At 36.7% G+C, this 72,089-nt stretch overlaps 1 pseudogene; it reads left to right on the top strand.

Annotated features, from left to right (window-relative positions):
• The first annotated feature begins 14,036 nt into the window (after positions 1 to 14,036).
• On the top strand, positions 14,037 to 29,630 carry LOC149254339 (7-deoxyloganetin glucosyltransferase pseudogene; annotated as a pseudogene).
• Positions 29,631 to 72,089: the final 42,459 nt, after the last annotated feature.

Genomic DNA, 72,089 nt, shown 5'->3' with positions numbered 1-72,089 from the left:
TCTGGTAAGGTATCTAGTACTACTAAAATGCCCAAACAAGAGAATTAGTAATGGCTTTGAGATTCATACAAGTAATTGAAAATAATTGTAGACCTTGCCACTGCTCCCACACCCCAAAGTTGAAATTTTCTAGAGATCTTCCAGTGTAACTTCTTCAAGAGGAACACAAGGCAACTTGCAAGTACAATTCATTTTATGGGCTTAGGGAGTGGCTTAGAAAATGTGTCTTCCAGAGCTGGGATTGGCAGCTTCAAACCCACCATGGCTTTTCTTTCCCTTGAACCCATCTTTAGACTGAAACAGAAAGTTTTCCTTTGCCTCTATATACCCTCTTTCTCTCCACAACACTAGTTCACACAAGGAGAACTATCTACCTTCATTCTGCAACGTAAGCCCGTTGCAACCATGGCCGTCTACCTCCATTCTGCAATGCAAGCCTGTCTACCTTCATTCTGCAATCCAAGCCATGGCATTGCAGTCTACCTTCAGGGTTCACTGGTTTTTGAAAAAGATATGGAAAGCCATGGCCATCCACATTCATTTTCAATGCAAGCCATGGCTCTCTACCTTCACGGTTCCTTGGTTCTTAAAAATGATGATGAAGTTTAGATTATTATTGTTATTTTTTTCAGTTATAACTAAATCTTTGATTAACGGTAGTAAACATTTTAATCGTCTAACATCAAATCAAACGGATCATAGTTTGATAGGTAAGATAAGAGGAGAGTGGATTTCAGAGGGAAATTCCTTACGGCGTAATTAAAACACCAAAAATAGATGACAAAGCAATGCCAACACTCTAATTAACTTCAATCTCATGCACCCAACAAAATAAAAATGAAAGATGTGTATCTAAGAAAGAAACTACTATTTGAAAAGAGAAAGTACAAGAACCTCCAATCAACTGTATTCTGCCTCATCTTAGGAAGCTAATAAGACCCATGTTCCAAGAAAATAAGGAAGTTTGAAGTGAATTACACATAATGAAAAAGGAAACATAAATGAATATATAGCAACATAAGCAAAGAAAGTATGTTACCAAGGAGCATGGAGATTGTTCTACGAGATAAATCAAGGTAGAACAAGTCAACCCAATAACATTAAAATCAAAACACCAAAAATAGATGACAAAGCAATGCTAAAACTCTAATTAGCAACCCAATAACATTAAAATTAAAACACCAAAATAGTTGACAAAGCAATTCCAACACCCTAACTAGCTTCAATCTCATGCACCCAACAAAATAGAAATGAAAAATATATATCTCAAAAAGGAACTTCTACTTGAAAAGAGAAAACACAACAACCTTCAATTAAGTGTCTTATGTCTCATCTTAGGAAGCTAATAAGACCCATGTTCCAAGAAAATAGGGAAGATTGAAGTGAATTACACATAATAAAAAAGGAAACATAAATGATCATATAACAAGAGAAGCAGGGAAAGTATGTTACCGAGAAGCATCGTGGTTGTTTTACGAGGTAAATCAAGGTAGAACAAGTGAAACCCATAACATTAAAATTAAAACACCAAAAATAGATGACAAAGCAATGCAAACAATCTAATTATCAACCTAATAACATTAAAATTAAAATACCAAAAATAGATGAAAGAGAAATGCCAACACTCTAATTAATTTCAATCTCATGCACCCAACAAAATAGAAATGAAAAATATGTGTCTCAAAAAGAAACTACTGCTTGAAAAGAGTAGTACAAGAACCTTCAATTAAGTGTATTATGCTTCATCTTAGAAAGATGATAAGACTCATGTTCCAATTAAATAGGGAAACAAAGTGAATTACACATAATGAAAAAGGAAACATAAATGAACATATAACAATAGAAGCAAGGAAAGTACATATAACAATAGAAGCAAGGAAAGTATGTTACCAAGAAGCATGAAGGTTGTTCTATGAGATAAATCAAGGTTAAACAAGTCAACCCAATAACATTAAAATTACAACACCAAAAATAGATGGCAAAGCAATACCAACACTCTAATTAGAAACCCAATAAAATTAAAATTAAAACACCAAAAATAGATGAAAAAAATGCCAACACTCTAATTAGCTTCAATCTTGTGCACCCAACAAAATAGAAATGAAAATGATGTATCTCAAATGATATTAAATTTGAAGTTGGAGAAGATAATTTGAGAATTCTAGAGACAAAAGAGATCATATGTACAGATTTGTCGAAACAAAAAATTTACACTTCATCTTACAAGTAGAATTATAAAAGGGTTGACCGATATTGTTCGGAGGTTAAAGGACAATAAAGGGTGAAAACAATTGAATTTGTTTATTCCCAAAAAAAAAATGAAATTGTTTCAACCTTTACAAAATTATGGACAGGAAGCAGGTTTAAAACTTTGCATGGAATTTTTCCCAACCAAACTTCACTGTGATCTATTTAACCCAATGATTTTCTTCTTCACACTCATTTCACTCACATATATCATCGGTTTAACTCAATAATGTCACTATTCATAGGTTAGGTGGGTTGAGTTCACTATTCACCGTGTTTTTCAGCAAGTTTGGTTGAGTTCAATGTTCACTATTTTTCTTTCCCAAGTTGGGTTGAGTTCACTATTTTTTAGCCATATTAGTTAGCTTGGGTTTGAAGAATCGGTTTTAATGCAGGAATAATTTACTCACAACAAATCTAATGCGTAAATCTTAGTTTGAACTATTTCAAACTTTACATAGAGTTTGAAATAGTTCAATTCTCTAAAATTAACTTCTGTTTTCAACCTCTCCAATAAAATGTAAGGCAAAAATGATGCACTTAAGAAGATTTATAAATAATGTTATATACATTTAGATGCAAAGATATATGGCTGATTTTGATATCATATTTCATATTATATATTTCAACATATATAACATCCATAAATATGTAGGCAATGCCAGTTTTCCTTCAATTTTTATTGAATATTATCAGATTATCAATTAATAGTAAATTCATCAATCATATATATATATATATATATATATATAGAAAATATATGGCTTGATTTTAAATCCTAGATTTCATGCCACAAGATATAGGTCCACAAAGATCTTCATTGTTTCGTCAATCAAATTGTACAGATAAACTTTTTTTCTCATAATTGATGCCTTAAAACAATCACTCTCAAATGTGCTAAAACTGAAAAAATGAATCCCAAATAAGCCAAAACGAATCTTGCTTTAATGACTGTAGAGCTAGAATTGTTCTGAATTTTTGATCAAGTTTATCACTAATAGATCTTAGTCTCTTCGATAGGGATGGAAGTCTTGTAGCTTCGCTAACCTATAACAAAGATAAATGTATATCCCAGTGAAATTCTCAATACACCACAACCCAAACATAAAACTAGTTTCAAGCAAGGAGTTTCAAGTAGAAAACATAATCAATGTCAATGGTGAACAATGTATCACTATGAACAATGAAACAATATTTGTAGAGTCAGTATAGATAGAGGGAGGAAAGTCATGTTTGTAATGCCACCAGGAATTACCATAAAGGGAAGCAAAAGTGACCTAGAACAAATTGATAATGTGGAGGATTGAAATAAAAGTTTGCAGGTATTTTCTAGTACAAAGTTAATCTAGCACTTTAGCAAATACTACACAATATGGTACAATCAATAGGAAAAACAGAGAACTAGAAAATAAGGTACATCGTTACAATTATAGTCTTTGACATGTGGATGAAATTACATTGTTGGATCCACCAATAAATATATGTATGAGATTAGTAGCTAATCTTTTGTCATTATAAAAAGCCTCAAATGCAATTTAAAAATGAAAAAAAAAATACTTAAAATAGATCAATTCTTGTTTTGAGCAAAACTGCAAATAATTTATTACAAGTGTGTTTTTTTAAACTGCAACTCATAGTTTTATATTATAAAATCCAAATCAAAGAAAAGTGGGAAATGTGACAACAATGATTCCCTGTGTCGAGAAGAATGAGTGTACCCCATGTGACAACAATGATTTGGGGGAATCTAAGCTAGAGGTGAGCACATTTTATAATGAATTAATTGCATAGTCTCTTGTAACATATCCCATTCGAGATTGAGTATATCCAGTTCCAAGAGAGGAGGCAACATCAGAATTAGAGGAAGAATAGTTCTATTGTACTAACGGGGGAAGCGATTGAGGACATGGCATCACCATGTTGGAAACTGGATATACTCTATATAAAATTCGTCAAAGGTTGCTCTAAGTCTATCTAAAAGTGCCTTGTAGGGTTTAATCTTATCTTCTTTAGTATGATAAGTTCCTTTGACTCAGTTAACTACAAGTTGAGTGAACACTCCCCAGTAAGACTTGCGATGGACGAGCTAAGGGAAGAGAATCTTAACGATAATGCTAATAGTGGTGAATTTGATGCTAGTAACCTATCAGGTGACAAAAAACAATTACCAATACGATTGCGAGAAGATCACTTGTACCCATATGTTGTGGCATATCCCATGGGGTGAGGAAATATAGCATACAAGGAGGTAGACTTACCTGGTCCAGATGAGGAGGCTAGACAAGGAGGGATACTTACCTAGTCTAGACAAGGAGGGAGACTTACATAATCTGGACAAGGAGGTTGGACAAGGAGGATCAGAAAGCTTCCAATGACGAGTGCAACCAACCAAAATTCCTTTGGTTCCAAGCTACAAAAAAACAAAAAACATCATAAAAAATTCCAATTTAAAACTTAAACAAAAAATTTAATTACGAATGAACCTCGCAACGCTTGACTTTGGTTTAAACCAACCACGATCAACAGAGCAGTAAATTAAAATTGTTACATTTTGTTTTTACAAGAAAAAATCAAAATGTTGCAAAGGAAATCCATAATCACTAGTAAGTCATTAAATCACAAGCCCAACCACACTTCTAGAGGCCTATTGTGCATGAACCAATGATAAGAAGAACTACCTCTATTAGCTTTATGAACATAATGTTTTGATATTTCATTATCCCATTTGGAACCCCAATGATTTTGTGTGTGTTGTACAATTGAGAGAATTCTTGTCCTACCTCATTAACCATGTTAACTTGAAATCAACCAATAAAATTGCACAACATAATTTTTCCATTAATTTTTCAATTAGGGGTGAGTATCACATGCCCTTATAGTAACTTAACATTCATAAACAATGGAATTTCTCTTCCTAACATGTAGAATTCATGACTAAGAATAAATAGAAAGCCATCACATATTTTAGGACACAAATTGAGATAATAGAGAAATTAGCTATGGAAGGATGTGTGGAATGGTGGAATCAACTACAAAAGAAACCCAAAGAAAATACCCGTTCAATTTTAGCAATATGAAGATATAATTGGAAAGAGTGCATGAATACATTAAATGCATGGAGAGTTGTGGAAGAAAATAGATTGGGTTGAAATTCCACTATTATATGATTTGATTTCCAACTATAGAGTATAGGAAGGATTATTGGTTGACTAGAAAGGAAGAAATGGGGTTGTTGGAGGGAAATTTAGGAAAAAGGGAGGTATTTTCATGAAGATGAGGTAGCATATATTGACTACATTCTCAGTAACCCCCATGGGATCCTCGCATTCTTAGATTCATACCAACTATTAGTTTCATGAGGACATGTAATGTGTTTGATTTGGGGAAGATGACAAATGCCTAATTTGACATATTTTTAGCATCTGTTTAATAACTTTCTCCACCATTTTCAAAATTTCCATCATTTCTTATTACCTTTTCCATCCATTTTGATACATTTTTGGTCAAGGTAGGGATATCCTTATATGTTCCATTTCAACAATTATTCTTTCACATTTTTTGGGAAATGATTTCTTTTATGTACTAATAGTGGCATATAAGATACAAATGCTACACAAGTACTACTCAACATAGGTATATCAGCCATGGATGCATCTATTTGTAGGCTTTTCAACTCCCTATATGTGCTACAACATTCTCATGCAGGGCAAGTTTTAATTTCTGCAACTGTGAAATGTGACCATAGTTGCTACAACTATTTATCATTGCTACAACTCTTCACTGCATTTGCAAATCTAGGATGAAACTACAAAGATACACAACTTTAGATTATTGACATCATTGTTATGAATCTAGTGTTACAATTCTTATCATTGTGACTTGTACTTCCCCTGACATTTTTGTTGCAACTTGTGGTTCCCCTTCTAGTGATGCATTGCTCCAACTTTGTATTCTTCTACTTGTTGCAACTTTCATGACAATGCTACAACTTTGCGGCTATTGCATCAGTGCAACAGTAAACTATCTAACTACCAATTTTGGATCGGTCGAGTAGTTGACAATAATTTCTCATGAGAAATTGGATGACCAAGAAAAGTGGATGACTCTACTACCACCTATCACATAATTGCATCATGTCACACAATGCTTGTTTTCTATTATTTTTAAAGAATATGATGCAACAAGATGAATAGCCTAGTTACCATGGTTATCCATCTAGTTTTTTCAATTATTTAAATAGAAAACATCTTTTATAAAAGCCTTCTATTGTCCTTTAGGTGGGTAGCTAGGAAGTAGTAACCAGAAACTAAGAATATTATTGTACTTTCCATACTTATGCAATTTGATTTTCTTTCATCTCTAATTTGAGTAATATTGTGTGGAGCATTCACATTCTATTGGCTTTCTACTCAGTGCCTTGCCAAAGGAGGTAGGCCCCCCTCTTTATTCAGGTACTATATTCATACATAACATAGACTTAGTTGTAATTATTTTTTCTATTTATTTCTACATTAACTTTGGTTTTTATATTTTTGTAACCCTAAATCACTAATTTCCACAAATATGATAATTTACATTGCTACAACTCAAAACTATAGGCTTATTGTTGTAAGTCAAGTGTTGATGTTATCTTCATTTACTCACTAAATTAGTTTCGTGAAAGATTTAAAACATTTCTTAAGTTAGGGTTTTTGTTGCAACTCATGTTGCTACAACTCTCCTATGTTATAGAGTTAAATTACTCTATTTCCCTAAACATTTTCAATTGGTTATATTATTTATATCTTCTTTAAAAGGAAGTGTGAATTAAAGGAGACCATTTTAATACTTGAGCGAGTCACCTCTAGATCCTACTATGATTCACTTTCCTCTCAGATTGATTTTTTTCTTACAATTCACATTCTTGCAACATAGATTAGACAATGTTCCTCTATATTTCTACAAAAGCGATGTGACTTAGATCACATGGTGACTTGTAAGAGAATCAATATATCTATAACTATGACAATCATTTCGTTACAACAATTTTAGGCACACACATGATTGTACTAGCATATACAATGGATGGCAATTTGCAACTTCCCCTACAAACCTCAGGTTGAAAATTAAATCAACAGTCTTTTGGTTGTCACTCTAAACAACTATAAAAATAATTAATAGCCTTGTTGCACCGATAGGTGCATTCTACAACCTAACATGACCCCCATGTGTAAGTATGTCATGTCCTCAAAAAATAATAAAAATAATTTTCGCTAATGTCGGCCAAAACATTAGCTTGAACCTTAAATTATATTATATATAACTTTTAATATTATTAATGGACTAAGATTAGTTACTAAAATATAACTATGTATTAGTATATATTGTTTGAATGGATAATAAATTATCTCATTATCGTATACGTGAATTTGAATGGGTCATAAATTTACCTTCGACAAAAAAATTTACCACATCAAAATCAAAATTAGGAAAATTTTAAACATCTTTACTCTTTATTAAAGGCAATATCATTGTGCCTAGAGGCACATTCTGCAACCTGGTATGACCCCTATGTGTAAGTATGTCATGTCCTCAAAAAATAATAAAATTAATTTTCGTTAGTGTCACCCAAAACATTAGCTTCAATCATAAATTATATTATATATAACTTCTAAATCTTATTGATGGACTAAGATTAGTTACTAAAATATAACTATGTATTATTAGATATAGTTTGAATGGATAATAAATTATCTCATTATCATGTAAGTGAATTTGAATGGGTCATAAATTTACCTTTAACAAAAAAATTACCACATTAAAATTCCAAATTAGGTAAAATTTTAAACATCTTTACTCTTTACTAAAGCTAATATAATTTCTTAAATCAAAGGAAAAAGGTTAATTCAATATTTTTTTCTATTAAATATTTGTAAAATAATTTTAAAAGGAAAAATCATATCCTATGGATATGTTATAGTCATGGAAGACACAAATATTTCCACATTATTATAAAATTGCTTATCATGCCATATAAAAAACATCATTAAATATAATATTAATATAAAAATAATAATAATAATAATAATAATATATTGTAATATTAATATTATTCAATTTAATAACTTTGGACCAATAAATTATTAAATTTAATATATTATTAAATTTGTTATATTATAATATATATTAATATATCATTGTATATATATTAACTCTAGATATATATGGAGGGGAGAACAGAAACATAGAATAATATAGGTGGATAGATAGGGGAGTGACAAGAGAGAGATGGAGATAAAATGGAGAGGGGAGAGGAGGAATGAAGAGAGAGATAAAGAGAGGAGTGAGAGAGGGAGATAATGGTAAGAGAGAAAGAGGGAAACATAAATATGGAGGGGGGAGAGAGTGGGAGAGAGAGAAGCAGAGAGGGAGGGAGGTAGTGACAAGGTTGGAGGGAAGAGAGAGATAGATAAAGAGAGAGAGAGAGAGAGAGAGAGAGAGATGGGGGAAATAGGGATGTAGGAGAGAAAGGAAGAGAGGGGAATGATCAAAGAGAGGACTTGAGAGAGAGGAGGAGAGAGGGAGGGATAGAGACATGGAGTTGGAGGGGGAGAGAGGGATTGAAGAAGAAAAACATAGAGAGAGAAAAATGGAGAGAGAGAGAGATGAAGGGAGAGTTTGTAAGTTTTGGGGTGAGATAGAGAGACAAAGAATGAGAGATGGAAGGAAGGGGGAGAAGGAGAGAGAATGAGAGAGGTAGGGAGATAGTGACAGAGTTGGAGGGAAAAGAGAGATATGGAGGGAAGAGATAGAGGGAGGTGGGAGAGAGAATAAGGAAGAGAGGGAGGGCGTCAGAAAGAGAAGGAGTGATAAGAGAGATAGAGAGAGAGAGAGGGAAAAGAGGAGAGTAGTATGGAAGAGAGATAGAAGTTGGAGAGAGGGATATAAGGGGAAGAGAGAGGGAGAGGGAGAGGAAGAGGGAGAGAGATATATATATAGATATGGGGAAAGAGTCTATATGGTTTGGGGGTGATATAGAGAGACAAAGGAAAGGCAAAAGGAGATAGAGATATAGATGGAATGTGAAAAGAGGGAAGAAGAGAGAGATAGAGAGAGGCAGGGAGAGAGGAAGGGATAGATGGATATGGAGAGGGAGAGCATGTGTGTTTCGGTGGGTGATATAGAGAGACAAAGAGGGAGAAATGGAGGGAGATATAGATATGGATGGAGGGAGGAGAGAGGGAAGAATATTTCTTGCACTAGATGCATTGATTTCAGTTTAGATGATGATTTCTAATCATTTTTTATTGCTTGGACTAGATGCATTGATTTCAATATAGATGTTGAATTCTAGCTATATTTGATTGCTTGCACTCGATGCATTGATTTCAATGTAGATGATGATTTCAAATTATATTTGATTGTTTGCACTAGATGCGTTGATTTTAGAGTAGATGTTTATTTATAATCCTATCTGATTAATCTAGATGCATTGAATTTAGTGTAGATGGTGATTTCGAATCCTGTTTGATTGTTTGCACTAGATGCATTGATTTCCATGTAGATGTTGATTTCTAATTATATTTTATTGCTTGCACTAGATGCATTGATTTTAGTGTAGATGTGGATTTATAATCCTATTTGACTGCTTGCACTAGATGCATTGATTTCGCTGTAAATGTTGGTTTCTAATATCATTTGATTTCATGAAATAGATGCATTGATTTCAGTGTAGATGTTGTTTTTTAATCTTATTTGATTGTTTGGACTAGATGCATTGATTTCAGTGTAGATGTTGTTTTCTAATCCTATTTGATTGTTTTCATTAGATGCATTAGATGTTGTTAATATTGAGGTTGTAGATTATAATAAAAAAAAATCAAGATATATTTATTAATACCTAGAGGGGCATTATTAAGAGTTAATTAGTAATAGTTAATTAGTTCTTAAAAGTTACGATACCTACACTTAAAATGAAATAGATATGAAAAATCGATCCTCCTGCAATGTGAAAATTAATCCTGACAAGATTATCTCCCTGCTTCATCACCAACTAATTACTAATATACAATTACATTATTCAAAATTACATATATTCAAAATTACTAATTGATAATTGCATACAACAATGTATTCAAAATATTTATAAGAAGAAAATTTATATTTATAAACATTCAAAACAAATCAAAATATTCTTGAAGGAGATGTGATAATTGTTTGGAGAACAAATAATGTAAATATTTTATAAATATAGCCACTCATTTAAAAAAAATTCAAAAATACATTATTTCTAGACTTTGCAAATAGACTATAGATAAAAGGATCATGAAAATATTCTTGAAGGAAATAAATTATTTCAAACATTAGGAAAGAAACAAAATATTTCAACAGTAATTTTGACTTTGTAAGTTATTAAAACTACCCTTCATGATATATTTATAATACCTGGAGGAACACTGTTAAGAGTTAACTAGTTGCAAGAAGTTGTGATACCTAAAATTAATTGAAATAGATGTGCAATATCAATCCTCTTGCAAACTATTGACAATATTGTCTCACTTCCTCATCACCAACTAATCACTAATAGACAATTACATACACATGTAAAAGATAACACAAGGTTGTCTCACTGAATCTTCATCACCAACTAATCACTAATAAACAATTACATACGCATGTAAAATATAACACAACAACTGTAACATTTACAAATATTACCATGCAAATCCAAACACATATAAACACACAAACTAATCAAAGCATCCAAAAAACAGACTTACAAACCATTCAAGGAAAGCAACACAGACTAAACTAAACGAGAATGATATCACCATGCAAAGCAAAGAAAACATAATGTGAATTTTGAATTTTATCTCAAACATATACATAATACTGATAATATAAAAGTGTGACATTTTTCCCTCAACTAGAACCACCTTAGATCCATCTAACACTGGATGTATCATGCGCCAAGAGCCGAGAGGGATCAAATCCCTAAGCAGAAAAGAAGGTTTGCACATCGAGGGATTTGATCCCTCTCGGTGCATGATAGATCCAAATCCCTTGAGCAGAAAAGAAGGTTTGCACCTCGAGGGATTTGATCCTTTTGCTGCATTAACAAGGTAAAATGGTGCGGGATCTTTATCTATGTTTGGATCTGAATAGGGACTTGGAACAGGAAGAGGCTTTGGATATAGAGGCTCTCGAGCATACTTTGAAACCAGTGCTCCAGCTTGTGTTCTGGAATGGCGAGGGATTTGATCCCTCTCGGTGCATGATAGATCCAAATCCCTCGAGTAGAAAAGAAGGTTTGCACCTAGAGGGATTTGATCCCTCTCGGTGCATGATAGATCTAGTGTTAGATGTGTCTAAGTTAGTTAACTATTGACCATGAATAGAAAAAAATCATTATCAAACAAAATGTCTCAAACTCAAGGTGTCAACCAAAATAAATACATAGATCACCAATGAACCAAAAACCATGTTGGTTCCTTACCACATACCACACTGGATCTAAGTTGGTTAACTATTCACCATGAATAGGAAAAAATCATTATCAAACAAAAAGTCTCAAACTGAAGGTGTCAACCAAAATAAATACATAGATCACCAATGAACCAAAAACCATGTTGGTTCCTTACCACATACCACTAGAGAATTCCAAATCACCAAATTTACACCCATTTCTTGCCACTAAATTGTTCTGAACAATAATACCACCTTGGTAATGATGATTCAATGATAAAGACATCATGAACTTAATCCACCCTACACTGCTAGGTGTCAGTGGTTTTTTCTATATTTGTTTTCTCCCTGTAGCTAAGACCGCCCCAGTGCCAGCCTAACACGTAATTCCAGTACGGTGTCAGTGTGTGTTTTCTATATTTTCTTTTGCTGCAGTTAACACTGCCACAAGCACTCTCAGGTCAGCAGAAGATGCTATCTTGAAAAGGTAAACTACATGGAATGGTCACAGAGGATGTCAGTGTGCCAGTGTGCCTTTTTCTTTTATTAGCATCAGCTTGCTTTGGAAGAAATTATTTCAAAAATATTAGGTCTAAAAATATAATTAACCAAAATCCAAATATAAAAAATTATATATATATTTTTACTATTCAACCATCCGAAAGCTCTTGGGGTTAGGTCAGTAAATAGGCCGACGGGTGTTGATGCCCTTCGGGTGGCGTCCACTCGTTGTTTAAAACCATGGACGTAGCGGCTACCCACTGACCCAGGTATACGTGAACCAGTAAGTGAAAAAAAAAATATTTTACTATTCAACCTATTAAACATATTTTCACATATTATATTTTTTAAATATTTATTTTATTTCTCATTTACCTTAATTTATATTTAATTTTTTTTTGTCCCCAAGAGAAAACTACTAGTTTTATTGAATATATAATATAACTTATAAGTTATTGTTTTTCTTTCAAATTCAACTTCACGTTATATTTATGAATATGATTTACATTATAATTCATAATTGTTATTTTTATATTTTTCTAATTAATTCTATTTGATATAATATATTTATAAATTTGTAAAAATTATAAATTTTAATAGAAAATATTTATTTAATAATTTAAACTTAAAAGATATTATAATATCATATAAATAAATAATCAAACTCTTTTTTTCTCTCTTTTTTTTTTTTTTTTTCTCAGTACGAAAAAAGCTTGATTGTATTAATATCCTTTATATCAATGTAAACAGAATGTTAGATACATGACTAAACAGATAGAAGAAAATCATTTCTGCTATAGTTTCCGAAAGCTAATATGAAAGCATAAAATACAGAAAGTAGATAGAGAAAAAAAGGTTTCTATGTGTGATATAAATAAGGAAACAAAACTTTACCAGATTGATTACTTATATAGGTAAAATTCCTTTTAAGGAGCATCCTCTTAAGGAGCATCCTCTGCCAGGTAGGAGAAAGTTAAATAATCAAACTCTATCTTATCTGCGATGTTGTTCATGTATGCACAGTATCCATAAAGATAATCAATTTAAATAATTACTATCAATTTTTTTATGTAAGTTATAGCTGAAATTAGCTTACTATTTTACTAGCATTACATTTAAGCTGACCCTTGTGAAAAAAATTGGAAAATCCTTTCTGATTATCTCTCATAGTAAAGTTCCACTATGCCAATGAAACTTTAATTTTTCCGCTGACCTGAAAAATATAGGTCAAGGACAAGGTTCTTTATGGAGTATTATCGTTTCGTTTTGTTTCCACTCTAAATTGGAAATGGTTTTAATTTAAAGTGAAACTGTTTGTGGGATAAAAATTCCTGCGGCAACAGAAAAGATCTGGTCATGCCAAAATAATTTTCTTCCATTTTCGACGAAGAGATACTCCAACTCTGATAGTGTGATCAGAAATATATACTTATCCTTTACGCCTAGTCCCTGGGATTAAAATATTTCGTCTTTCCATTTCCAAACAAAGGACTCACTTATTTTTATCAGCCTCCTTCCAAATTCCAAACATCGACTATAATCGAAGATACTTAGATATTTCATTAGAAGTAAATATTCCGTGTCATTCCATTCACCAAAAAAAAAATGAGAGAACTACATTAGTTTTTACAATGACCACATTAGTCTTTTGTTTCTATTTACAGGCCTGCAACTGTAATGGGGAAGTAATTAATGTTCTGAAAAATCTCTATAAACAGTTCTACGTCACCGTGCTTCTTCCAGAATTCAGATCCCTCTATTTTTCTTCTGGTGACTGACAAATGCTTCTTCCAGAATTCAGATCCCTCTATTTTTCTTCTGGTGACTGACAAATGAATGAACACATGGAAGCCACACAATCAGTCGATCAGCGGTCCCTTCATGCCGTATTATTTCCGTTTCCGCTGCAGGGTCACATAAAACCTTTCATGAATTTGGCCCATGTTTTGTCCACCCGCGAGTTCTATATCACTTTCGTGGTTACAGAATTTGTCCAAAGGCGTCTGGCTGAATGTGGGGTGATTTTGACCCATGATGATGATTCCATTATGGGTAATAGGAATCATATGAATATACGATTCGAAACTCTGCCTGACGGCCTGCCTCCCCGAAATGGGTCTACTCTGAATCAAAATGTTCCTGTCCTCTTCCAATCTATGACCGCTAACGCTCATCTTCACTTCCGCAAGTTGATGGAGAGGCTCCAACTTCTTCCCAACGTTCCTCCAGTCACCTTTATAGTGTCGGATGGACTTTTATCGAAGACGCAGGATGTTGCGAACGAATATTGTATTCCCAGAGTTGCCTTCTGGCTGACCAGTGCCGTCGGTTTCACCGCTTACTTTTCCATTCCTCTGCTCATCGACAAAGGATATCTTCCTCTCAAAGGTACGCAACAAATGTCAACATTATAGTTGTTTGTTCTAGGAATTGTAAATAAGCTGTCCTTTTTCCTTTTATTTACATCCACGCATAAGCAATCAAGCTGCATCCTGCAACCAACAAAGGGGATGGTGATATATGAAACTTTTAAGTCTTGCGTAGGTTAAGAATCTAGCATTGATGGCCGAACTGTTTTTCTTTATCCCCAAAATTTGGACGATTTCTAGATTTGTGCATGTCATTGTTGTGTGCAGGAGATATGTTAATTTTCTGTCTATCAAAATCAATCACAATTTAAAATGTATCACCCGAAGATTTATACTCCGATTTAAAATGTATCTGTGAATTTAATGCAGAGTAAAATAGTTTTATTGATAAAAACTTTTTGGGTATTTTTACCTAAAATCTAAAATTACAGATTCTAAGAATATTTCAAAATCTAATTTACAAAAAATATTCCAAAAATGATAATAGAGACAAGTTTTCATCAAAGAGATATAGAACAGTTGGTGAAGGAGCGTGCTGGTAAGGGGTTCCGTATGCAAAGGTCACCGGTTCTAGTGTCGCAGATACCAAAAAATCCAGCATGGTTATGGTTTCCGCTGGTGCGGCGTGCGATCCCTGGGTGACTTTGACGGCTTAGATGCCCCTGAGTCATGGCCTCTCAGCCACACAGTAAGAGTGATTTCCAGGATTCACCCACTTATCAACAAAAAAATAAAATAAAAGATAATAGAGACAAGTTTTCTCCACCCAGAAAACAGTAATATTACATGGGCTCTATGGATATAAACTATCTTGGTCTGTTTTCTAGTCGTGAAGACAGAGTAAGAGTGATTTTCAGGATTCACCCACTTATCAACTAAAAAAGATAATAGAGACAAGTTTTCTCCACCCACAAAATAGTAATATTACATGGGCTCTATGGATATAAACTATCTTGGTCTGTTTTTTAGTCGCGAAGAGAATCTTTCAACTGGGGCACATTGAGGCGTCACAATTTTTCATTATCGGGTTGGATCCGACCATCTTTATGATCAAAGGGTGATTCAATCTATTGACAACATGATTGGTTTCATCCAACATTCCGTCTCAGACTCGTTAGCGATGCGAAGGAGGCTATACCGAAATTTTCAGAAAAAGTTTTTATGAAGAGGTATCCGAAAAGGTAAGATTCTTAAATAAATTGGAACAAATAGCCCCTTGGGGATGTTGAAGTCAGACAGAAAAATGACTAGGGTTACCCAAAATGTGTAAACCCCTCTGGTACTGTATGGGAGATGGATTTGAAACAGATAAGGACAAAATGGATTTGGGAAGGAGAAGGAGGGGGTACGAAGGATACCAGGTATCAAGCCGTAATGAAGCGATGGGGGTTCCCCAAATTGTTGAAGCCCTGCCGGTATTTTACCGACGAAGGGTTCAGGAAAATATGGATTTTAGAGGAAAGAATAAGATATATTTGACAAGGATTGGGAGGAGCCAGACCAGCTTTGAATTTCTATAAGGATCCCTGGCGGGATGGAATTTGCTTTTCAATAGATTTGGTGTATAAACGATATGTGCAATTACGAAGCCCAAACCTACCCGCCTTCTCTCTTTGATCTTTATGCTCGCCTGCTGATACCTTTTACCTTTGACTCTTTTACTTGAACTGCCCTGCTTTTGGTGCTTCCTCCGGACCTCCAGACAAAGCATGGAAAGGCTCGACATTTATGACAAAAGATATTAACTTTTTGTATTAGGATGAAGAAAAAAAAAAGTTATAATTCAAATTTCCCATACTAGCATTTGTATCACATGTTGTAAAGGAAACGTCGTAAGGCAATGATATAAAAAACAACATAGAAGAAAGAAGTCAAAATTTTATGCAAATGACATAAGAAACAACAACATAGAAGAAAGAAGTCAAATTTTTATGCAATTTTGTTTCTTTACTGGTGTTTATTTTTTATCATCAACAAATGGCTAGATCATCTATTCATATTACCAAGAACCTTCGCGTTTGAGGGCGTTGCCACAATGCCACAAAGCTCATTCTGATGATCATCGGGAAGCGAATTGTTCTGAGAGATGCAAATTGTTTCCATTGTTTCTCGAATGGACTTTGTTCTTGCACTGATTATTGTAATGCTAATTGCAAATCGTCTCATAAAAAATAGTGTGACTGCAAGCATAAGCAATTACTTGCCTTTTGTGACAAGCATATGTTTGATAGAGAAAAATGGAAAAATGCAAAAGCAGAGGGGATTAGTAAAATATTTGATGTCTAATCTAGGGTGCATACATAGCATCGGTGTAATCTAGGGTGCATACATAGCAAAAACATACCTGGATAGTTAGTGACATTTTCATAAGACAGATTGAATTTCTACCTCATTCATTTCTTCATATCGGCCATAATTTTACAAAAAATGTCAAATAGGGGTTACATTGAGTATAGTATTGCTAGAAATTTGCATAATGCAGTGTTGTTAGGTGGTATGCCAATGGTGACACGTCATGTGATCATATTTCATTGATATAGATGGTATTTCGAGCATAATTATTTAAGGTTACGTGTAGAAGATTTCAAGAGAATATATGCATGGCAGGTTCTAACTGCCCTAACATAATTCACCCAAAAGATACAAAATTTATCTAACAAATTGAATTATCTTGGACAATGTGATTGTTACATGAGAAGGCGTGCATTGGGCTTAAGATTGTAAAATATCTCATAACCTTTTCCAATATACTATAAATCAAGGCCAAGGAACACTAATGTAGGGAATTATAAACATACGTAGAAGTTAGGACATTCATAACATAGTAAGAAGAGAATTCCCTATGAGGTCCTCTAGGTCAAACCCATTTCTAATTACATGGCCATGCACCTCGTTTCCTTGCTGCGGAGCTTCTAGGCCAGCACACGCACCAAGTACACTGGAAAAGGTAACATGATCCGCCTCTATAGCTGTCCATTGCATCCAGCCATAAAGCCTTAATGCCTCTTGACAATACCCATTTTTAGTATATCCAACAATCATAGTATTCCATGACACCACATCCCGTTCAGGCATTTTGTCAAACACTTTCCATGCATCCGCTACATATCAATATTGACTTGTTCGACTTACTCAGAACTAGTCACTGAAGCTGATCATATAGTGCAAGAACTCTAGCCCTTACTACTCTTAACATAATATTAGCTGTTACTCCTTTGAAGAGGGCATGGATGCCCTTTTGGCGCACAATCTGTTGAAAAGCATGGACGGTGTTGCTATAACTTGTTTCTAGAAAAAGAGCTTGACATAAAAATTTATGTGAGATCCACCATAGTTGCTAGAAGTAACATCACAAGCTCAGAACATGAGCAATAATGTAGATTTTATGTCATATTTCTTACTTGTATAATGTCTTCAGCATGTCGTGTATAAGACAAAGAAAGAATGTCAATGTTGTTGCGAACTCCCCAAGATGCAATAGCCTTCAAAGTACAAACAACAGAAATAAATCAAATTACAAACCTTGTCATAATCAAATCACATGATGCACAATAAACTTTAGCACAAAAATAGACTAGTGCCCTGCAATTTGTAAGGTTACATTTATTTCATGAGATCAAAGCTTGAACTATCTAATATTTGAAGAGCAAGGGTTACCACAATTAGCAAATGCACAAATTAATTTATTTGACACTTTGATTTCATGTTAGTTACAAACTGCATGCTTTCAATTTATAAGGTTTATCCTAAGGTCCTTGATGGATGCCAATACTGTCTTCTGACATTGCTTGATGAACATTTGACAAAGGATGAGAACAATGATGTAATTGAAATTCAAAGATTATGAATAAATAAGGAAGACCTTTATATAAGGGAAATTAACTCAATATGTTCATTTTAAAGATATGCTATCACCAATATTAATATTCATTAGGTTAGGGACAAATAAAAAATTAGCATTAGGTTTCTAACATCCAAATGGTCTCACCATTGTTTGAATTAAGCACTCCTAGTGATAAAAAGAGTGAAAATATGTTAAAAATTGGATTCTATAAGCTTCTAGAGGGCATTATGTTGACAAAGATTGCCCGAGGTGAGAATTAATCAAGTGTCAGATACCCAAAAAATCAGCCATTGGATTTAGTAAACTACAAGTAAATCCTGTTCAAGGTGTAAGATCGAATTTACCATAATGAGCATAGACAAACTAACTAGTGGACAGGTAGTCAAACAAAGTATGTGCTTCTAAAGGCATTATGTCGTCAAATATTGTAGATGCCCCAAGGTGAGAATTAAACAGGTGGATGATACTAGAATTTGAATGTGTAACATCAAAGTTTCAAATGGCTAGTTTATAAAGAGAAAATTAGTAAGAAAGGAGCAGGGTAATCTTATATAATTTCATTGGCTTCACATTTGAACATTATGTTGTTCTGAACCATGATACCCTAAATTCATATATTAATTCAATGGATTTCATTAAACAATGCCCTATCCTTGAAGCAAAGTAATAAAAGAGTACTGCCATTTCTGTGGAAACTATATATGTTCTGAACCTTCTTTCTTGATAAGTTGATGTCGGATATATGATCTGATGGCTATTTATTTCTGTGAATGTTGTCACAGTTTGCTTCTGATATTTTTCCCAGTTGATAGACAACTTTCAAGACTTTTGCTGACTGCAAAACACAATTTCATGACCAACACACAACTAAACAAAGCAAAGCAAATTGTGTGAAAGGCAAATAATGCCGAAGGGAAAAGAATAATCTCTAAAATCAGTGAGAATCTATGCCTATGCAACCTACACAATTTGTACGTGCTTAATATTGGCATAAATTCTACACCAATTGGGCTTCACACAGACATTTTTCTCAACCCATATTTAGGTAACTCTTACATTTCCGAAATATTCATTGATGACTCTTCCTTGGCCAGTATTCATTAATATCTGACTTGAAAACCTAGAAAAAATAGTGAATTTTGACCCATCAATTGCAACAAAAAACTAAACCATTCAACATTCCGAAATATTCATTGATGACTCTTCCCTGGCTAGTATTCATTAATATCTGACTTGAAAACCTAGAAAAAACAGTAAATTTTGACCCATCAATTGCAACAAAAAACTAAACCATTCAACATTACCCAATCGTAGTTCTATGTGCTAAAAATGAAATTGCAGCATTAAAACAATTCCAGTCTGTCATAACCATGGACCCTCTGTCTAAAAAAATTATAACTATATTGGCAACTAACACAGTAATATCCATGCTTGCAATTACTTACGTGTTTATCTATATCACTCAGTGTCAGAAGATCAACATGAACTTGAGTGGCACGCATTCTAAACAATGGACCAACAAGAGTTGCACTGTTCTTGACACGACACACTATATCTTGATCCTTAATCTCTGCAACCTGCAATCAGATCACTTAGCAGATATTTAACACTAGAACTCTATCTATATCAAGATAAGATGTGCAAATGTGCCTCTGCTAGGATATTCACAAAAACAGTGTCAGAAGAGCATAGTTATTTAAGGTTGCGTGTATAAGATTTCAAGAGAAGCTATGCATGGCAGATTCTACCTGCCCTAACATAATTCACCCAAAAGATACAAAATTCATCTGACAAATTGAATTATCTTAGACAATGTGATTGTTATATGAGAAGGCATGCATTGGGCGTAAGATTGTAAAATATCTTATAACCTTTTACAACTCAGTCTGACCATATCCCTTTACAAGATTAGTCCATGACACCACATCTCTTTCAGGCATTCTATCCAATAATTGTTGTGCTGCAGAATTGTGCACAAAAGTGCACAAATTCTTACGAATTCTAAGAATGATGTTAAAATTGAAACAAGGCAGGGTGCAACCATTTGGTTTCCATCTGTATAGAGGCCCTTTTGGGCCATGATCCATTTTCCTTTGAAAATATTACATTTTCCTGCATCTTTCTTTGGACCGATCTGAATTGTCTCTAAAACCTTGCATTCATTCCTTTTAATATCTTGAATTTAAGACATTTTCTCTATGCTACTTCTTGTGTTTAAACTATCGTTGTCAAAGAAATAGTGACTGGTATGGGACCATTTTTATTGTACAGGCAAGAACAACATGAAATTGGGTTTAGGAGCTTCAAGGCCATCAAATATTGAACTGAATGATCGTCAGGGATCATATGTACCCACAACTCTTTCAATCAAGGAAGATTGTTAAATTGAGAGAGAAGACGTTAGAACAAAAGGGAAGGAAGACAACCAGTGCCATATCAACAATGATTTCTTTATGTGAAAATAAATTTGACTTACAAATCATAAGGCCTAAATTATCCATATCTGCTAAAACAATTTGCAGAGTAATATGGCAGCTTCATTAACTTGGGAAATAAACATGCCACTGAAAAATTTGAAGGAATGGTGGAAAATTAGCAAGAAAGGAGCAGGGAAATCTTATATAATTTCATTAGCTTCACATTTGAACATTATGTTGTTCTGAACCATGATACCCTAAATTCATATATTAATTCAATGGATTTCATTAGGGATATTCTATGAAACAATGCCCTATCCTTGAAGCAAAGTAATAGAAGAGTACTGCCATTTCTGTGGAAACTGTATATGTTCCGAATCTTATTTCTTGATAAGTTAATGTCGGATATATGATCTTTTCGCTATTTATTTCTGTGAATGCTGTCATGGTTTGCTTCTGATATTTTTTCTAGTTGATAGACAACTTTCAAGACTTTTGCTGACTGCAAAACACAATTTCATGAACAACACACAACCAAACAAAGCAAAGAAAACTGTGTGAATGGAAAATAATGCCAAAGGGAAAAGAATAATCTCTGAAATCAGTGAGAATCTATGCCCATGCAACCTACAAGATTTGTACGTTCTTAATATTGGCATAAATTCTACACCAATTGGGCTTCACATAGACCATTTTTCTCAACGCATATTTAGGTAACTCTTACATTTCCGAAATCTTCATTAATGACTCTTCCCTAGCCAGTATTCATTAATATCTAACTTGAAAACCTAGAAAAAACAGTGAATTTTGACCCATCAACTGCAACAAAAAACTAAACCATTCGACATTACCCAATTGTAGTTCTATGTGCTAAAAATGAAATTGTAGCGTTAAAACAATTCCAGTCAGTCATGACCATGGACCCTGTGTCTAAAAATATTATAACTATATTGGCAACTAACACAGTAATATCCATGCTTGCAATTACTTACGTGCTTATCTGTATCACTCAGTGTCGGAAGATCAATATGAACTTGAGTGGCATGCATTCTAAACAATGGACCAACAAGAGTTGCACTGTTTTTGACATGACACACTATATCTTGATCCTTAATCTCTGCAACCTGCAATCAGATCAGTTAGCAGATATTTAACACTGGAACACTATCTATATCAAGATAAGATGTGCAAATGTTCCTCTGTTTTCAAAGCCTTAATTTATATTGGAGGAGGGAATGACCAATGTCTTTTTATTTGAATTTTTTTTATACACTAAAAGAACTACTAGTACCTTTTATCCACAATTTCTCTATACAAGGAGCATAGATTTAAATTTCCCAAAAAAAAAATAACCTGTTACAATTTTACAAAATGTTAAAAGACACAACAGCATGAATACAGGATATGCCAGCTTCCTTTTAAAATCTTTTCGCATGAAATGGAGCTCGAAACCAGATCTGCATAATCTTATATAATGTGACCATGATCTTGCAACTGATGCATGAACTCCCTGAACTCCCTCTCCTGGGTAACAAATCTGGCTAAAGCAAACTTCCCAGCACTTTTATAGGCATCTATAACTGCCTTGAACGTGAATTCGTTTGGCTGAAAACCCTTCTGTTTCATTTTGTAAAACATTCTCCTAACACCGTCTACCAACCCTAGCTTCCCATAGCTAATTGTCATACTTGCATAAGTAATTGTATCTGGTTCAAGACCTTTGGCTTGCATGATCATGAACATGTTGTAAGCTTCATTAATCCTCCCAGCACTACCAAGTGCATATATAACAGCATTGTAAGAAGACACATCAAAATCCAACCCAGAAGCTCTCAGTTCATCACAAGCTTCCAAAGCTTCAGCATGCATCCCCACTACAGAAAAGATTGTCAGCTATTCTATTTCATTTCATCGGTTTACTATTCATCACCAATTTTCCTTCTGTTACTTCACAGATTAGCTCACACGCCCGCGGTAATGCCTCTACTTATGCCAATTGAATTACTTTTTCGAGCGATTTGAATAGGTTAATGGGTGATCTAATGAAGAACGCACCTCAAACAAGGTTCAACACTTCTTTCTATGGCAAAAGTCCTAACAGAATATATGGCCTCCTCCAGTGTCAAGGTAACATATCTAGCCAAGACTGTTCAATCTGTTCACAAGAAGCAAACGATAGTGTTATACAACTTTGTGGAAAAGACGTCGGCGCTCGAGTATGGTTAGAAAGCTGCTTCCTGCGATACGAGAACTTTAGCCTTTTTTCAAAGCTAGACACCAATGGGACTTATCTGGTTATGGTAATTGAAATTAGTACAAGTAATCTATACAATTTCAAGACCACTACTTCAAATCTGCTTTTCAATGTGTCTGATGAGGCCTGCATTCTGCAAACAGGGGATTCACTCAAGGCTCAGCTACATGTTCTGCCAATGGTACCGTTTACAGTTTAGTTCAATGTTGGAGAGATTTATCCAGAAAGGACTGCAGATCTTGCTTTCAACTACCAACGAATAACCTCCACCGATGTCGTTCTCTGAATGGAGGAGCCCAGGCACTATCGGGAAGCTGCAGGGTTCGATATGAAATATACCCTTTTTTTAACACTAGTACTGCTGGGAATAGTGCTAGTCCACTTTCATTCTCTAACTCCTCCCGGCCAAACCCTTCTGCCCATATGACTCAGGTGACTCAGGCGAATGGAGCTTCACACACCACGTCAATTAATCCCTCATGGTCACATCTAATTTTATGATTTCCTTGCTTTTGGGGATTATAGAAATTGATTGTAACTTCAATGTCTGTAAATAACAGTACAATGCATTACATGATTTTCTCTACAGAAAATTCTCTCGGGATTGTGGCAGGCATCTTAGTAGCGTTAATGGTCTGTTTGTTTGCCCTGAGGAACAGACTGAAATCTTTCTTTTCACGGAACCCAGTAACATGTCAGCAGAATGAAGGTAGAATCAGCAGAATTTATCTCAGATTTTAGGAATAATTGACCTTATTCTTGTTTATCTTATTCTGAACTTATCTTGATGGCAGATTTTAAGAATAATTTTCAAAATATTCTAAATCTACCATCTAGAAATAAAATTGAATCTATAACCAGGCATCTCTTTAACACAACCCATTCATATTTATGTTATCTAATGAAATTAGATTCTTATTTACCTCTTCTTTTTCTATGTAGAAAAACATGTTATTGATCCCGAATCGACACTAATTGAACATGAGCAAATTATTTTCACCTTAGAAGCACTCACAGAAGCAATGGATAATTTTCATGAAAACATGAAGCTTGGAGAGGGAGGCTTTGGCCCTGTATACAAGGTATTTACCAACCCACTATTGTTTGCAAGTTTAACTCTATCACTTTACATCATCTTCCAGATAGAGGAATAGGAACAGGGATTTTTCCATGGTTTGTTGATGGATTGATTCTTCCAGGGAATAACGAGAGACGAAAAAGAAATAGCAATGAAGAAGTTGTCTGTAAGGTCTGGACAGGGCAAACGAGAGTTTATGAATGAAGTGAAGCTTGTTACCCATATTCAACACCGAAATCTGGTAAAGCTGCTCGAATGTTGTGCCGAGGGTCCTGAAAGGTTGCTTGTTTATGAGTATTTGCGAAACAAGAGTCTTGACACCTTCCTGTTTGGTATGTCATTTTGAATTTTGTTTCCTGTATGAGGGAAAGATGATCAATTTTTCATAAATTAATGAGATTGATTATGTAAAAGGTTTTGAAAATTACTATTCTTTGAATACGAATACAGATCCAGAGAAGAAGAGACATCTTGATTGGCAAAAACGCTATAACATCATAATGGGAATAGCTTGTGGTCTTCTTTATCTTCATGAGGATTCACAGTTGCGAATAATTCATAGAGACATTAAAGAAAACAACATTTTGCTTGATGGAAGGCTGAATCCTAAAATAGCAGACTTTGGGCTAGCAAGACTCTTTCTTGAAGACGAGACTCACATCCAAACAATGGAGCTTCACTTCATTTAGTTTTAACTAATTTTGAATCCCTACAGTGCTAATCATTAGTATGGTTCTTATGTCTCTAATGGTTTGGAATCTTGAAAATATTTCTCATTAAAATTATTTTATGGATTTTTTTTAAAACCAACTCATTGAAATCAAACCAATCCAAGTCAATCTGAGTCTGAGTCAAAACTGAGTTGATAGGTGGCTGAGTCAATGTCCAAGTCTGAGTTTTAAAACTATGATATAGATGAGTTTATTATTGGAGGAAATCCAAAACAATTCATGATGTGGTGTTAGAAGATGCTGACAAGTGAAGATTGCATGAAGGACAATGGTAGGTAGTTTACAAGTTGTAACTACAATGTTCCTTGTACAGAAGGTTTTCACCTTAAATATTTTGAAGAGTTCAAAGCAAAAAAGCAGCTGCCGTCCTACTTCATGTTTCTTCACATTAGTTAGTGATAAACTATTTGAGCCAGCCATAAGCATATAGAGGGTTCTAGATATATATGGAGAGCATCCTATGTTCGGCAAAGAACGAGTGTTAGCATTCAGTACCTTTGAAAGTGTGTCCAAGTCCTGGGAACGCATATGGTAGAAAAAAGATACGAATACAACAAGAACAATTCAACAAAGAATGTGTTGGAACAATTACACACTACAACAGGTACTACAGGTCTATACTGCCAAATGTAGCAGCCTTAAAAAATCCATATATCATTGATTTTCGGCAACACTAGGGTATGTAGATGACAGCACAATAGTAGAGTGGACTAGAGGGCACACCAATATTTTTATAAGCTTCCAGCATTAAGGGTGCATGCATGCACCGACAATAGATACGAAGGGATAATGTTATCCTCAGGATTTGCATGCAATAGACAATTTGCATGTCCTTTCTCAATTAAGTAAAAGGCATGAAGTTGCATGTGTTAGCTTAAGTTTTATTCAGCAATTTTCTAATTTTTAGTTTAATTCTAAGTTCATTTAAGCTCATGCAGTCTAGAATGTAGGGGGCGTGTTTGCATAAATCATCATTAATTGAGGCGATATTGTGCATGTATGCAGATTCATTGTACCTATTCTTCTTCTTCGGCTATAAAAAGAAAGGGAGGAGTATATGTTTATTCATTCAGTTTTTAGTTGAAGAGTTAGCAGTTCGTTGTTTTCTTGTAGTAGGTATAATTCATGCTCAAGAAACAAGAAAGTGAAAACAGGATTTTACAACCTTCATACTCTCTATCTACGAAAGATGCTATTCTATATAAAACAGAATTGCCCTTTTTTAAACAAAACCACTCACAGTTGGTAACAACATCCTGGCATTATAAAACTAAAGCAAACAGTTGAATATGAAGATCGGTATGATGTCTGACACAACTAAATCAACTTGCACCTGTAATAAAGTAACAAGTCATTGTTGTTCCAAAAGCTAGAAGATGCAGGCCCCCTGAGCAGAATATACGCAACTCAGATGAGTACACACACTTCAGAGCAGAGGATATCAGTACACTTACTTTCAGATTGCACATAATAAACAATGCCACAAAAGAAAAATAAGTGAAGAGACAAGCAAATTTTACCTAGAATATAATTAATTTACAGTGAGAGTCTCACTTTCTTAGGGAAAATTTTACAACGAGAAAATCTGACATATTATTAAAAATTACAACCAACAATTTGGAGAGATGTGAAGACGCTAGAGCTGACCTGAAAAGCTCAAAAGTAAGACCTAATTATATAGGAACTTCTCATTTCCAAGGTTTCTGGCTTTGGAATGCAAGGGCGTCAGTTGATGTGATGATGTATTTTCTTACTTGATGGCACCTTTTCTCGCTTGAGTACTAATTCATATACTGTTTTGGTGTCATTTCTTGTAGTTGTCTGTCGGCTTGTGCTTGTTATCTATATGAAGTTGCATTATCTATCAAAGCAACACATCCTGTGCTGAGATTTCGTTCAGATTAATGTTTCTTCTACCCCCTGCTCCAAACAGTTACCCTTAAACTCACTGCCCACTCTTTGGGTTTTTTTGCAGGATATATTCATCGAACTGCTCCGACCGCGCTCGCATCTGCCCAACAATATGTTCAGAAATTGCTCTCAAACATTTAGGCAACCACTGTTCCATCTGATCAAACCACTCTGCCAGGCTCTCATCCTCCAAATTTTGACGACTGCATTCAGCGCTTGAAAGAATCTTTTCGACAAGTTTTCCGCTGGACGAAACCACAGAGTGAGGTGACGCAGGGTTTTGAATCGCAGTTTTCTGTTTCTTGGCGACGGTTGCTTCTCCTCTTCTACGGTCGGCCTGAGATCTTAGGGTCCTCTTTTCCGGGGAGGGCCGTGATTCGATCTTGACTCTGATGAGGGTTTCATAATGAGAATAGCTCGTGGTCTTCTTTATCTTCATGAGGATTCACAGTTGCGAATAATTCATAGAGACATTAAAGCAAACAACATTTTGCATGATGAAAGGCTGAATCCTAAAATAGGATACTTTGGGCTAGCAAGACTCTTTCCTGAAGACGAGACTCACATCCAAACAAGAGTTGCAGGGACATAGTGAGAATATTTCACTCTACCCTTCTCTTCTCTATGCAATTTATTTGAAATTAATCAATTCGTTAAACAGCTTAACATTTATGCAATCATGTGCCACAATCACCCCCAACTTATTTGAAGAGTTTCTGATTGGAGTATGTAGCGGTTACATGGCGCCAGAGTATGCAATGCAGGGGCAACTATCCCTGAAAGCTGATGTGTATAGCTTTGGAATGTTAATCCTTGAGATTGTGACGGGAATTAAAAACAGTGATATAAATTTTTCCCCAGAAATGCAAAGCCTATCAGAATGGGTAAGGCTTCAATTCATGACTTTTTTTTGGTATGAATAACAGTGGATTGCGATAAATCAGAATAATGATGATTTACCTTGGATGGGATGCAGGCATGGAGATTACAGAAGCAAGGGTGTCTTCTGAATATGATTGATTCCACAGTAATGGAAACATGGCAGCAGGAGGAAGTCGTAAGATGCAATGAGGTTGCTCTTCTATGCACGCAAGCTGATTCAGGCCTCCGTCCAACCATGTCTAATGTTATATTAATGATCTCAAGCTCTCCTGTAACATTACTAAATCCAACACAGCCAGCATTTCTTAAAAATAGTGAGAGTACAGCACAAGGCTGCGCTGGCTACGCGGCCCTCAGGCAGGAAGAAAGACATGAAACGAAGAAGAAAGACACGTTTCGTCACTGCGAAGACACGTTTCGGTTCAGTCACTGCGAAGAGTCTCATCGCCAGGAGGCCTGGCCTTTCATGGCCCATTGTCAGATCCTCCCTCTCTGTCTTCCAGTTGGTGGAAAAAATAATATTTTTCTATGAAAAATATAGATTAAATCAACGGCAGAAAACACCCCAATCGTCTAACACACAAAATCAATGGCTCAGGATCGCACAGGTCACATTTTAGGGATGTTTTTCTCAGAGGGAACGCCTTACGGCGTAAATATATTATTATGTATACTATTAATAACTATATCATATGAATACCGGTAATAACAATGTCATATATAAGTAACAATTAAAATTGTAAAGTTCTCTTTTATAAATTATGTGTATTTATCTTTTATAAATTTACAAGTTTAAGAGAGAATATGATATTTATCTTTGTAAATTAAGAAATTAATTTAGATTTAAAAATGGTATTTTTTTCATGAAAATGATTGCGTTGTTGAAACAATTGTATACATGTCATATCTTTTGTAGTTTCAATCTGTTCTTCGCACTTTGGATGGAATTGCCATTGTACTTTGTATTGTGATGAATAATGTTTGTGTTTGACAGATGAAAGCTGCCTCACCAAGGAATATCTTGATGAAGTGAGAATCACTTGCATCCCAGGAATGCCCCCGCTGCGGTTGAGGGAGCTGCCCAACTTCCTCTTAGTCACAGATATTTCGGACCCTGGTTTTCAGAGTGGAATAATGGTAGGCCAAGGTACATTATCCGCAGCTGCATTACTAGTTAACACATTCGAAGAACTGGAAAGCCCAGTTATGGAGGCACTCTCAGTTAACTTCCGTGTATATGCCATCGGTCCTCTACTGCTATCTCAATCATTTAATTGTAAGAGTAAAGAAGGACCCTCGGATGAATTGAGTATGTGGAATGAAGAAAGTTGCTGCCTCACATGGTTGGATACACAGAAACCATGTTCTGTCGTGTACGTTTGTTTGGGAAGCATTGCAGTTTTGTCCAATGAACAACTACTGGAATTTGCATGGGGATTGGCCTCCAGCAACCACCACGTTTTGTGGGTTATCCGGCCAGATATAGTTAATGGTGAATCTGCCATATTGCCAAAGGAATTCGTTGAGGAAACAAAGGATAGAGGTCTGTCCCCAGATAAAAGTACTGTCCCACCCTTCTTTGGGAGGGTTTCTCACTCATAGCGGGTGGAACTCCACGTTGGAAAGCATAAGCGCGGGAGTGCCGATGATATGCTGGCCCTTTCTGGCTGATCAACATATAAATGCGAAATTCATTTGTGAAGAGTGGGGAATAGGAATGCATTTAAAAAAGACGGTGAAGAGGGAAGAGGTGGCAGTGTTGGTGAGGAATTTGATAGGAGGAGAGGAAGGAGTTAAAATGAGGAAAAGAGTTGGAAAACTGAAACAAGCTGCGAAGCGCGCTGTCCAGGATGGAGGATCTTCTAACAACAACTTAGAGAAGTTACTCAACCAAATAATTCCTCAAAAGAATGCATCAAATTATAGCCCAGATGGTTGAGGCAGAAGTTTAAAGGCGAATGTTGGTAGGTTCCGGTACGTCAAGATATAGTATTTAATTTCATTTCTCTGAAAGTTACCCCTACAGTTCTCTAATTTGTGGATCTCCATGTTGATCCAGGGAGTTCTCTAAGCTCTCACAAAAACAAGGTAGAATAGATATAAGTTACCGAAGAAACATGGTATGATAGATATTCACGGTGAAGGTAGTTAAGGTGAAGTCAGTAATTGTTGGGTCGGGTTTAGCGTAGAGCTCTGCAAAATTTATTTCAGTGGCAAACTGTTGGGTGATATGGTCCAACGTTCAGCACTGGATGCTGGAGCGATTCATAATTATATTGAGGCCATATATAGGTAACATTCTTCCTACTAATTGTATGATTCCAAGATTTCGCTCTAAGATGATCATGCAAGAGATTTAAGTTTTTGCAATGGGAATACATTGTCTTATTTTATTTATTACTTTGGGCAAGGCCTTGCTGGATACATTATCCTTGGGTTTTTCAAGAAGTGGGCATCTTAAATGAATAAGTATCTTGCACGTATAAAGAATACACTGCTTTTATGTTAAAATGTATATTTAAAGATATAAAATAGAAAAATACGATTAAGGATGCTTTAGTTATTGAAAATAATTAAAATAATAAGTGTAAAAATTAACCAAAAATAATAAGTAGTTTATACAAATAAAGTGGGATTTAAATCTATTTACATATAACCTAGCACCACCAAATTTGATTTTAACTTTTAAATAATTAAACACATGTTAAAAGAATATAAATAAAGATTTAAAAGAAAAAAGATTTGAGTGAAAAGTTTCTTATATTTAAAAAAAATCACCACAAAGTAATTATTTCCAAATAAACAATGGATGAATTGTAGATAGGGGAATGATTTTCATTTAACTTTTGAAGTTTTTTACCATTTTAGTGAAATCATGTAAAAAAAAAAAGTATAGAAAAGAGAAAAAGGAGTATAAAGGATATTTTCTTATCCTATAATATTGTAAATAAGAAAGATTTCAAAGTAATTTTTTTTGTCAGTTTAATAAATTTTAAAGGTGATGTCTAATTTGGTTTTTTAGATAAATTTTGAATTTGAATTGTTTAAAATACATTTTTGAGTGTATATATGGATTTAGCATCATGAAAAGCTCCTATGGCACTTTTATTGTGGAGATCAGAACTCAAACTTATGAAAAACATATATTGCTTTTAGATTTTGAAGAGTTAATAACTCAAATTTGTGATTCCAACAAATCCCTAATAAATTTTGGACAAATTCGACAAGAATATATGCCCATAAAAACTTTTGAAACATACAATAGGTAAAGTAGCACACCCTTAAGTATAGCTCCATTGTGATATAATTTGTGTCCTCTTTACAAACATGAAAAGTAATTAATTGATTGTTGGAATAAAATTATCTATCAATAATATTAGAACATGTTCACATTAGAGAGATGACCAAATGAAACCATCAAAGGTACAATAAAGCTATTTATTCCAAAATTCATTTTGGTTATAGGATGTTTGGAAATGTAAATTTGTGGTAAATGAAACCATGCACATTTTGTGGGTTGAATAACCATTCTATTACCAAGTGTTGGAAACTAATGGCTTTGTACATGAAATTTTTCATCTGGGAAAGGGACATGACATGAAGACCCATCTCCACATCAAAATAAAGAGAAGGGAAAGAAAGGGTGCATGTTAAAGAACATTTTCACTTACTGCAAGAAAGGTGAACATCGAGAAGCTAAATGTCGGAAAATCCATTAAGAGCTTCGTTTGAAAAGGACAACAATATTGACAAGAAGATTGATGTTGATTCCTCGTCGGTGAAAACAAGACAATTGAAGAGGCTCTTGTATGTGAGCAAACCTTCTTCACTCATGTCTGCAAATGTGGAAAAATAAGGTGATCTGAAGCATCAAAATGTAGTTACATGTAAGCCTAACTATCATGTGTTTAAGGAAACATCAACGTCACAACATGGGATTTTGCCATGGGAACTTGTCAAGAGGATGAAAAGTATTGTTAGCTCATTTTCATTAACATTCTTGTATTTTTTACTATTGCTATTGTGTTGTATATGGACAACCACTAAAGTAACACATTCAAAAGGATGTGGGAAATTGAAGATGGATAATAGTATGGTTTTGGTTGTCAAGCAACTTTTTGGGATGAGCGAGATACACAGAATAGGGTGGAAAAACATTGGGTAACTGGGGAGGAAGATCATACACATATTTGATTAATAACTGTTTGGAGGTCCAAAAGTCTCTATGTGGGGAGGATTGATATGGGAGGATCTAGAAAAGGCCTAAACTTCAGATTCCCCAAAATTTGATGGAAATATTTCCATGTTCAAGAGCTTGATGGGATGATTCCAATGAAACTTGAATTGCATCAATCTGAGTCTGTGTGAAAAAATTATTGTAGTTTGAAGTTTAGGTCAAAGAAACCAAAATGTTAAAGTTAATGCTCATGTGGCATGCTTTGGGAATGACATGTGGCAGTATGGAATGATTACATAGAATTATGAGTAAGTAAGACATGGTGAGGTTGATCGTTGACTACTAACTAGACTAGTCAACTAGCAGACATAGTGGCAGCTAATGTCGTGCCAAATGGCCCAATGAATGGGCACCACGTGACCCTAGTTTATAATTTGGTTCCAAATGGCCCAATGAATCAACACCACGTGGCCCTGGTTGAGTTTTCAAAAATAAAATACACCAAACTAGTGATAACCAGGTTTGAACACATGACCTCAAGGTTCTAAGACAAAAAACTTTACCGCCATGCCACATGACATGGGTTGTTCATGGAAATAGATTAATGTGTATTTAAGTTTCTATGAGGCTTATGGAAAAAAAAGGGAAGGCGGAACTTGACAAACCTTGTGGATCCACCAAACTAAAAGTTTGATAAACCCACTAATAAAAATGACCTGCACACTAACTAGAGTGCCAAGTACCACATATTGATTGCATTTATTTGTAATAGTTGGTGTTGTTTTGAAAAACATTCGAATATACCAAAGTGTTTATTACACCGTAAGGTGTTCCCCTTTGAGAAGAACTCCCCTAGTTTCCACTCTATCCAATGTTAGATGACTAAAAGTTCTTCCACCGTTAAATGTCACTACTTTAACTGTCAACTGAATCTTGATTTATATAATTGTCCTAACTTGTTGAACACCAACACAAAATCACTAACCACACCCATGATCAAATAGATCCTTTGTATGAATGCTAAGGAAAATTTGATTTTAGGGTCGTGGTAGGGCCCTACACACCTACAGGTGATATCCAAAAGGGTAGATGCATTAAAAAGAGTAATGGACGTGGAGGCAAAGAAAATGCCAAGAGAAGTGGTTACGAGGCTAAAGGAATTGGTCGTGAATGTGAGTTGAGAAGGATAATAGACAAGGGTCCAAACACTCCAATATTACTTCCAAGGGGCCTACAAATACTTCTCCTCGAGTGCCAGGAAGGTATGGAGGTCATCTACGTTCTATATAATGGAAAATATTTTTATGCGTCTCAACGCTCTTGATTTTTTTTTATCGTTCCTTCCTTCCCAATTACGCATTTTCACTAAGCCTCAGGTCATTGGTGTGTTTTCCAAATCTCTACCCTACCTAATTAAGTCATCCACTGGAGTGCATGGTATGATCACTGAATTGGTACTCCCAGTGCATTACACCAAGTTATAATAAAATGCATGAATGATTTTTTTAAGGGATCTATTTCATATATGACAATTTTTTCAAGTAGGAGCATATATGGTTTTGAAATAAACAAATTATGAATCTTTCATTGAAAAAAGGTGCGAGCTTTAACGAGAATCTTTATATGAAACTTATATATTGAAATTCTCACGAGTACGTAGAGGTATAAATGCTATAAATCTAAATGGTTAGCATTGGGTGTCCATAATCTCAACGAACTCTCAACAATCTTCTCAGTTGTAAATCAACGAGGTATATTTCTAGCAATGATATCAGAAGATTGAAAGGGAAGAACACTAAAATTCATTTTTACGATTTATCTTCTTTAATGTGTTTCATGCGATCGACTATGGATGTGATTCTCCTAGAAGAAAAAATATAATATGGATCCTCCCAGAAGAAAACATATAATATGGACTAGAGCACATGGACATGTATTTTTGCATAAATATTTTATTGCTCAGTACAAGATGTGTAGTAGTTCTATCATTTAGTTAACCCATAATTTTGTTTAATAAAAAAATTATTCTTTAAATAAAAAATATTGTCTACTATAATAAAATAAAACTACTCCTGTTTGGTTACCAATTGTTTTCAACCCTAACTAAGAAAAAATTTATACTAAAGAAAATAAGTGAGAAAATTCTCCTTATTGAATATTCAAGTTAAGACAAGGAAAATAAAAAACCAAAAAAACAAAAACCAACAATAATCCATTTAACCCTAAACATCCATCTTAACCTTTTTCTTTTAAACGTTGATAGATATTTTAATCTTTAGCTTCTTATAATTTCTCCTTTGATTGTAAGGACACCCATGTGAATCAATACATACACGATGGAAATAAGAAAAGATTTATCTAGAAAAATTGTAACTCCCCATAAACACTGTTTCAGGAAACAAATCTTCTAACTTACCTAAGCTTGGATGGATGCAGATGTATGGTTTATCCGAGGAGCCTGGGACTGAGTTGACTTAGGAATCAACTGTTTAGAGAAATATCCACAATCGGCCCCGTGTTTTACTCTTCTTTACAGTGCAATCTTTTACTTCTCTGATCAGATTTCCTTTGTAAAAGCCCGAACACTAGTATTTCCCCTTTGAATAGAGATTTCTTGGTGGTACCTCGTAGATTGCAACACATTGATCCAACGGTCCATGTTATATCGCTATCACAAGTTTCCAATGCTCAAGGACCATTTCCTTCATAATGAAATATTGCGATGTGATGTATCGCAATCGCATATTGCACTGTCTCTACGCTCAGGGTCTGATAACACACAAAGGCTTTTTGTGATGCGATATTTTGGCGATCAGACTTCGTAACTTCTTAAGGTCTACAGTCTGACCACACACCGATGTTTTACTGCAATGCAATATTATAGTGATCGCTCATTACAATTCTTCAAGGCCTAAGGTCTCCCCCTTACAAACAAATCTTTTACGATGCGACGCGGGGTGATCCAACGGTTGAGATTCAAGCATCATCAACAATGATAATACACTAAAGCTGCAATCTCTATTAAACTCTGAGTTTATAACATAAAGTATAAAAATAGAGAAGTATTCGACTCTATCCTGAATACAAATAAACAGAGCGACTAACAATATAAAGTGTAGAATACGGAAAATACCCGATTTTGTCTAGAATGTGAATACACAGAGGCCAAAATAAGCATTCACACTGATTTGATAGATATCATACAGACGCATCAATTATTCATTGTAAAAATGGTTTACAGAGTCTCGGCCCTTTGGCTTGATTACAACGATTCTAAAAGACCTTTGTTTCAATCTAGAAATCCTCACTCTAACTTGATTCTCGCTTCACTTAATCCTCTCTCTTTGTCCATCCAATCCTTTTTCATTACATTTTTTCTCATTTTTATCAATCAAATCCCACTCTAACTAATCAATCTCTATTCTTAAATGTTCTCATAGTTAATCTCTAGTTTCAAGCCCTATCACACACCTATGCTAACAACTTATCTTTGAATCTAAAATAAGACAAATTTCCTAACTTATTACAATCAATGAATTACAACTCATTTCTTGAGAGATCCAACCCTCTTGGTAGAAACTGACTTTCAACCACTCAGGTCAGTGAAATTCAACTTGTTTAGCCACAACATGTGAACAATATTTCACACTGCTGGCTAAGTCTATATGCTCCTGCATTATTCTCCCGGGGAAGAAAAGAATTTTTCTTCAAACTTTTAGGACGTACTCCATACTTCTGCAACTCTGCTGTTGTCAACCAACTAGCATCCTCTACTAGCCATTCTCTCCATTTTACTAGATATTGGAAATAAGTTTGTCCTCTGGTTCTTGTGGATACTCTTTTTTCCAAAACAGCTTCCACTTCTTTGTTAGTTGTTCTTGGCATTTGTTCTTCCCAGTTCACAGTTTCAACTTCATCTCTGTAGTCTCCTCCTGTAGCTCTGTCTCTACCTCTTTGTATGGATACAAATCTACGACATTGAAGATAGGCGATATTCCAATCCCTTCTGGAAACTCAATTTCATATGCATTAGCTGAAAACTTTCTTACAATTCTACATTGTCCTATCTTTTTCATTTTTAGTTTATTGTAAGTTTTAGCAGGAAATCTTTCTTTTCTCAAATACACCATCACTAAATCTCCCACATGGAATTCTTTCTCTCTTCTTTTCATATCTACCCTCTTTCTGTATTTTCCATTGCTTTCCTACAATCTACCTTTAACATCTTCTTGTAGTCTCTGCATCTGCTCCGCAAAATCTCTAGCTTTTGCACTTCTTGTCTCCTATTTACCCAAATTTCCGAGCTCATACACATCTCTTGGATGCATTCCAAAAACAATCTGAAATGGACTCATTCCAGTACTTTGGTTTGGAGTGTCATTGTAGGAAAACTCAACCTGAGCTAGTGCTAAATCCCACTACTTAGGATTTTGATACACTAAACTTCTCAATATGTTTCCCAAGCTCTTGTTTACTACTTCGATCTGTCCATCTGTTTGCAGATAGTATGCTGAACTGAAACTGAGGTTAGCTCCTAATTTCTTCCAAAGACTTCTCCAGAAATTCCCTACAAATTTTGTATCCCTATCAAACACAATACTTACAGGTAATCTGTGTAATCCTACAATTTTTGAAAAGAATAGATTAGCTATGTGTGTTGCATCACTAGTTTTCTTACAGGCAATGAAATGTGCCATCTTAGAAAACATATCTATCACAAAATAAATGGAATCATTCCCTCTTTGAATTTTAGGTAATCCCAAAACAAAATCTATACTAATTGCATCCCACGATCGGTCTGGAATTGGCAATGGCTGATACAATCTTGTGTTCTAACTTCTCCCCTTAGCATGCTAACATATCCTGCACATCTCAACAAATCTCTTAACATTAGTCTGCATTCTTGGCCAATAATAAAAGCATTCACCTGACCAAAGGTCTTATCTTGTCCAAAGTGACCAGATAATCCTCCACTATGTTTCTACTTTATTATGTTTTCCCTCATAGAACATTTGGGAATACACAACTTGCTACCTTTAAACAATAAGCCTCCTTAGATGAGATAATCTAACCATTGACATCAGTTATGAACTATTGGGTTTTTCACTGCTATATAGATATCTTTGAAATTTGCATCATCTTTGTACATTTCAATCATTTCTTCAAATCCTACAACAACAACTTTGACTTCTTGCACAATAAAAATTTCCCTGCTCAATGCATCAAGAACTTTATTCAACTTACCACTTGTGTGCTTTATCACAAAAGTAAAGCACTGCAAAATTCAACCCACCTGGCATGCTTCTGGTTCAACTTCGGCTAGTTGTTTATGAACTGTAATGCATGATTGTCATAATACAATATAAACTCTTTCGGCAACAAATAATTTCTCCATTTTTTCAAGGCTTGTACAATAGTGAAAATTATTTATTGTAAGAAGAATACTTCTTCTTTGCTTCATTCAATTTCTCACTGAAGTACGCTATCGGTCTTTTTCCTGACTCATAACTGCGCCAACTGCAACTCCACTAGCATCTGTTTCAACTTGAAATACTTTTTCAAAATCAGGAAAAGCTAAAATCGATTCCTCTGTGATTTTCCTCTTTAGAAATTTAAAATTCCTGTCTGTTGCTTCTGTCCACTTGAACGGCTGATTGATATCCTTAATTGTTTCAAGAATTGGTGCGCAAATCTGACTAAAACCTCTCATAAACTTTCTGTAAAAACTTGCAAGACCATGGAAGCTTCTTACCTCAAATATATTTTTTGGAATAGGCCAGTTCCAAATTTCTTGGACTTTCTTTAGGTCCTTTTTCAATCCTTCTTTAGAAACTATGAATCCCAAGTAAATTAATTCTTCTTTCATAAAACTACACTTCTTCAGATTTACCAGTAGTTTCTCTTTCTACAGAGTTCTTAAAACCAATTTAAGATGCTCTAGATGTTATTCTTTACTTTTACTAAAAACTAGAATATAATCAAGATAAACAATAACAAACTTTCCTGCATATTCCTTCAAGACTTTGTTCATCAATCTCATGAATGTGCTAGGTGCATTAGTGAGTCCAAAAGGCATCACTAACCAATCATACAACTTACTGTTTGTTTTAAATGCAGACTTCCATTCATCTCCTTCTCAAATTCTTATTTGATGATATCAACTCTTCAGATCTATTTTAGTAAAATACTTTGATCCACTCAAACAATCCATTAAATCATCCATGCGTGGAAAAGTAAATCTATACCTGATTGTGATCTTGTTTATGGCTCTGGAATCTGTGCACATACGCCATTCACCTCCTTTCCTTGGACTGAGTACTTTTGGTACAACAGATGGACTAATACTCTCTCTAATTAGTCCCTTGTCCATCGGTTCTTACACTTTCATTCCAACTTCTTCATTCCCTTGAGGAGTTAATCTGTACACTGTTTTATTTGGCAAACTCGCTCTTGGTATTAGATCAATATGATGACTAATACTCCTGATCGGTGGCAATGCATTCAGCAACTCATCCACAATAATATCAGCAAAATCATTTAACAAATTTTTGATTTCCTCAGGCAAATCATCTAAGTTTGTGGAAGTTAGAATTACCTTCGGTCTCCCTGTGACAACAAAATGCATTTCTTCACCTTTCTCAATCTCTTGCAACAACTCCTTTCCACTCATTAGCATAACGTTCTTCCTAGATGCTCTTTTGTTAGCGTCATCCTTCAATGGCAGTAATGTATTCTTAGTCCCATCCTTCTCTAGAGTATAAGTGCTCTTCCTTCTGTCATGAATAGCTTTTCGATCAAACTTCCACGATCTCTCCAACAATACATGGCTTACATCCACGAGCATTACATCCCATAATATTTGTTACACTAAAATTTGTCACCATGACTATTTGCAGTCAGTATGGCTCCATCAATAACCATACTATCCTCCTTGGCAAGTCTTATACCTCTGCTCCTCATGTCAAACTCCAAAAAGAGAGAAAGCCTTTAAAAAATCAATATAACTCTGGTTCCGCACTTTCTCTTACTCTTACCTGCGGGCCCGCACCTCAAGTACATAATACCTGCGTACTTGTACGCTCTGTCTGTAAAGGGGTGGGTGCGTACCCCTGTAAAAGTCAAAAGGCGCAAGTTTTACTTCAAAAAACTTACTTGCGGTCGATTCTAGAGCATTCTAGAAGATGGTTTGATGTGGATTGAGCGCCTCCAGATGGTTCATGCATCCCAATGAAAGAGGAACTTATCCCATGAAGAGGGGAGCTATCCCTTTGAAAGAGGGGCTTATCCCATTGATGGTGGACCTGTTTAACTTCCTCCAAAGCATTATAAATACAGGCACTGGGCCAGAGGCAAGGGAGGTTGAAAGATGAACATTCCTAAGGGTAGATGCTGCTGAAATTAGGACTCCCTTATAGAGCTTGAGAGGAGAGATCACATTCCTTTCTTAGCTTCATTTGGAAGTGGGTGAGCTGATCAAAGTAGAGGAGAACTCTTGCTGGACCCTGGGAGGGACCTGCACAACACCAAGGCATTGGTTGTAAGGTTTCTTTTGTTTCCAATTAATACAATTAAGTTCATTTTTCTCAACAAGTTGTTATATATAATTTGTTTCATAAACTCCTTGGTCTTTATGATGAATATGTTTTATTATATGAGTTATTCAGGTGCTATGTAATCGTTTTCTTATTAGTGTATGCAGGCTTCAAGGAGAGGAGCTCATCTGGATCGAAGAGGCTTGACCGCTACAAACAGCGTTGGACTAAAGGTAAGCCTTAAACACCTGGTTGCTTTTATTTTAAATGCATATTTAGGGAAAGATAGTGCTTGATTGTTTTGTTTGTCACTAGAAACGCCTTAGTTTCTAGGGAGGTCGGTTTTGTCTGCAAAATTGACTCTTTCCGCATGACAAAATGGTGACCATATTGGGGATTCCATGGATTTGATTGATTTCTCTTTTGATTGATACTTTGATTTGAGAAACGTTGATTTCTTTCTAGTTTTTGACTGATTGACTGTGAATTTGGGTATAATAGCTTAGGATTGAGTTAGTTTTTTATTTTTGTTGTTTTTGAGAGAAGTACGCACCCTCTGAGTTAAGCACAGTGCGTACCTGTACGCACTTCTGCTTTGCACATAGAGCGGGGACGCACCTGTGCAAACGGGTTGCCTGCGTACCCTGTCAAAGGTTTAGAAAATTTCAATTTTTTCCTTTTTTACCTATTAGATCTTGTTTATAGCTTATTTATTGCTGCCCAAATCCACTGGTTACCTGTCAGAAGTTTTCATCTAGGCTTGTTTCATTAGCATCAAGGGTTTTAGTGAAGTTCATAGAAATTCTAGCCCTAGGTTTGATTTTTGTATTAGTCTTGTAGTGACTCTGGATTTAGAAGTTGTAGAAACCTTGGATATCCCTGGTCTTTTCAGTCTTCTTAGGAGTTAGACCATTCGTAAAATCCACCTTTGTTTGAGAAACCTACCGTTGTGTTGTCTCTTTGCGGAATTTCGAGAAGGCTTGTTTGTTAAGCTCTGAATTTCATTCTTAAGAAAAAGAACAAGAGCTTTTTATTTTTGTTTTTGACTGATTTATGATTCTGCATGAATTAGTCCTTGGTTGAATTGTAACTGAGTAAAACAACCTGGAATTATATTTTGTAGGCTTTTACCTCATTGGATTTGCTTTTACGTAAATTTCTCTTAGATTTTTATAGATCTTAAAATTGATTTTTGTTAAGTAGTTTTACATGCTTTGTTGAAATAGGAAAAATACAAAATCTCTTTTGAAGAAAGTTTGTTTTAGTAGCGTTTGAAGTCTTTGAAAAGAGAAAGGAAGTTTTCATGAAATAATTAGTGGTCTTGTGTTGTGTGCTTTGGAAAAGATAAAGAGAATTTTTCTTTGATTTTCATTGCTAAGAAAATTGTCTTTATAAATTTTGCATTCTCCAACTCTCTTAGCTAGGGAATTCATTGAAAAGGAAAAATTGTTTTTTCATCCTAGGTGCATCTTTTTAGTGGATTTGAGTCGAGTCTACACATCATAAGTTTCATCTCCACTACCTTTTGTCCTAAAGAAAAGCCATAAAAAATAACGCTTAAAGTAAAATTAACTTAGTAACTTTTTATTTACTAGGGCTCTGATACACCAACATAGATCAGGCTAGTGTCTTGGAGTAGGAGAGTAATTAACTCTCCAAGACAGTAAAAACAAACAAGTAGCTTATCTTGTGGTAGGATAAATCCAATTGTTACATTTATGCTCTGGGAAAGCTCCTCTTAAAGGAGAAGCACGAGATCGTGTCCGAACCAGTGAGGGGATCAATCCTCCTTCATTGGGAATGACGCCAGATATGCACGTACTATAAACGATAAACCTCGGATTAACCATTGTTGAGGACCCTGGGGTCACTTGTCGGTAAACCTTGGATTATTGTCAAGGAGCCGGCAAGGGGATTGAGCTAGTTACTCTGCCCTTGCGTGCGTTTCGGATCGTAGACTGTTCCCCCAGGTATATTTGTTGCTGTTGGTGACCTTAGTGACTATTATCTTTAGGATTCTTCCTAAGGTGACGGTGGAGGGAAGATCCCACTGTACCTGGAGCAGACGTCGGCTAGACTCACTTGGATTTTCTGGGGGGTTCACTTTACTCAAGACAGTTAAAGTGGAGGAACTTGGTCCAGTCTATTCATTAAGCAGGTTGCCGGGGTAACTGCTCCAACCGCCATTTCTGTACTGCATTCTGCGATGTTGGATTTCATCACCAACTAGTGTTTTTGGTCTGGAAAGTTACTGTTTGTGTGTGGTTTGACGCCCTAGATTCTTTAGGCATGTAATTCGAATTTGTTTGGTTCTTTAGAGACTTTAGGCGGTTTGCTTTGAGATTTTACTTTGTTTGCGTGTGCAGTAGTTAAAAGTTTTTAGCTGTGGTTGAATTACCAAGACAGTCCCGTAGACTTCGGGGCCAGTCTCTTGAGATTGTAACCGTGGCTGATTTGTTGAGGAAGTCCCGTAGACTTCGGGTCCAACCTCCTGAAGAAGTCCTGAGCCATTACGAAGGTTTGAAAGTCCTCGTAACTCCTAGTGGCACTAAAGTTGGGTCACCTGAAGAAGGAGAGTCTTCGTTGGTTGTTCATCCTGATTACCAAACTCTAGAAATAGGGTATAATCCTGAAGCTATTTCGGTTTCCGAACTTGCTTGTAGCTTTTCATCTACTAGTGATATAGGCGAAGAACCTGAGATATCTGAACCTGTTACTCCAATATCAGGGTTTGTCTCTCCAACTTCTAGTGCTCCTAATTCACCTAGGGTAGAAAGAGTAATCACCGAAAATCTTCCTTCTGGTTTGATAGCTATTGAAGAACTTGCTCCGGAAGAAGAAGTAGGCATCCCTATCCCTGAAAATCAACCTACTATCGAACTAAGGGAGCGTGAATCAATTTTTTACAGTCCACCAAGGAGTACTACTTGGTATCTTTCTTTAACTAATTATTTGGAAAACTCAGTGTTAAGTTTTTCACCACCTCGTGCTCCTTATAAACCTAGGGGTTTTTATACTCCTGTAAATATGTCAGGTCAGTCATCCATGTTTAGTCAATCGCCTGAATCTTTTTTGTATGGCGGTCCTTCTGTTCCCTCTGGGTATCAATCACTTTTTGGTACTTTTTCGGGAGCATCTCTTCAACCCATTGAACAAAGGTTATTCACTGGAAGCAATGGTGCAACGCCGTCGAGCGTAGAAGACATTCTTATGATGTCAGGTTCTATTCCCAATTCTCAACCTCAAGGTGGCCAGTTACCGCCTGGGGGGCAGCCTCAATTAACGCCTGGGGGGCAACCTCAAGGTACACAATTTGCATCTGGGGGGCAACCTCAAGGATAGTACGTGCCTACAGTACATTATGTTCCTCAAGGTCAACCCCAGACTCAATATGTACCCCAAGGTCAACCCCACTATCAATTTATACCTCAAGGTCAACCCCAGTATCAGTACATGTCTCACGGGTATCTACCCCAAGGTCAGTACTCGAACCAAGGTTTCCAACCACCCCAAGGTCAATCTTATGTTCACGAAACGGGAAATGTACCTTTCAATTATCAATCCTACCCTCAACCCGGTTTTGGATCTCAATATTCTCAACCTGTTATGGGTCAGTACCCCAGAATGAACATAGTGTGGGATCCATCGCAAACTCAACAGGTGTTGCAGCCAAATGTACAGTTGTCATCTCAAACTGGACAACCCTTAGTTTCTGGTTCACCCCAGCAACCAGTCCAGTCTAATATTCAAACTTCTGTACCTTCGGTAGTTTCTCAGTCTGGGCCTACTGCACCTCGTATTCCATCTCAAATGACTGCTGCAACTGCCGCAACATCTGTTCAATCTACCCCACCTACTTCTGGAGTATCGACAGCTCCGGTTTCTACTCTTCCTGTATCTACTCCTCAGACATCTTTACCACTGTCTGGATCCACGATTCAAACTACGGTTCAGATGCCTGTAGGACAACCTGGTTTAAGTACGGTTGTCACAAGTCAACCATAATTCACTTATCAACCGTACTAGGGACAATACCAATTCGGTCCTGCTGTCCAGCAGCCAGTTTATCAGTATCAACCGTATCTTGGGTACACTTATCAACAACCACAACAACCCCAGTACGGTCCGGTTAATCCTGGTTTTCCAGGAGGATACAATATCCCGAACGCGATTCCTATTCCTAGTTATCCTGGATATCCTCCTCCTGGGGCTGGTCTCGTGACCCAGAGTTTTAGGGATCCTAATCGGCAGCTACCGTTTATCGCAACATTGGACTTACCAGACTTGTCACGCCTAACGAACGATCCAATTAATTATCTTCCGTTTTGGCCGCCAATGCCGAATAAGTTGCCCAGTGACATTCCCAGGTTCGAAGGTAAATCTGGAGAGGACCCGTCGAACCATGTGATAACTTACCACCTCTGGTGTGCCTCTAATTCCATCTCGGATGATTCGATCCACTTACGTCTTTTCCAGCGCACTCTCATTGGTCTTGCAGCCAAGTGGTATATTGAGTTACCACGGGCCTCTTTTTATAATTTTAGCCAGTTAGCTACCTCGTTTTTAACTCATTTTCAGTTTCCGGTCAGATATGATAATGGCACGGAGTTACTAACGTCATTAAAGCAATCGACGTCCACTTATATTTCCGATCATATTCATGAATGGAGACGTCGAAGGCGGTTAGTGAAATTTTTTATCCCGGACCAGATCTTAGCTGAATGGTTTGTTAAATCATTGTTACCGAAGATTATTGAAGACGTAGCTAAGGCCGGAGTAGTTACTGAGGAGCAAGTGATTGCTCAAGCACAGTACCTTGACTTAGTTTATACTCAGTCATGTATGTTACACGAAAAGATCCCCGATCTTCCCAAGTCAAATCAAATCGCTGCAGCTCCTTCGGGATCTCATGCCGCTGATGGTATGATTGGTACGGTTAACACTAAAAGTAAGAAGAAGTCTTCTCCTATCATAAACTTGCCTGATTCCCCGACGGGAGATTCTTCGGCTGAACTCTCCACCGATATTCATGCTGTAAAGTCATCTACAGCTAAATCAAAATCTGGTGCGAAGAAGAAAGGGAAGAAGAAGAATAAAGCAGACAAAACTTCAAAGGAGAAAACTGAAAAATCAGAAACCAATGACGAAAAACGCAAACCTCGATATCCTTTCTTATTTGTGAAGAGGAACACTTTACAAGAGACTGCCCTCATCGAACAGAGGTTGCGAAGATCGTCAAAGGTTCCCAAACTCCTGCTGTTTTGAATGATCCATTTCCAAATCAAGATAGCAAGATGATAGGTTCTTCCTCAAATGCCAATGAAGAACCCATATTGATGATGTCACATGTTAGGATTGCGACACGATCGCAAGATTATGGTAGTAAAAGTCCTTTTGATGGCAAAGAAGCAAAATCTTCTCATTCTAATCCATCAACCTCAGCTCCCGGTTCCGATCCACTACAGATCGAGAATCCTAATCCAGACTTAGTAATTAAACCGCCCGCCAAGGGTATACTTCGAAAGTCTGCTTTCAATCCACATGCGAGAGCGACCTAATATTATAACATTGTTGAGGACTTAGCTGTTTCACCCTCAGCAATGTCGGCTTTGGAAGTGCTGCAATCATGCCCAGCACAGCGAAAATTACTCTTGTCGGCTATAGGAGCTATTGACGTTCAGGACCCGAACCTAATAATCTTTGATCTAGAAAATAGTACACCGCGTTTGCCTCATCAAATGGCTTTCCAGATCCCAGTGATAGTCAAAAACGGGCCTATTCATCGGACTGTAATTGATGAGGGAGCTTCAACGTGTATTATGTCGATTCAGTGTTGGAGATCGCTTGGTTCTCCTTCACTAAATCAATCCGCGACAATTCTTAAGGCCTTTGATGGCCGTGGGTTCCATCCTTTTGGCATTCTACAGGATTTGCCTATAGGGGTTGAAGGAAAAACTGTTAGTCTAGATGTGGAGGTGGTTGATGCCCTTCTAGACTACAACCTTCTCTTGGGTCGAAGTTGGTCTTACGCTATGACAGCGGTCGTTTCATCGGTCTTCCGAGTAATAAAGTTCCCACATAATGGAAAGATCGTAACAATAGACCAGCTGGCTTACTTTTCATCCGACCCAGCCTCTTCAGAGAGTATTCAGCATGTCGGTAAAACGACTATCCCATATAAGGATGTTGGAGTAGGATTAGTTAAAGATGCCAGTTTACTGGGAACTTTTCCTTTTCCTGTAATCAACGCATCATCTTCATTTGCAACCATTCATATGATTACATCAGACACTATTTTTTATGACGATCCTTGGATCGTTCCTTCTGAATCTGAAAGAGACTCATTTGGTAATTTTATGCCGTTGAGTCCATATGAAATTGCCTATGAAGCCGTGCAGTCTTTTACCGACCCGTGTTCAACCGAAAAATACTTAATGAATGTGGTCTGTGAGGAATCACTTTTCACATCAACCTCGGAGTTAATAGCGTTTCCCGAAGTTTTTTCATCTCACGAGCAACTTCGTGAAGTCCTGTGTATTGATGATTTACCATGGGACGATCTCCATCATAGATCTTCGTTTTTACCGGAGGATGATCATTTTGAAAATGATTTCTCATCAATCTTTACGACTGAATATGTCAAGGAACCTCAGAATCCAATGAAACATCCCGATTTAGAGTTAAATTTGGGAAACATCTCTCAAACTATTCCCATTGACATTTCGGTTAAGCCTGGAATTGTTGAGAACATTCATATAGGTGCCTCGTGCACAGATGACGAAATTCAGACATACAAGGCCCTATTTCACGAATTCCGCGACGTGTTTGCCTGGTCCTATGAGGAAATCCTAGGAATTGATCCCGCAATTGTTGTTCATGAGATCAAAACTTACCCGGATGCTACACCCGTCCGGAAACGTTTGTGTCAGATTCACCCACAAAAAGCTGCTGCAATTAATTCAGAAGTCGAAAAACTATTGAAAGCAGGTTTCATTTATCCGATCCCGTTAACGGATTGGGTATCGAATATTGTTCCGGTTAACAAAAAACAGGGAACAATAAGAATATGCATCGATTATAGGGACATTAATCTAGCTTGTCCAAAGGACAACTATCCAACTCCTTATATTGATCAAATAATTGATGATTGTGCCGACAACGAAATATTTTCCTTTATGGACGGTTTTTCCGGATACAATCAAATCAATATTCTACCTACTGATCAACCGAAAACGGCTTTCATTTGTCCATGGGGGACATTTGCTTATTGTTAATTACCTTTTGGGCTCAAGAATGCCAGAGCAACTTTTCAAAGGGCGATGTCTTATGCGTTTCATGACATCAAACACATTGTGCAAACGTATCTCAATGATTTGCCCGCTCATTCATTACATCGAGCTGATCACCTCGTCCACTTACGTGCAATCTTCATGAGGTGTAGGCATTATCATATTCGGTTGAACACACACAAATGTGTCTTCTGTATAGAAACGGGTTGATTACTGGGATTTGTAGTTTCGAAAGCCGGCATTCGCGTTGATCCCTCGAAGGTCGAAGCTATTATCAATTTGCCTCCTCCTTCGAGTCTTCGCCAACTCCAAAGTTTTCAGGGGAAAGCAAACTTTTTACGACGATTCATTCCTAACTACGCCGAGGTTACAAAGGGTTTTACACGGTTTTTGAAACAGAACGCTCAATTCTCTTGGGATGAGATAGCTCAGAAATCTTTTGATGCACTCAAACACGCGTTGACCCATGCACCGTTGTTGCATCCTCCCAACTACAACCAGCATTACCTTTTGTATCTCGCCGCCTCCTATTCCACCATTGGAATGGTCTTAGTTCAGGAAGATGAGTTCGGAACGGAACATGTGATATATTATCTTAGTCGAACATTGAATCCAACTGAGCTAAAATACTCACATGTGGAGAAATTGGCCCTGGCAGCTGTTCAAGCTGTCCAACATTTTCGTCACTACATTTTACTACATAAAACTACAGTCATTTCGGATTGCAACCCTATGATCTACATTTTGACCAAACAATTGCTAGGGGGCAAGTACTCTAAATGGATTGTTATCCTGCAGGAGTTCAACTTGGAGTTTGAGAAATCTAAGTCTAAGAAATCTTTAGTTTTTGCAGAGTTAATATGTGACTTCCCGCGTGCTGACACGGAAACTGTGGCAGAGGAGCCCATTGCGGATGAATCTTTGTTTCTAATCAGCACTTTAGATCCGTGGTATGGGGATATCATCGTCTATCTCTAGACCCAATCCTTTCGGCCCGAAGTTTCAAAGTCGGAACATCGGAAAATTCGATACCTGTCCCAACAATACAAAATTATTGGAGATACTCTTTATCGCCGTGGGGCGGACTCTATTTTTCGACGTTGCTTAACTCACGAAGAGGTTGAAAGGGTTCTAAATGACTGTCACTCTAGAGCATGTGGCGGTCATATGTCTGGGTATGCCACAACCCAAAAGATATTGCGCGCTGGCTATTTCTGGCTGTCCTTGTTTAAAGATTGTATTACTCCGGTCCGAAAATGCCAGAACTGTCAAGTGTTTGATCAAAAGATGCACGCTCCACCTGCTCCTCTCCACCCTATAATTGTCGTTGGTCCTTTTGCCAAATGGGGTATCGATTTTATTACATGTAACCCTCACTCGACCGGGGGGCATGCGTATATCATCCTTGCGGTACATTATTTTACTAAGTGGGCCGAGGCGATGCCTACATTCGAGGCAGACGGCAAGACAGCTGCAATTTTCATGTTCAATCATATAATTGCTAGGTTTGGTGTTCCAAAAGCGATAATCACTAACCATGGGCGCCATTTTCGAAACATCATGATAACTAAAACTTTGTTGATGGACTCAACCAGACCATTTGCTTGTGGATAATAAGGAGTTGAACTATCGTGACGTAAACCAAGCTGGCCTGTAAGTTCTGATTTTCAGCGCTTTGGGCGTACCGAACCTCAGTGAAAACATCAACAGGGTTCACTCCTTTCCAACTAGTTTATGGTTTGGAAGTTGTGCTACCCATTGAATGCGAAATCCCGTCACTGCAAATGGCCATCGAGTTACTTCCAGCTACTTCTGAAGAGTAAAAGCGTTTATTATACTTAGCTCAATTAGATGAGAATCGACGTGATGCTGCATTGGCGATTGAGACTCACGCAAAACGTATGAAAGCTCAGTATGATCGAAATGTGACCCCTCGAAATTTTTCTGAAGGAGACCTAGTGTTATTATATGATCAAGCTAATGATAAATTAGGTGCTGGAAAATTCGTTCCTATGTGGCATGGGCCCTATATTGTCAAGCGAAAGCTAGCAAAAGGGGCCTATGAGTTGGTAGACTTTGACGGGGACTCTTTAGGTAAACCCAGAAATGGTCTTTACTTGAAGAGGTATTATGCTTAAAAGAATGGGTATGGAGATTTTTAGTTAGGTTAGTTTTTTCTTTCTAGCAAGTGTGTTTTGGTTTAAAAAGTGTGCTTAGCTTAGAGAGTGTTTTTCGTCATTATTCTGGCTTATCTTGGTTTTACTCTTGATATTGCAGATATTGATGCCAATCCAAACATACATTGGATTTGCTGATGGTGCTTGTCGTAGTACACAGAACATTTCTTCCACAGCTTGGGTTATCTATTCGCCCTCTGATGAGTTAGTTTCTATGCATGGGGTAAGCCTCGGTCAAACAACAAACAACATTGCCGAGTATAGTGCAGTGATTGAGTTATTATCTGAATCTATTTCATTTGGGATTCGAAGTTTGATAGTGAGGTTAGATTCTAAATTCGTTGTATTATAGCTTAATAGAGTGTATGCCATTAGAAATCCAGTGTTATTAAGATTATTTTTGAGAGTGCGTCTCTTGGAACGTGAGTTTGATTACATTGAATATCAGCATATTCCAAGGTCTTTAAATACATTAGCAGATGCAATTGCCTCTCGAATGTTAAATAGACATTTGCAATAATCATACATGTAAATTTAAAACCATTCCATAACATGATTTACAAAATAAGCCGGTAATAATGATGTATATATATATATAGGAGTGTGTCAAAAAATACATCGTCTTCGATCATAGGTTGAAAAACACCTTATGATTGTCAAAAATGATAAGTACAAAAAAAAACCAAAATGTCACATGTGTCTACAAAATGACCATCCAATCACTGGTGATGATCTCTATATGACACCACTGTACGGGCCACCCTACACAAGAACCTCCTAAAAGGTCCTGGAACCCCGACTACATAGCACTGAAGCCTGATTGGAATATCATCTATGGTAGTCTCCGGTATATCTGTTGTAAGACACTCCAGGTCACTTTCCAACTCATCCAAAGTCTCTGTGGCCTCGTCCTGTGGGGCCGGTGCTGCTGCAGCTGGTAGTCTCCTCGCGTAACACCGAAGATTGGCTGGACGTCGTGGGCCTACATCTGCATTTTGAAAATTATTACTATCAGTTTTGAGATGATATAAAACAAACAAAAATAATAGATAGTTTAAAAAACTTGTGAAAAATGAAGTTACCTGTATCATCCCATTGTTCTCTCGGTGGAAGAACCATGTCCGGATCTCCACGAAAATCAACTCCGGCATAAGGAAAATCCTGTATAGCAAAGACCTGGTTTTCTAACCATCGAAAGTACTCCGGAGTAAATCGGACGACCTCCGTCCCCTCATCAGGATGACGGGCCATAACCGCAACCCATCGCATCAATTTGGGCTCTCGAGGAAGCCCAACCTCAACAGTGAGCTGCTGTGGGATCGGCATCGGAACCCTCTCTAAGCTAAAACTCACAACTAAAGCCCCATAACCAAAGGTCTTTAGCTGTCCATTTTTGGCTCTAGTCAGTTGGCCTTTTACATTGGCCAACACAGCATCACACCAGTTGAAAATGGTACCTCGATAGCAATCAACTGTCATCCGCATCTGGGATCCAGTGGCAATGTGTAAAGTGGCAGCCTTGCAAAGTCTAGTAACTGTAAAGGCAATCACCATAAGTTCAGGATGGGATATAGTTTTGATTTCTATCCCCTTCTCCTGACACTGAGTGTTACACCACTCTAGTCGGAGACTAGCGATAGACTGGACACCTGCCCTAGTCCCGAACAAAGTCAAGTGTTCGCCTATCTTGGGCAAACCAGTGATAAAATAGATATCTGCCAGATCCATCTCAATCTGGTGCCCTCCAATATAAAAACACTGGTCCTGAACGTTCCATCTTTCTACCAGCCACTCTAGAAAGCTCACTTGGGCCCTCATGCCAGGTATGGCCCAGAATTTATAAAGGCCGCATGCCTTCAAAGCATCAATTGACGGTTTATGATTAATGGCGGCCAAATCAACATCTTCATGCTCTCTCTCGCGCCAATCAAGCATGGTGAACAATCTACATACCATAAAACATCCATTAGATTCCATAAAATTAAAAAAAATTGGTCCATTTTGGAGAATTTAGGTTTTAAAAACTCGTTGCGCGGAGTACGCACCCTGCCTTTAGGAATAGAGCGTAGGTACTTAGAGTCCTGAAGGCAGGGTGCGGACCCCTGACATTTTTCCAACTGAGAAAATGTCGGGGTCCGCGGGTCCCTAGTGTGGCGCCTGCGTACCCCGAGAGGCGGTTTTTGAAACCATAAAACCTCCCAAAAATGAAATCTGGGGCCTAAAAAAGAATTCTAAACAGATGAAATTGAAGAGGAAGATGTTGTAGATTACCTAGAAGAGACGGCGTTCGATTTCGACGGTCGGATTCTCTGCAATGTCCACGGGAAGTTTCTTGCCAAAAGCCCTTTTTCTCTCCTCAAATAGTAAAATGGTAAAAATGAATTGGTAAAAGCCCTTTTTATAGGTTTTTTGGGTAAATAAATTGTAAATTTGTTTATTTTTCACCATGAAAAGGTATTTTTCAAAGTATTTTTATCTATCTTCAACAGGTATGAGTAATGTGTTGGTTTTTGTGCAGGATAAAGGATTTTCATGGAAAATTGTCATTTTTTACAAACAAAAACATCAGAGTCATCTTTAAGCTCTTTTCAAACTCCTAAAATGTGAAAAGATTGTCGAGTTTTCTTTTTAGCTCGTTAAAACGGAATTAAAAAGACGGTCCTCTTACAGCCCTTTTCTGACCGTAAAAACATGAAAAGATTGCCGGATTTTTGTCATTTCAATTTTGATATTGGAAATAAAACAACATGTCCTTGATCGCTTTCTACTTTTCAGATCAGAGACACTAATCATGAAAGTACTCCTTGGTCGTAAAGATCAAGCAGTTCTCTCAAGTATTATTTTATACTTTTTCGGGCTTGGGAGACACAAATTTACGAAAAAGGTCAACCCTGGAGTCTTCTTAAGTTTTTCAGACTCTCTAAAATTGAAATACGTCGAGTTTCTCCTATACTGGACTCGTTAAAATTTCACAGTAAAGGACTTGTTCGATTACAAACAGGAACGAACCACTCCTTCTTAGGGTTCGAATCTAAACTAAGTTGGACTCATCTGAAGGATGAGCTTATAATCAAGCAAATTTTATCCTCCTCAAGCTTGTAAAAAATAAAGAGGTACTTGCCAGAAATGGTGGGGGAAAAGAGAGGAAAATGATCCTATTCGTTATACTTTGTCTCGGAAAAACCTTAGCACCACTCTTGAAAACGACATTTTTCATTCACCTGGGTTGGGAAATCCTTTTCCTAATAGTTAATCAAACCACATTGAAAGTCTTTAGCCGGTTTCCGGGTATTAACTTTGGGACAATTGTTACCAAACCATCTGTAGTGTCATTATGTGTTCAAGAGGAGTCTTGCAAATAAACCATTCATCTGCAAAATATCTGTCATCCATCTTGACCATCCCTGAGTCAGTCCTTACAGCTACATTTCTTCAACTTGATCTATGATTTCGTGTTGTGGGTTTGCCTGCAACAGATCGCTTTCTATCGACTTCAGTTCATTATCTAGAAAGATGATCTAGAAATCATCAGTACCTTGGGATCTGCATGCCTCAATGGCAGTTTTCTCGCCTTTGATGACAGGTTGCATCAATGACCTTCGATCAAGGGATTCTGTGACATGTTTGACATCAACACATTCATTCACATCTCATGGATTGTACTGGGTACTTTGAGAGCCATTGACATCACTGGTGGTCTCTCTCACACTTGTTAACAGTTTACATCATTGACTGGTAATCAAGTGGTTTCTACCATGTTCGACATCAACTCATTTATTCGCATGGACAGAATCGTACTATTTTGGGAAGCAGAAATAAAGACCCTGGATCTAGTTTCCGCCATCCAGGCTGCGAGGAGTTTTGTATTCATTATACAGTAGACTAATTATAAACAGATGGATGCGTCCATACTGTGTCTACATATGTCTGTGATTATGATGTATTGCGAAATCATTTCTATATCAGAGCAGTAGTTAGTTTGTTAGTTAAGTTTTTGATCTGAGTATGGGAATGCCTACCTCAGCGATGATATGATCTCATATATGTATTTTGTGTTGAATATTTGCATGTTCTGACTGGGCTCTCCACAAGATAATCCTCGAAATGATAAAGTGCTTCACCCTTCCTAGATGATATAAAACCTTGATCTACTACAAACCTCGCACTTTAGGGGGCAATCCGTTACACTAAAATTTGTCACCATGACTATTTGCAGTTAGTATGGCTCCATCAATAACCATATTGTCCTCCTTGGCAAGTCTTATACCTCTACTCCTCATGTCAAACTCCAAAAAGAGAGAAAGCCTTTAAAAAATCAATATAACTCTGGTTCCGCACTTTCTCTTACTCTTACCTGCGGGCCCGCACCTCAAGTACATAATACCTGTGTAGTTGTACGCTATGTCTGTAAAGGGGTGGGTGCGTACCCCTGTAAAGTCAAAAGGCGCAAGTTTTACTTCAAAAAACTTACTTGCGGTCGATTCTAGAGCATTCTAGAAGATGGTTTGACGTGGATTGAGTGCCTCCAGATGGTTCATGCATCCCAATGAAAGAGGAACTTATCCCATGAAGAGGGGAGCTATCCCTTTGAAAGAGGGGCTTATCCCATTGATGGTGGACCTGTTTAACTTCCTCCAAAGCATTATAAATACAGGCATTGGGCCAGAGGCAAGGGAGGTTGAAAGCTGAACATTCCTAAGGGTAGATGCTGCTGAAATTAGGACTCCCTTATAGAGCTTGAGAAGAGAGATCACATTCCTTTCTTAGCTTCATTTGGAAGTGGGTGAGCTGATCAAAGCAGAGGAGAACTCTTGCTGGACCCTGGGGGGGACCTCCACAACACCAAGGCATTGGTTGTAAGGTTTCTTTTGTTTCCAATTAATACAATTAAGTTTATTTTTCTCAACAAGTTGTTATATATAATTGGTTTCATAAACTCCTTGGTCTTTATGATGAATGTGTTTTATTATATGAGTTATTCAGGTGCTATGTAATCGTTTGCTTGTTAGTGTATGCAAGCTTCAAGGAGAGGAGCTCATCTGGATCAAAGAGGCTTGGCCGCTACAAACAGTGTTGGACTAAAGGTAAGCCTTAAACACCTGGTTGCTTTTATTTTAAATGCATATTTAGGGAAAGATAGTGCTTGATTGTTTTGTTTGTCACTAGAAACGCCTTCATTTCTAGGGAGGTCGGTTTTGTCCGCAAAATTGACTCTTTTCGCATGACAATATTACATCCTTATACGTACCAATATGTATTTCAACCTTGCATTGTTATGTTTCCATAATTTGATGTCATTTCTGCAACCATGACACTTTGTAAGGAGTAGGGTGCATTGTCTTTGCTAATCCAAGCTTGTCCACTATCTCTGTAGAAACAAGGTTGTCAGTGCTTCCACTATCAACTATTACCTTACAACACTTACCCTTTGATTTATAGGTAGTTCTGAATAAATTCTTCCTCTGCACTGGTTCTTCAATCTCTTTCTCGGTCTTAAGCAATGTCCTTCTAAACATCAAGGATTCTCCTACTTTAGGGGGTTCTTCCTTTTCCATAAGTTGAGATGTTTCTGACCTTGCCTCAGGCACATTCACATTCCTTTGACTTGTTGGTTTATTATGAGGATAGTCCCACGACACATGTCCCCATTCTCCACGTGTGTAGCATCGAATATCTCTTCCTTGGCCCCTTCCTCTGGGCGCAAATCTTCCTCCATTAAAATCCCCTCTATGGTGGTTTGCTACTTGAATCGCCTACTTCATGCTAATGTTGTTGTCCCCTTGGTTTGGTAGTTCCTCTACCTCTTACTGAGCTTCTTCCTCTATTCCTCTGATTCTATTTTCTCAACATCTTCTCATCTTCCTTCAAACTCGCTTGATAGGCATCCTCAATAGTCTTTAGACTTAACAATCTAATCTCATCTTGTATGTAATTACTTAAGCCATTGATATATCTAGCTACCTTCTCCATGTCATCTTCTGCATGTCCTGCTCTAATACTCAATCTAGAAAGCTCTTCTGTGTATTCTTTAACAAAAATTCATTTTTGCCTTAAATTCTGCAACTGTTTAAAAATATTTAACTGATAGTCTTTAGGCATAAATTTGGCTTTCATTTTACTTACCATTTTGTCCCATTGCTTGATCTTGGACTTTCCTTTCCTCATTCTGGATGTCTATAGTTCATCCCACCAAATAGCTGCATGTCCCTTCAATCTGGTGACTGCAAATTTCACCTTCTTCTTATTGTGAGCTTCTTCTTCATAGTTAAAATATTTGTTTAATGACCTGATCCAATCCATTAACTCTTTTACGTTGAGACTCCCTTCATACACAGGAATTTCCACGTTTCATTTTCCTCCTACTTTTGCCAACATCTTGATGACTTTGGTAGTTTCATTTTCCTCCTCTTCTTCTTCTTTAGGAGATTCTTCTTTAGCACTGTCATCCCCTTCATCAGGTGTTCTCCTCTGAGAAGTCTTAATTGTTTCCATCCTTGTATGCAGACTTCAGATCTCCTCCAGCGGAACTGCATTTGTTTCAGGTCTTCCTCGACTTATGTCAGCTCCTCTCCTCGGCGACATGTTTACTTCAGTCAAGCTGTGCTATGATACCACAAATGACACAGGTATCAACTGTATATATCCATAATCAACTCCACGTTTTATTCTTCTTTACAGTCCAATCTTTTACTACTCTAATCAGATTTCCTTTGTAAAAGCCCAAACAATAGTATTTCCCCTTTCAATAGAGATTTCTTGGTGGTACCCCGTAGATCGCAACACATTGATCCAATGGTCCATATTATATCACTATCGCAAGTTTCCAATGCTCAAGGCGCATTTCCTTTGTAATGAAATATTGCAATGCGATGTATCGCAATCGCATATCGCACTATCTCTATGCTTGGGGTCCGATAACACACGAGGCTTTCTGCAATGTGATATTTCAGTGATCGCACTTCGCAACTTCTTAAGGTCTATGGTCCAACCACACACCGATGTTTTACTGCAATGCGATATTACAGTGATCACTCATCGCAATTATTCAAGGCCTAAGGTCGCCCCCTTACAAACAAATCTTTTACGATGCGATGCAGGGTGATCCAATGGTTGAGATTTAAGCAGCATCAACAATGATAATACACTAAAGCTGCGATCTTCGTTGAACTCTGAGTTTATAATATAAATCATAAAAATAGAGAAGTATTCAACTCTATCCCAAATATAAATAAATAGAGCGACTAACAATATAAAGTGTGGAATAGGGAAAATACCCAATTTTGTCCAGAATGTGAATACACAGAGGCCAAAATAAACATTCCCACTCATTTGATAGATATCATACACACGCACCAATTATTCATTATAAAAATGGTTTACAAAGTCTCAACCCCTTGGCTCGATTACAACAATTCTAAAAGACCTTTGTTTCAAAATGGAAATCCTCACTCTAACTTGACTCTCGCTTCACTTAATCCTCTCTCTCTCTGCCCATCCAATCCTTTTTCATTACATTTTTTCTCCTTTTCATCAATCGAATCCCTCTCTAACTAATCAATCTCTATTCTTAAACATTCTAACAGTTAATCTCTAGTTTCAAGCCCTATCACACACCTATGCTAACAACTTATCTTTGAATCTAAAATAAGGCAATTTCCTAAATTATTACAATAAATGAATTACAACTCATTTTTTGAGAGATCCAACCCTCTCGGTAAAAACTGACTTTCGACCACTCAGGTCAGTGAAATTCAACTTGTTTAGCCACAACATGTGAACAGTTTTTCACATTGCTGGCTAAGTCTAGATGCTCCCGCATCATGAGCTGTGAAAATTAAACTCAAATTAGATAAGCTTTTAAGTGGATTCATGGATGTGTTGATCGCTAGCATTAAGCACACATAAGATTCATCAAGAATGGGGGACATTGAGAATAGGTGGTGTGTATTGATCACGTGTATGTAGGGACTTTTCAAGGTACTAATCTATTCGTGCATGTGAAAAACTTATAGAGAAATATTCACCTCAAAAAATTTAATATAAATATGCAAAAAAAATAATAAATTATTTATGTTAATTTAATTTTATTATGACAACTTGAAATCCTAAAACCCAATGTCAATTATTTGGTGATGACAATCTGTCGAGAACTCTCGGCTACACTAAGTTATTAGGCTAAGGATTAAACACTCATTCTCATGAGCCCGTATAGAGTAATAAATTTTTATGTTATTAATTTTTAAAATAAAACACGAATTAAATCCTAAAACCACCATTTTCCAAAAGTGTAAATTTTCTTTTGAGGGAAAGCAAAATATTTGGATAGATATGACATCATGTTTTTAAGTTTTTTCATGTGGTTATTACAATTTTATTTAAAATTATTGTAATATTTTAGGTTATTGTTGTGTTTTATTTGGTGATTACAAAATAATTTTAAATTTATTTTAATTATTAATCTATTAAGTTTTAGTGATATTAAATCTCTTGAGATGAAAATCTCTGCAGATGTAAAGAGATTTGATTCTTTTTAAAACTTGGTAAATCTAGATTTAATATAGATCTAGACTGGTTTAATCCCCTCAAATAAATTGGTTTAATCACTTCTAACTCAAATTCAATGTTTTTTATTTTTTTATACCTCTGCCATTAAGATTCTGATGAGATATTTCTTTCAGTTACATCACATCAGATAATTTACAATGCATTCAAATTCAGCTTGTCAAATAAAAGCATCATTAAAATTATGACATAAATAATATAAATTAAAAAGATACCGTCATATGCTATTACAAAATAAAGAGGAAGCTTTGATACAGTAAAAAAACAAAGCAATACCGTCAAATGCTATGACAAAATAAAGTGGAAGCTACCATACAATAAAAAAAACTAAGCAATAATAATGACCATTTTTTGCATAAAATTTCTCAAATGTTTGGGGAATGACACTTTTAGCTATGAACCATTGTCTAGGAACCGGGTTCCGCCCATGACGTTTGGATTCCAGATGGTCTCTAAAACTTTTATATTATAAAGACTAAAGTAGAATCTTGATCGAGTGGTAATCAAATTATAAAGAAAGAATAGAATCTTGATCGAGTGGTAATCAGATTATAAAGAAAGAATAGAATCTTAATCGAATTGGTAATCAGATTGTAATATGTTATATTTGTCTTTAGTATAAATTTTCATAATTTCTCTAAAAAGTTTAGATGTAAAACTGTCAAATGACTTTTTAGATGTAAAACTGTGAAATGTTTTACTTTATAAAATTAGTTTAAGTCATTTCTAAATTTTCAATTGATTTTTATGATATATATATTTTATTTTCATTGTTTCTAGATTTGGATTTTATAATATTAAATTGTTATATGAATTATGTTTATGCTATGAATTTTTTTATTTTTGTTTTTATTTTTTTTAATTCAAATTTTGTATTGTTGTTTATTATGAAGATTTATTTTAATTTTGGATTTACTAAAAGTTTAGAGGGATCAAATTTCTCAAGATGCAAACATTTATTTTAGTGTAAAATCTGAGCAAAGGTTTACACCTCGAGAAATTTGATTACTTAAAGGTTTTCACCTCGAGATTTTTGATTACCTTTGTCTCCTAATAAATCAAGAATTAAGATGGATCTATGTTATTTTTTAGCAAAGCACTACTAAAATGTTTTAAGTATAAGAATTTTTTTATTTCTACTCATTTTATATAATATATACATAGTTGACATTGAAATATTTCATTGATGATTCATATTCTCCACATTAAAATGTTAATACATGCCTCCTCATATTCCAAAATAGAAAACAATCTCTCTCTCTTTGTATATATATGTTTGTTAATTATTAACATTTTTTTAAATATGACATACATATATAGTATTATTTTTTATATTAATATTTTGTAAATATTATATGTCAACTCCATATTAAACATTGAAGGAATATGACATTAAAATATTTTCCTCAACATATTTGTTGTTTTATTTGATTTGTGACCCACACTTACATAAATTTTGTTATTAATATTTTTTAGACATTATATATCAACTCCATATTTAGAATGGAATAAATTATACATCTCTCCAAACTGAAAATATAAGAAAATTTTCAATTACGTCATAAGGAGTTCCCTTTGAGAAGAACTCCCCTCCATGCCACTGTGTCTCATTGTGAGTCATTGATCTCATGTGTTAAACAATATAATTATTATTAGCCATCGAATTGATACCTTCGAAAGAATTGCAGAGCATTCGCAAGAAAACTTGTAAACGACACACCTGAAGGAAGTTAGTTAAGAGTATTGTGATCTATAAAATTGGATTGCATTCGTTTGGGCGGCCTTTCATGGCCACGTCAACACTCTGTGGGAGCTCGACTATTTCTTGTAAGATGAATACGACATTTCAAAAAATGTCGCAGAATGTCACTAGTTCTTGGTTTAGGAAAACACCTAAGAACTAGCTTCCTTTTACCTGCCTTGGTACTGGAAACCACAATAGAATCTATAAGCCCTGCGACCAACATTTGTGAAAAAATTCATAACCACAACCACCCTGAATCCTGCGTTCTAATCCTCATCTCTTCGAGCCCGCCCACTCCTGAATGACTTCATATGCAACATCTCGTTGCCAGAATCTCATCTCGAAGCCAAGTTCATGGTGGAGTGCATCAAAATTCAGCCTTAGTGCACTAGACTAAGCATTTACTCATATGTCTGCTGCAGGAGGCCCAACATGAGAAAGAATCAGTTTCGGCATTGTTGTGTCTATGGAACCATGAATTACTATTCGTGGGCTTCCCAAGCCATGGATTGAAAAATATGGCATAAGCACACCTTGCTCTTGCTCCTCCTGTTCTTCTTATAGAGACGAGTCATGAGTCCAGTGTTTGGAATGAGAATTTTGTTTTGTAAAATGTATTGTTTCCTACAACTGATTGTAAACACATTTAACATAGTCCAACCTAAACACTACATGTCAAAAATACAAGCTAAGAAAACACAAGCGGACTATATATTCACATGTACAATCAATCAAAGAAACCACATGTATTTGTAGACTATTTACAAAGAAATTAAATGCATCTTAATGTTGAATCTGAATTTTATTATCGAAATCATTCCATCATAATTATCTTGAGAAAAAAACAAAAGTGTTATATACCATGATCATAATGATTCAATTCATCCCGTAAACTCGAGAACAATGCGACATTAATTGAAACATACCTCATCCTTTGATTTTTGTTTTTTCTTTACCTTCTTCATTTTGATTCATGTAATAACCTCCTCAATTCCCCTAAGGTTTCAACACACCTTACCACTTGCATTAACATCCCTGACTACACCTAACTTCTAATTTCTACATAAATTCATCCCTTGCTAATGGTTTATATGTATAAGGACACCCCCATCCCTCTTCCTAGCAAACATACTTTGTAGGGGTTTTAATATGCATATGCTTAAATCTATGTTTGAAAGGTGTTCGAAGTTATAACATAATATTTTCAACTTAATTAGGTTAAGTCGAACAATATTATTTCATAACCATGGTTTTGATCCTTTAAATGCGACCACCACCCCTTCCCTATGCCCTGTGTTGGAATTCTCATTCACCAAATGCTCCCCTCTGCATGGACACTCTCACATTATCGTTGGGCAGTGTTGAGATTTGTAGAAGGTTGGGATGTAACGCTGGCCATTGATGGTTATGATTTGATCCTTCAACCCTGAGTCTCAATCAAACCCTAGTAACTCACTCATTTCACCCCTTTCTACTTATTGGATTTTCCTTTCAATAGAAGCGAGGCTGCACCTCTGGCTTTGCCTTGGAACCTACTTCCCTCGGTGTGCCATGAAAAACCTGACCACAACACCTTCCAAGTACAATAATGTTTATCCATAGCTTTTTTCAAGCCCTAGTGGTTTACTTCTGGTATTCTTTGTCCTTTTCTTCAGTGTTACCCACAACTATTATGTATTGCAGCTACTTTCCAAGGTAGTGCCGAGGTGTATCATATATTACCAGGATTAGAATGCAACCTCAAGGACCATCTTTTTCATGGAAGTGCCAATGTCAAGAAACCCTCTTCTATCTTATTACAATGTACTGGGCCTCTTGTTGCTAAATCAATATCGGTTTTTATTTACTTTGTGGTTTCCAATTTAACTCCTTAATTGTTGTCTTCTACAAGAAACACAAGACTCGCTTGGTTATCGCTGCAGAGCCTTGGCTATCGATTCACCTATGCCTCTCTATACACCAGGTATGCCATTTCAAGGCTTTATTACTGGCTTGATAAGTGTTTCCCTTTTATTGTTCCTGAGTTCTGTGCTTGGCCTCTAATGGCTCAACATAGTTAGTTGTTGACGGTTCTAGTACCCTTTTCTATTCTTACTTAAATGATTTGTTTCATTGTGTGAAATTAGAGGACAAAAGTGTGAAAATTTGAAAACCATGAATCCTACTGCAAAAACTAATTGAGTTTCTTCTATTTGTTAAATAACTTGAATAGATTATTTACTGCATTCTACGGTAAATATCAAAACTAATACACTATGGCCTTGAAAAATACAATACAATGAAGGAAATAAAAACAATGGAACAATAGATGCACACACATAATAATACGCCATTGTTTTTGGACCAATGTCCCTAGAAAAACCCAACTTGGGAAAACCGGTGTAGCAGTTGAGGGTTTTATTTATTACGCAATAGTAATTCTGAGTACAAATATGTGGAAGGTTAAATCTAGATTTCCATACATAGAAATAACTGACAGGGTATCTAGTGAGAAAAATCTCACTCCCACAGGTGATTCGAGACTAAACTTGGCTCAAGATGAGCTGCCCCTTGCTACCTTTGTGTTGCCTCTGCATCAGCCTATGCAGATTTGCATCCCACAACTCAGACTAGCGTCTCTATATCTAAATGATCAACTCCTATCTAGAGAATCAATCCTCCTAGCCTTTGGGCTCCCACTCCAGCTTCTAGCACTAAATTTGGACTTCTCCTCAGCAAAACATGGATCTCCCTCTCAAGCTATGCACTGCCTCTCTGTGGCACTCACTACCTCTCTACTATGCACTCACCGGACTGGAGAAACTTCCTTCTGGTCTTACTATCCCTTCCCCTCTCTCACTACTTTGACTTCATGGAATCATCTCCGGCAACTGAATTTTGTCACTCTAAAGTTCAATTTCCCAAAAATTTAATTGCTGGTCTCTCAAGTGTGTTCTCCAACCCCCATTCAATTTCTTCTTATAATAGCTCATTGAAATGTCAACGGGTAAGATAAAAAAAAAATCGATGGCTAAGATTAACTAGAACTCAATCCATGTCTTCTTCTAGAAGATCCTCACCATGACTTAATTAATACCCTTTAATTAATCAGTTTTCCTAAGTTTGGATGTAGGTCCATTAAAAAAAGATCAATTATTTTAATTACGTGGTCTCTATGTGGAATTTCCATAAACGATTTCTGGGTTTTATAGGTTACATGTATTCTAGCCTCTCCACAAAATTTCAAGGCTAAAACATATTCGTTGCTACAAAAACTAACATTCCCTCTTAGCGAGGAATGTGTTCTTGTGTTGCAACCCACTAAAGCAACACCTTGTATCTACACCACCTCATGTTGCACTGCTAATCTTTGGATGCTGCTGCCCACCAAAAATTATGCAACTCTGATAAATGTTGCATCTATGTTGTTGGTGGCCCTACTGAACTCCTTCTAACACTACATCTGCACTGCACCTCCCTCTCCATCTGTTGTTGCAACTGCAACTGAAAATAATCCAAAATAATTAATCAAATATGATTAGTATGATGCATCTGTCACCTAAGTCCTGACTGCTACTAGACTTTGCACTATCACTGAAGCTTCTGTGATGCTACTGACTCTGCTTCATGCCATCTTCACTGCTTCCAACTCTGTACTATGTTGCTTAGTATCTGACGTGCTACTAGCTAATGCATCTATCACTCTGGCATCTAAATGAACCAACTTCCATTGATCCATCCTCTTACTACACGATATGGGCTCCTGTAGCAAGGTATTGATTCATGAGGCAGACCTCCTCAAGAATCCTGCCCATCCTGTAGCTCTCTAGGAATACAAAACCAAATCACCCCACCTCACTCTCGGACGTATCTTGGTGACCATGGAAAACACTTCCCCCAATATGGAGGACATCCTATCAATCTCTTTAGATCCATCTTGCTGCTCTTGCTTCTCCTCCTTGTCCTTCTTTCTAAGAGGACATTGAGTCTTGTAGTGGGCTAGATCACCACATATGAAGCATTTCACCTTGGAAATGTTCTTCTTCCTCCTACGTTGTTGTTGCTGCCCCTTTGATGCAAGGGCCATATCCTCTGGTTCCTTTACTTTATTCATCCCATTGCTGTTGTTGCTACCAATGATGGTGGTATTCCCAAATCTCGCCTAATCTCCTCCTATTGAAAATCAACCCACATACGATCCTAATCTAGAAACTTTTCTCTTCCCAAAACACTCTAGATGAAGACTTGTCACTCTTTGGAAACATTGTTTAGAGAAAACTGCACCAACTCAGTAGGCTGAGGCGCTGACCCTACTACAGACAACTAATCTTGGATATCTTAAAAACTAGTAAGGAATGGGTCTATACGCTCCCCTTTCTACATCCTCGTGTATCTCAGCTTCTCCTCAAGATACATGTTCTGCTACTCAGAATATCCCTTGTATAGCATAGCAGGTGCTTCCCACATCTACTAGTCAGTGTCGTTTCTAGCTATATGAGACACCACGTGATCTCGAACCCCATCAAGAATCAACCCATTTTCCTTCACCATCTCCTTCTTGTAGGCCTTAAGCATATCTGAATCTGTAGGTATATCTACCACGCCATTTATATAAGCTTTGAGATCGTACTCATTTAGAAGACAAGAAATCATTTCCTTCTAGATCACGTAGTTGGAGTCTCTGTCCATTTGATCTTGATCTCTCAGCCATGCTGATGCCATCTTTGCAAAAATGTAAAATTCCTCCTCTTCTCCTCTGCATAGCTGCTAACTGGATTTTCACACTCCCTGCTGAAGTGGGAAAATCGGCTCATACCTACTACTTCTATGTTAGGAAAATTCAAACTTCTAGGCTAGAAGTCCCCTGAGAAAATAATTCCCTCATTATGTGCTCTTCCTTCCTCCTGACACTATTTTTCACTAGAAACTGTTGCAAAATAAATACGTCCTAGCTAAAGATTTTCTCTACAAGGAAAATTATTGTGTCTCCCTCTATCTCTACTAGCCACTGATCTAGAAAATCTATTCTCTATTGACTCTCCCAGAGAATTAAATTTTCCTCAGAAACTATCGCTCCCGGCCCAAGGGACTATGCTTCCTGTGAGGGTTTCAAGTTGTTTCCTCTCTAAAGATTGGAAATTCATCCTCCCTTCTGCTATTGAGCTCTCTAACTTACAGTTTGTTCTTTTATACCATGTGAAAATTCGAAACCCCAAACACTACTGCAACAATTGATTAAGTTTATTTTATTTGTTACATAACTTGAAAAAATTATTTATTGCATTCTACAGTAAATATTGAAACTAACACACTTCAGACTTCACAAACACAATGTCGCATAAGAAATAAAAACATTGGAAGAATAGATGTACACACACAATAATACACCATTAGCTTTGGACCAATGTCCCTGGAAAAACCAAACTTGGGAAAACTGGTGCAACAACTGAGGGTTTTATTTATTATGCACTAGTAAATTTGAGTACAAATCTATGGAAGCTCAAATATAGCTTTCCATACAAAGAAATAACTGACAAGAGATCTAGTGAGAAACATTTCACTCCCACCAGTGCGCCAACACTGACGTTGGCTCAAGATGAGGCGCTCCTTGTTGCCTTTGCGTCACCCTACATAGATCCGCATCCCACAACTTGGACCAACATCTCTCTCATTAACTAATCATCTACTATCTAGAAAATTGATCCTCCTAGCCTCCGGGATCCCACTCTAGCTTCTGGTACTGAATTTTGAATTCTCCTCAGTAAAACACAAATCTCCCTCTGTAGCTCTACGCTGCCTCTCTCATCTGGGTTACCTCTCTATGGCACTCATTGCCTTTCTACTATGCACTCACTGGACTATAGAACCTTCCTTCCGGTCTTACTACCCGTGCCCATCTCTCACTTATCTGACTTCATTCAATCACCTCCAACAACTAACTATTGCAACTCTGGAGTTCAATTTCCCAGCAAAATCGAATTCCTTATCTCTCAAGTGTGTTCTCCAACCCCCATATAATTTCTTCTTATAATCTCTCATTGAGACATCAGTAACCAAGATTAAATCATAATCGATGGCTAAGATTAAATATAACTTGATCCATGTCTTCTTCTATAATATTCACACCATGACTTAATGATCCAAAATCTTTCACTTATAGATGTGTTAAAGAATTACATGCATAAATTGTAGCTTACCATAAAACACTTAATGTGCACATGAGAGAAGAGGAGAAAGACATAAAGCATGAAAGAAGACAACAAGACTTGATAATGGAGTTCGTCCAACTTGGACTACGTCTCCGGGCCCTGCTCAATCAATGGCGAGGCATTCATTGATTAAGTGGCATGAGAAAGAAGAGTACAAACATCAGTTACAAAAAGGAGTTTTATACCTCCATACTTAAAAATGGTCGAAAAATGTAAAACTTTGATTGACAAATGGACAACAACATTGCGTTCATGGCGTTAATAAATTCTTAAACCATATAAAATTCGTCAAAATCTGACAAAGTGGAAATTCGACCCTCCTGCAAAATTCTGCCTCGAACTGCATGCACTACCTCCTCTTTGCCTGGGCACACTGATAAAATGCGTTTAAATATAAATTCTCTTGCAGAATTCCCAAAGAAGTTGTTTGGCATGATGGTTAAGGATCTGGTTAATATGGAGTAGGTCAGATGGTCAAACCCCGCCTCGTCCTTTTTTTATACATCAAAGTTTAAATTTAAACAAACCCCTTTCTTTTTTTAATTATTGGTTGGGTTGGGCTTGCCCTCCATACCTACCTCCGTTGGCTTCATGCTTTTACGGATGGTTAATTATTTGTTTAGAGCGGGTATGGTTGGGTTTGTTCCCCAGGAGTCGGCCCACCACTCGATATATATTGACAATAGGTTGTGGGGTGGTGGGTTGATGGTCACCCACCCTACTTGGTTGTTGTGGGTTCCATGGGAGGAGCTAGGGGTCGTGGCCTGACCCTCCACAAATATATAAATTTTATTGTTTGTGCGGATAAGAGTTTGGGTGACGGGGTTGGTGGCCTGCCACCCTTATATATATATATATATATATATATATATATATATATATATATATATATATATATATATATATAGATATATATATATATATATATATATATATATATTTTATCAACCAAACTGGGCATTTTTGAAAATTTGGTTTTTGACCGAAGGAGTCGTTTTAACCAAGCAATAATTTTTCCCAGAATTCAGCTGGAGTTGGTCGGATTCCGTACACTAGAAAAGTTCAAATTGTGTCCTTGTTAATCCTACCTAGTCAGCAAAAAGTCAACCCAAATTTGACTTCTTCTATTGCCTTCGTCCAGACTCAGATTGGAGTGTCGTTCACAGCGTTGGAATTAGGGCGACGAGAAATTCGATCTGATGTCAAGTTCATCATCTTCCCACCACTTTGAATTTTGATCCTTTTCCATGCCACTAGTGTTTGGAGATCCACCTGGATCAATCCTCCCCATTGAGGAGCTTTTGGACCACCAAAAGCTTTATCAGTCAATTGGCAAGTGAGGGAATTGTTCCTTCACTCTTTCTTTTTCCAGCCATTTTGCCTTGCTAGTGTGCATCCCCTTGAAACCAACTCGAAGGTATTCCACATCTCCTTGTAGTGAAATCCTGGTTCTTCTGTTAAGGATGATGTCTTCAGGTAACTCATCGAGATACTCTGGTGCAAAGTCATCAACTGTAGGAACTGTTCCCACCTCTTTGATGTCCATAATCAATGGTGGCTCATACAGCTTTAAGTTCTCCACATTCACTATGGAGTACATTTTCATATATATTGGCAATTCGAGACGAAAGGCATTGTTTCCAATCTTCTCCAAGATGGTGAATGGAACATACCGGATTGGTCACAACTTCTTCCCTTCTCCCTTCATCCTATTCTTGCTGATATGGAACCACACTTTGACGCCCACTTGAAATTGATGGTCAAATCAGTGTTTGTCATGTCGAGCCTTGTACCAGGCTTTATTTTTTTCCAACTGCTCCTGTACTATTTGGTGAATCAACTAGATCCACTGAATTAACTATTGCGCTTTTTCCTTGTCATCATGTCCACTGGAGTCATCTTCCCTTCCAAATACCATATCAAAAGGATCTTTTGGTAGGTAGCCAAAACATGTCTCAAATGGTGAACGATGCATAGATGAGTGTAATGCTTGATTGAAGGAATGTTGTACATATGGAAGATTCTCATCCCACAACTTAGGATGTTTCCCACAATATCCTCGCAACACGTGTACCACGGTGCAGTTGACAACCTCTATTTTTCTGTCAATCTTTGGATGAAATTTCGTACTTATTTTCAACTTAGTGTCCATCATCTTCCACAAACTAGTCTAAAACTCTCAGAGAAAGAGACAGTTTTGATCTGACACAATCGATGCGGGCAACCCAAAATGGACCCAAACATGTTAAAAAAAAAGATAAGCAGTCTGCTTTGTAGTGATCTACTTTTTACAAGGCATTAAAATACACATCTTACTAAAATGGTCAACGATGACATACAAATAGTCGTGACTTTTGCTAGACAAAGGCAAACCTGCGACAAAATCCATCGAGACACTTTCCCATGGATGACTCATCATAGGGAGTGGTGTGTAGAGCCTGAGTTTTCTATTAGAGGGCTTTGAAACAAAACACATCACACATCCCTTTACATAGTGAGTCACAATGTTCTTCATATGAGGCCAAAAACAAAATCTTTGTACATGACACAAATTTTTTTCAACACCAAAATGACTAGACACAAGGGAGGTGTAGGCCTCCTAGATTACATGTACCCTTTCTCCTGTGGGTATGCACAATTTTCCAAGGTGATACAACAATTTACCCTGGAAGTGATAGTTGTCCACCTCTGAACCGTGGGTTAATTTTGTATAAATCTCCTTAATTCATCATCATTAGCATATTGTTCAGCATAACTTTCAAAAGATAATGAAGCATTACACAAAATAACAAAAGCAGATATAGGAGGGAGAGATAGCATATCGGCCACTTTGTTGCTAGTGCCCTTCTTATACTTTATTACCAGATGAAACTGTTGAAGAAAACCCATCCACCTGAAAGGATGATATTTTTGCAACTTGGTTTGTGACTGAAGATACTGCAAGGGCTGATGATCTGTATTGATGATGGTCTCCTTGCCGATCAGGTAGTGTTTCCACTTTTTCACACTGTGGACCAAGCCATATAACTCCTTGTCATAAGTGGGATATTTTATCATAGCTTGAGAGAATTTATTTGAATTGTAACATATCGGCTTCTTTTGCTGCATCAATACAACTACCATGGCATATTCGTTGGTGTATATCGCGATCTCGAATGGCTATTGGAGATCTGGTAAGGCCAAGACCGGTGCGGTGCTGATATTTTCTTTCAATGTTTCGAAGGACTTCAGATGCTTTCCTCCCCATTGAAATACTTGCTTTACACTTGTCAACGCATGTAAAGGTGTTGCAATAATAGAGAAATCGGCAATAAATCTCCTCCAATACTGTTCTGCACCCAAAAAGAAGTTAACCTCAGTTACACTAGTAGGATTAGGCCAATTTACAATTGCTTCAACTTTAGAAGGATCAATTTTTAGCTCACCATGACCAACAATATGACCTAGGTAAACCAAAGAGGTTTTCCCAAACTCACACTTTGACAATTTTATAGAGTTTTTCTTTTTTCAATACATCAAGCACTTTCTTCACATGGCATACATGTTCATTCCAAATTTTACTAAGGATAACAATATCATCTAGATATACAAGAAAAAATCCATCAATGAAAGGCCTAAAGAGATCATCCATGATCCTCATGAAAGTGGCTGGAGCGTTGCAAAGTCCGAATGTCATCACCATCCATTCGAACAACCCTGTTTGGTCTTGAAGGCGGATTTCCACACATCCTTCTCTGCAATTCGGACCTGGTGATAACCACTACGCAAATCCAATTTGGTGAAATAGAAAGCATTCTTTAACTGATCTAATAAGTTATCAATGTGGGGAAGAGGGTAATGATTTTTCACTGTAATTTTTTTTAGTGCTCGATAGTCCATGCACATCCTCCATGTGCCATCTTTCTTTGGCACTAAGACAATCGCTGAGCTGCATGGAGAAGTGCTTGGTCTGATGACCCCTTGGTTCAATAGTTCCTGCACCTGCTTTTTAATCTCCTCCACCTCAATGATTGACATCCTGTACATGCCAATATTTGGTAGAGGAGCATCATGCTGCAAATGGATCTCATGTTGGATTTCCCTCTTCGGAGGTAATTCCCTTGGTTCCTGAAACATCTCATCATAGTTAGAAATTAATTCACATAATTCCTTTTTATGCACATGATCACAACCCTAGACATCGGATAATTCTGCATCTTTTCCCCTTACAACCATAAGCATGCAACCCTTACTGGAATTCACCAACCTCTTCATTTGTCCTGCACTTACAAGGCTGAAGTTGATTTTAGTTTGATGAGCCCTTACAATATATTATACCCCATATTTTGTGATTTGGTATTGTTTCATGATGGAAGAAGATTGCCTTTCTATCATATAGAGGTGGACTCCCTAACACCATGCCACATATATCCAATGGTATCACATCAAGTTTTACCTCATCCACTAGCTTAGAAGCGATCACAAATTTAACCTTTCACTACTTAGTTACATTCAGTTTTGCTTTATCATGCATCCATCCAAGTGGGTAAGGTTTTGGATGTGGTTTGGTTTCCAAGCCTAGTTTCTTTACCAAGCACTCTAAAATTAAGTTTGCTTGGGATCCAGTATCAAATAGAGTTTCCACTTTTGCATGATTTATGATAACTCTAATATGAAATAGCTCAATTATCTTTCATTCATTAGGAAGAGACTCATCTATTGAACTAGTGCCTTCATGTGATTTAGAATTAACATGAGGTGTAAGAGTACCTTTTGTTCCCATTGCTATGATCAATTATTCATATTCCGAATCAGGTCCAAGATCTTGATGCACAGTTGCCACTGTCTTTGCGTGCCTTTTCTTCCATACTTCTTTGGTCTCTTTTCTGTGTAGTGTTTCCAACAATGATTGTCGTCATGACCTTCCTTTTTGTAGTGAGTGAAATAAGGTCTTTCTCCTTCATCTTTCTTATTTGATGTCGTCCTCTTCTCCTTTCCTTTTCCTTTCACTTTGGGTGTGCCATTTGGAGGTTTGAAAGGAGGTTTCTTGAAATGATCATCTCTTTCATTATTTCCCCTGTTCTCAAGATGGATGGCCTTTACATTGGCCGAGTCAATAGTAGTTGGTTCAAACAATAATAATGAATGTCTAAGGTAACTATGTAATGATCTAATATACTTAGTTACTACTTCAGGTGAGTCAAGTGCAATTGCCAAATTAAGTGCCTGTTTTCTAAATTCCTCTATAAAGCTTTGAACATCCTGACCTCTGCCTTGCCTTAAGTATTTCCAGTCCATTAAGGCTTTTTGTTTATAACCAAATGGGATAAAATTGTTCCTTTAATGCAGAAATGAAACTAGACCATGAGGAAGGAAGATTACTCACACTCCTACTGCTTCACAATTTTCTCTCCCACCAAACGAGAGTGGTGCTACTCATCCGAAGAGAGGTCAGCTAAATCTTTGCCTTGTCCTCTTCGATCTGCTAAATCCTGCAGTAGATTTCAATCTGCCTAATCCAGTTATTAAGATTTTCTACATTACTTTCATCGTTAAACATGGGAAGATAAAATTTGACATCTAATTTAAAGAAATGTTTCTTAGATGAATCCCTTGAATTTCTATGATGATGGTGATGAGAGGAAGAAGAACTTTCACTCGTGGAGGGAGAAGGAGGGGCTTCTTCTCCACCATTTCCATGCACTGAAGCTTGTTCTTCTAGATCTCTCTCTTCTACTTTCTCTAGCCTTGAAAGCAACTGACCGACATTTTTTTCCATTGTATAGAAGGTTTTGTGGAAATTGCGCTCCTCTTCATGATGAGCCTTTATTTGCCATGTTTCTCCTTCAATGTGCATGCCCCACTTTGAGATCGAAAGAATTTAGTTTCCCTTCACCTCTTCATAGCTCGTTTCTTGTTAGCATACAAACATGCAATTCACATCTAAAAAGACATGCTATGATACCACTTGATCCAAAATATTTCACTTATAGATGTGTTCAAGAATTACATGCACAAATTGTAGCTTAACATGGAAAACTTAATGTGCACATGAGAGAAGAGGAGAAATGCATAAATCATGAAAATGGACAACAAGACTTGATAATAGAGTTCGTGCAACTTGGACTACGTCTTTGGGCCTTGCTTAATCAATGGGGAGGCCTTCATTCGTTAAGTGGCATGAGAAAGAAGAGTATAAACGTAAGTTACAAAAAGGAGTTTTATACCTCCATACCAAAAAATGGCTGAAAAATCTAGAACTCTGATGGAGAAATGGATAACACCATTGCATTCATGGTGTCAAGAAATGCTAAAACCATATAAAATTTGTCAAAATCTAACAAAGTGGAAATTCGGCGCTCCTACAAAATTCTGCCTCGAACTGCATGCATTGCCTCCTCTCTACTTGGGCGCACTAATAAACTGTGTTTAAATATAAATTCGCTAGCAAACTTCCCAAAGGAGTCAATTGGAATGATGGTTAAGGATCTCGTTAATATGGAGGAGGTCGGGTGGTCAAACCCCACCTCCTCCCTTTTTTATAAATCAAAGTTTAAATTTAAACAAACCCCTTTTTTTTAATTATGGGTTGGGCTGGGCCCGCCCCCCGTACCTACCTCAGCTAGATTTGTGCTTTTACGGATGGTTCGTTATTTTTTTATAGCGGGCATGGGTGGGTTTGTGCCCCAAGGGTTAGCCCACCACCCGATATATATTGACAATGGGTTGTGGGGTGGCGGGGTCATGGCCACCCACCCCTCTT

This window comes from Pinus tabuliformis, chromosome 7, assembly GCF_031772625.1.
Source record: "Pinus tabuliformis cultivar Carrire ecotype Pingquan chromosome 7, CPIR1, whole genome shotgun sequence".
In the NCBI taxonomy this organism is placed as follows: Eukaryota; Viridiplantae; Streptophyta; class Pinopsida; order Pinales; family Pinaceae; genus Pinus; species Pinus tabuliformis.
The sequence above is the reverse complement of the archived record's forward strand: the minus strand, read 5'-3'. Positions and strand labels throughout refer to the sequence as shown.